The 71,256-nt window shown below is 36.2% G+C and overlaps 6 protein-coding genes and 1 non-coding gene across 13 annotated transcripts; 1 reads left to right on the forward strand and 6 right to left on the reverse strand.

The window, feature by feature from the left end:
* Positions 1-8,779: 8,779 nt before the first annotated feature.
* LOC116195677 lies at positions 8,780-12,473 on the reverse strand. Its single transcript, XM_031525015.1, has 7 exons — positions 12,342-12,473; positions 11,974-12,096; positions 9,734-9,796; positions 9,600-9,647; positions 9,401-9,460; positions 9,208-9,288; positions 8,780-9,126 (listed from the first exon to the last, which is right to left on the reverse strand). The coding sequence occupies exons 2-7, from the start codon at positions 12,031-12,033 to the stop codon at positions 9,118-9,120; spliced, it is 321 nt and encodes a 106-aa protein (XP_031380875.1). The 5' UTR covers positions 12,034-12,096; positions 12,342-12,473; the 3' UTR covers positions 8,780-9,117.
* A 3,351-nt stretch (positions 12,474-15,824) lies between these two features.
* Positions 15,825-20,144, reverse strand: LOC116212842 (acetate/butyrate--CoA ligase AAE7, peroxisomal). The gene is made up of 4 exons (XM_031547560.1): positions 19,760-20,144; positions 17,644-18,234; positions 16,707-17,251; positions 15,825-16,443 (listed from the first exon to the last, which is right to left on the reverse strand). The coding sequence occupies exons 1-4, from the start codon at positions 19,967-19,969 to the stop codon at positions 16,092-16,094; spliced, it is 1,698 nt and encodes a 565-aa protein (XP_031403420.1). The 5' UTR covers positions 19,970-20,144; the 3' UTR covers positions 15,825-16,091.
* Positions 20,145-39,085: 18,941 nt separating this feature from the next.
* On the forward strand, positions 39,086-47,110 carry LOC116209140 (calmodulin-binding transcription activator 5-like). 7 transcript variants are annotated; one of them, XM_031542725.1, is made up of 14 exons: positions 39,086-39,404; positions 39,706-39,971; positions 40,418-40,492; positions 40,874-40,989; positions 41,166-41,254; positions 41,367-41,412; positions 41,745-41,883; positions 42,047-42,163; positions 42,254-42,297; positions 42,677-43,027; positions 43,880-44,580; positions 44,958-45,522; positions 45,877-46,182; positions 46,803-47,110. In XM_031542725.1, exons 3-14 carry the CDS (start codon positions 40,438-40,440, stop codon positions 46,848-46,850), a joined length of 2,577 nt encoding a protein of 858 aa, XP_031398585.1. In that variant the 5' UTR covers positions 39,086-39,404; positions 39,706-39,971; positions 40,418-40,437; the 3' UTR covers positions 46,851-47,110. The 7 variants fall into 7 exon arrangements, with proteins under 7 accessions (XP_031398585.1, XP_031398558.1, XP_031398564.1 ...); XM_031542717.1 differs by having other exon boundaries at positions 39,087-39,404; positions 40,418-40,543; XM_031542698.1 differs by lacking the exon at positions 39,706-39,971 and having other exon boundaries at positions 40,418-40,543.
* Positions 47,111-47,298: 188 nt separating this feature from the next.
* LOC116209178 (GTP-binding protein SAR2-like) lies at positions 47,299-48,822 on the reverse strand. The gene is made up of 3 exons (XM_031542744.1): positions 48,570-48,822; positions 48,342-48,473; positions 47,299-47,885 (listed from the first exon to the last, which is right to left on the reverse strand). The coding sequence occupies exons 1-3, from the start codon at positions 48,696-48,698 to the stop codon at positions 47,565-47,567; spliced, it is 582 nt and encodes a 193-aa protein (XP_031398604.1). The 5' UTR covers positions 48,699-48,822; the 3' UTR covers positions 47,299-47,564.
* A 6,816-nt stretch (positions 48,823-55,638) lies between these two features.
* Positions 55,639-59,886, reverse strand: LOC116193729. Its single transcript, XM_031522474.1, has 3 exons — positions 58,930-59,886; positions 56,614-56,760; positions 55,639-56,263 (listed from the first exon to the last, which is right to left on the reverse strand). The coding sequence occupies exons 1-3, from the start codon at positions 59,121-59,123 to the stop codon at positions 56,104-56,106; spliced, it is 501 nt and encodes a 166-aa protein (XP_031378334.1). The 5' UTR covers positions 59,124-59,886; the 3' UTR covers positions 55,639-56,103.
* A 5,744-nt stretch (positions 59,887-65,630) lies between these two features.
* LOC116192423 (GTP-binding protein SAR1B) lies at positions 65,631-67,964 on the reverse strand. Its single transcript, XM_031520973.1, has 3 exons — positions 67,688-67,964; positions 67,078-67,209; positions 65,631-66,242 (listed from the first exon to the last, which is right to left on the reverse strand). The coding sequence occupies exons 1-3, from the start codon at positions 67,814-67,816 to the stop codon at positions 65,922-65,924; spliced, it is 582 nt and encodes a 193-aa protein (XP_031376833.1). The 5' UTR covers positions 67,817-67,964; the 3' UTR covers positions 65,631-65,921.
* On the reverse strand, positions 66,680-66,807 carry LOC116193341. The gene has a single exon (XR_004154253.1). It is a non-coding gene; the product is annotated as a small nucleolar RNA snoR83 (small nucleolar RNA).
* Positions 67,965-71,256: the final 3,292 nt, after the last annotated feature.

Genomic DNA, 71,256 nt, shown 5'->3' on the forward strand with positions numbered 1-71,256 from the left:
ATGTCTCTGATGAAGGAGGTGATGTGGTCGTGGTTGACTGTGTGCAAGACTAGTCCAGATGCAATTGATGTCGTTTAGCGGTGGCAAGACATGGTCGAGGCACAAACAAGAGACCGATCGCGGCATCCCTTACCAAGATGACAAGAAACCGACTTAGGACTTGTCAATGAGGATGACACCCTAATTTTAAAAACATGTGATGCATGTTTGCAAAAAAGCAAATGCGAACGGCTTAATATACAAGATACAAGGCATATGTACATCTCTCTCGAAATAGGAAAAGACTCAAATGGCAAATGATAGTTGTTGAAGTCGAGTTGGAGGTTTGCATGGAGCTCCTGCAGAATGTATAGTTTTAGTACTATAAGGACCGTGCTATCTAGGGATGGGGGCCCCCGACTCAAGGGTGTCAATTTTTTGAAATCGAGCGGGATCCTTTTCAAGGCCAAGACGGCAGTCGAACTACGCGCTATGCCCCTACTTCGAATCCCTATTTAACATGTGTTTCCTAATATCGATCGTGGGACGCGACCCGTAGGTACCTAAAGCTAGTATGATATGCAATGTGCGTGCAGGAAATAAATGTGCGAAAAGTAAACGAACATAAATTAAATGAAAACAGTAAATAAACAAGCAAACAGACAAACGGAATCGAGCCCGAACCCTCTAAGTGTCCCTAGTGGAGTCGTCAAGCTGTGCGGACTCGAATTTCGTCTCGTCGGAGCCCGCATGCGTGCGCAATCGCCCGGCTTGGGAGTGTCCACCTTCCTGTGGGGACGCGTGATTGACACGCGTGAGAAGGAGTCGCCACTACATGTTTATGACCCGAAGATTTATGGCCTGTGAGTTGCCCGGGTCTAGGGGTACGGGGTACACCTAATTACTAAGGCATATGGTCTTGCGGAACCCTAAGTTCCGAATTCGAGAGTTTTGTTACGTGCGAACCTATATCCCACACGCCCTATTGGTACTCTAGTTTGTCTAGGGTTTTCCATTTTTACTTGTTTGCCGCTTGATTTAAGTTTCGCTCATCTCGCTCGTTTTGACACCGTAACTTCGATGAAGCACTCAGACCGTCTGCTCACCGACCGGGGTCCTTACAACGACTGAATGAAAATACATAAGATATCCTTACAATGTACTCTCAAATAAATACAAAATACAGACACGATACAGTACATGGACCCGATCAGTTTGCATTGGGCCAAATACTTCACTCGTACTCACCGCGTGATTTTGAATAACCGAAACCGAAATTAAGGCAAAGCGGGCTCAAAAGAGCCGGGGGTCGAGTCCAACCAAACCGATGGATAACAGAAGAGTCGTTTGACTCCCGTGATAGCCATGAGACAGGTTGAGCTCCCGGGTCATGTCCGGCCACGACTTACCTCCCCGATCCGAGTCGTCTTCCACATAGACACTACTAGGAGTGGAACGGTAAGTCGAGGCAAGACCCAATTCCGCACTCGGGTTGCGCGCACTCGATGTGAATGGGCGTTGGACCAGTGATAGACGGGGAGGGGCGTTGGACCCCATGTGCATCGCATCCTATGGGCTAGGGCTCGATCCACGATAAAACAGACAAAAAAAAAGACCAAAAATGGACAAAACTGGCACAAACGGATAAAAACATAGGATTTCGTTTAACCGCCGAGTTTACGTGATTTATCCGGTTCATGCGGGGTTTCAATTAAAACATATTCAATTGTTCACATGCGCAAACGAATAAGCAAAATTAATCACAATGGAATTTAATTTGTCAATTTTTAAGTCCGAGTAGTTAATTAAACCAGTTTTGATGTATTTAGTCGATTTAATTCCTTTAAAGCCGAGTGAACAAGAAATTGATTCATGTGGGTTCGTTCTCACTTTAAATGACCGGTTTTAATGTTGAGTAATTAAAAATATTCCAATTCGTGTTTTCGTCGGTTTAATTTAAACAACAATTATTTATTATTTTTTTGGTTCCTCTTGTCATCATTTTTTTTTCAATTCAACTTTTTTTAACACAACAAACACAAATTATCATCGCAATTATCGAATTTATTCACAAATTGAGTCATAAGCATGCCACTAAGTCGGAATAATATTTCTAGTCTCGGTTTAAACCGGAAATAGGGCGATCGGACTGGCTAGAGGCGGTCTGAACAGTGCAGACCGGCTGGACGAGCGCTGGGCTAGCGAACTGGGCCGGCCACGCTGGTGTTGGGCCGTGGGGGAAGCGCTAGGCCGCGAAAGGGAACTGCTGGGCCGGATTGGGCCGCGCGTCTGGATCGGCGCCTTCCAGGCCAAGTTCCGAGTGACACTGGACGAGTCGGGTCGTCTCGACTGGACTGGACTGGGCCGAACGGGCTGAACCGACTCGGCTGGGCTGGACCTGCGCAAATCGAAGGAAAATGGGCCGGGCCCATGAGAGAGAGGACGAACGGAGAAAACGAAGATGAGCGGAGGGGAGGACTCTGGCGGTGCGGACGGCGGTTCCCGCTTCTAGGCGCCGCGGCGATGGCGTGAAAGGGCGCGGGAGACGGCGGCGGGCACCGCCTGGGCTACGCCGTGCTCGGGATGGGCGTCACGAAGCTTGGGACAGTCGGGATCGAGGGGAATTTTGAGTTTTTTTCGAGCGAGGTTTTGTTTCGAGTTTTCCAGCGAGGGATTTTCGAGTTTAATCGCCGAAAATCGGGGGAATGGAGAGGAGGAAATGGAGGGGTTTTGTGCGAGGGAGTGTCGCGGGTCAGTTGGGGAGAAAAAACGAGAGCGAGCGGGAGAGATTGGGCGTCGATTTGAGCCTGGAATCGTCGAGGCTCTCTCCAAGAAAAACAGAGCACTCGGCCAAAGTAAACCCGAGAGAGAGAGAGAGGGAAAGCGGGCAAGGGAGCGTGCAGAGGAAGCGAGCGGTGCCATGTCGGAATAGCGTGTCAGCGGTGGCAGGCAATCACGGTGGGTGGGTAGCCGCGGTGTGGCAGAGGGACACCAGTGAAAGAAGAAGAGAAGAAGAGGGGGGAAGAGAAGAGACGAAAAGTAAGCGAGGGGTGGAAAGGAAGAAGAAAAAAAAAAGGGGAGGATAGTGGAAAGGAGGAAAGAACATGGGCGAAATGAAACGGTCAGAAAACCTGACAGGCGTCAGTCCGGTTTGACGATGATTTGACCTTTTTGACCTCTTTTTTTCGAGAATTGAGAATTGAAATTGACGCGCGTAACCGTAGAATTCTTGTCTTCTCAATTAGGTGTAAGAAGAACGATCCGAGACCGAAGTTGTGTTTAGAAAAATTTATGGATCAATATCGTGCAATGAAATATTTTTCGACCTCGAGTTTTCGTCTCGGATTTTGAAAATTGACATCGATGTACGCGAAATCCAAACACGTCCCAAATAGTATTATTTTTGAAAAATCATAAAATTGGTATTAAATTAGGAAAATGCCCCATTTTTTGAAGCCATGAATACGCATGCAATTAGCATGAAATACTTCTCTCGTATGGGTGACAAAATGACGATTTTGTCCCTCTGGGGTCGGTGGCCCAAAACGGGGTGCCGACAATGGTCTGTTGAATAACACATCATGTATTTTTAATAAGGATATTGAAATGTCAAATTTTCAGATGTTTTATAACGATTGCATTAAATTGAAATAGAATTTAACTGTGAAACAAATAATATATGTTTTCCATCAAATATATACTGCATGATTTTATTTATTAATTTCCCCATGCATTGTACGGGCAACCCTATTAGTGTGTGTGTGCGCGCGCGCGCATATATATATGTATGTATGTATGTATGTATGTATGTATGGGAAAGCAAGATACGAGTTAGGCCCGGTCTGATGCCCTCAGAACACTTCGTTTCTAAATTGGATTTTCTCGATTTTTTTAGTTTCTTAAATTTTAAATTATCTTTTATTATAAAATTAGCAAAAAAATCTTCTGAAATAATTTTCGATTATAATATTCCATTTAACAAAGATCTAAAATATCATAAAATCTTTTGGATGCTATGGTGATCTCCAATTAAATGCAATATGAATCTTTTGAATGTAATTTTCTCATTTTTTATTTTTTTATTTTGGGAATTAGTTTAATAAAAAATATCTTTTAAAGATATCTTATCATAAAATCCGATTTCTTGAATTGGTTAATTTTTATAATATATAAAATAACATAATGTATTTGAAATGAATGAGAGGATTTTATAATATGTATAGATATTATTTAATAATCTTGATTTTTTAAAATAAAAATTAATATTTCATCACATAAATTTTAACATCAAAATAAGTATATATTCATACATAATATAAATATATTAATAGATTACCTTAGAACGCTAGGTTTCTAAGTGAAATTTAATAAGTATATGTTAGTATATATTTTCTGAAAGAAATTTTCTAGATTTTCATTTATCTATTTTCATTTTCGGAATTATTTTTAAAAATTATCTCATCATAAAATACGATTTCTTGATTTCTTTAATTTTTATAATTTATATAACAAAACGTATTTGAAATAAATGAGAAGAATTTGTTATATGTATATATATTATTTAATGATCTTGATTTTTTTATTAAAATTAATATTTCATCACATCAATATTAACATTAAAGTAAGTTCATAATAGCATGTATTTTCTGAATGGGATTTTCTATATTTTTATTTATTATTTATATTTTAGAAATTTTTTAATAAAAAATATTTTTTAAAGATATCTCATCATAAAATCTGATTTCTTAATTTCTTCAATTTTCATAATTTATATAACATAATGTATTTGAAATAAATGAGAAGATTTTATTATATGTATGCATATTATTTAATAGAGCAAATTACAAAAAAAACCCAAATTTTGTAAAAAGTCTCAGTTTTGTCCTAAATTTTGTTTTGTAACAAAAAAAACCATAAGTTTTCTAAAATATCTCAAAAATGACATCCGTTATAACTTCTGTCAATTTTTGCTGCTGATGGTGGGTCCCTTTAATAGTCCACGTAGGTCACACGTAGGCAAAAATTGAATAAAGTTATAACGGAGGTCATTTTTGAGACATTTTAAAAAACTTATGGTTTTTTTGTTACAAAAAAAATTTAGGACAAAATTGAGACATTTTACAAAACTTGGGTTTTTTTTTGTAATTTACCCTATTTAATAATACATAATTTTTAAAATAAAAATTAATATTTCATCACAATAATATTAACATGAAAATAAGTATATACTAGCATATATGTGTATACATAATATAAATATATTAATATATGATTACGTGAACAACCTTTAATATATATAGGAAGAAAAAGTATATATAAATTATATACTTTTATATATATCTATTTTAAAAAGAAATTAAACAATATTTTATAGATATATATGAATTACATTTTCTTTTCAAAAAAAATCAAATTTGTTCACCAAAAAAGGAAAATAAATGAAATTATATTTTATATGGATTTCTATATAATAGTTATAAATATGAATTATCATACACATACGTATGTGCCTATTCGGCTCTCAAACAATACATCTACCACTAGATTCATACTCTCGAAACGTATGTCTATTCTTAAATGCAAGTGACTTAATTAAATTTATAATTTCATTTTTTTCTCTCATTTTTATCGTAATTTTTCTTTTTTTATTATTATTTATCTATTTTTTACTTTTTTTTCTCATATTCTTTTTCAAGATTAATAATGTGAGTTTCAACTCTAGAACGGCTATCCCAATATGTAAACTCTCAGAAAGTAAGTTCGTCTACCATTAAACGTGAAAGTTATTTATTTATTTTATTATTTTTGTTTTACTTTTGACTTTAGAAGGAAATTTTCTTTTTAATTTTAAATTATAATTGCTTTTTAGATTGGTGTACTATCCAGTGCAACACACGACTCCTCGACTAGTTTATATATATATATAGAGATATTGAAAAATAAAAAAAAAATAAAACTTCAAAAAAAAACCCAGAAAAAATCCATTATTACTTAATGAGTTGAGTTTTTTTTCCCTTTATTAAACAAGATTAATTTAATTACATGCTAAAATTTTAATTTTCAACATTTAATTGAGGTGATAGAGTACCACAAAAGTCAACGATATAAATAATATCACATCACGCTGGCACTAATTAAGAGAAATTATGTGTGTTTGAATGTATTATACGGATCCCATTTTATTTATTAAGGGAAAAATACCCTTCAGCCCCTAAATTAAGGACACGAAAACCATTTGCTCCCTAAAACATTTTTTGGGGACCTATGTCCTGTCAACTACATATGATGGAAAAATGTACCCCTGACTTTTTGTTTTCCATCCAAATGACTCGACACAAAATAAAATATAATATGATAATGATAATAGATTAAAAAAACAACTTGAGAAATTAGATGGATATGTAAAAGCTATTATTTTGCTAGCCACTAGCCCGCTTCAAGGGTGCATCAGCAACCTCGTGAGGGTGGCTAGCGGCTACCGGTGATGCCCCTACCCAGAAACCCAAGATCAAAGAGATCAAAAGGGCAGCTAAGAGTGGACATGAAAGTAAAGAGAAAGATCTAGATTTTAGGGCCATCACCACCGGCAACCACGCACCTCCACGAGATCGTTTGTGGCCTCTGTGATTGTTGGCGACTTCATGCTGGTGGGTGATCGTCAGCGGCCACCTTTGAAGCCTACACATTGATAGAGACAGAGTGCGATGCGAGAAGTGTGAGAGGAGAGAGAGGAGTAGGGGGCACTGCAAGTGGCCACCAGCCACCGTCATGAGATAAGGCCGCCGTCGACCCTATGGCATTGGCTAGTGGCTAGTGGCTAGTTGGCCAGGAGGGCGCGTGGAGGGGTTGAACCCCCTCCCTCCTCCACGAAACCTAATATGCAAGGTTCCTTTTTAAAAAAAAAATTTGGTCGAACCACATGCATTGCAAGTCACCGTCGTCAAATTAGACAGAACAAGAAGTAAACGGGGTTACATTTTCCTCTCACTATAGTAGATGAGGCAAAGATTCCTCCTAAATTTTTGAGGGCACACGTTTTCCACGCCCATAATTTTTGCGGTAAAAGATTATTTCCTTATATTAAAAAAAAAACATCGGTTAAACCGGCTCTCGATGATCACCCACTAAAGACAGCGTGTGATTCATGACATGATATCATAGTAGAAATATCCTAGGAATCATGAGAATTTGGCACAGCAAAAAATAGTGAGAGAACAATTACGTTTAATGTGGAGAATTCAAAACTCACTAAAAGTATTTTGTAATCGGGTCAAGTTATCACTTAGACGAAATTAATATTCACCAATAGATTAAGAGTACTTGTGGTCTCAATGAAAAGAACTACACTTTCATCTGATCTTTCAAACATGTGTCATGACACAATAATAAAAACCCATTAAAAATGGAAAATTCTAGGATGCAATTACTTTTCAAACCGTTTGATAACCAAGTATTTTGCATTTATTCATTAATGATAACAATCAAATGATGTAAAAAAAATTGACTACATCAAAAAGTGATTGCAGTATAAACCTTCCGTTCACGATCTAAGAAGGTGTGCAATTTATTTCATTTTATTTTATTCTATTTTTTTATAAAAAGAAAGGCCCAAATGGTACTCATTGGATATTGACCTGTCACCACAATGTTGATTTCTGATGGCATAGGGCTTTCGGGCAGTATTATGGGCCGATTGACCGATGGCCCTGTTGAATCAGACCCGTTTATTGATCAGAACAATTAACTAATGGGCCAAATCTAACCGGGCGTTTGGTGGATTCCTGTATTTTATTTTTTATTTTTTTTTTATTTTTTTACTAACCCGAGGTGTTCAGGCTTCGCTCGACTAATTACCGGGGCTCTGTGAACCCCCGGCGGCCCACAGAGCGGATAATCAAGCCAAAGGCGCTCCGGTGGTCTCAAGAGGATTTAAACCCGAAATCGAGTACAAGTTTAGGCGCACCTTAATCATTAGGCCAAATCCTTTGGGTTGGATTCTGATAATTTAATTTGTAGGAATGCACATTCCCACCGAGGTGGGATCGTTTCCACCCTCTCATGATAATCTACATTACCAGTAAAGTGGGAATGTAAGAGTGGAAATATAGATTATCATGTCGCAATCAAACATGAGAATTTTATGAATTCAGGGAATTTAAATTAATTTTAATGGGAATTCACATAGATTCCCATGTATTAGACGCACTCTAAAATACAATTACCTCAAATAGAGATATCACTACCTATCCACCAAGGAGACATCGACACATACCCACCATTTTGCCCTGATCACTTAGGCTTCGATATATATCGATTCAGAGCTCAACTTATTAGATTGTCTGGATGCGGTCTGGTCAAATTAGTGCTTCATTTCTAACAAGAAACGTGGTCTTATGTCCATATTTCACGACTTATGTTAATTTGAATTGGCATGATGCCATATTTGCGGTGCCATATGACTCCACGCATGTCCTTCCACTGTCTCCGGCATTATGAAAAAATAGGACAGCGCTACGCATGGCTCAATCATACAATACTTCTATCGAGGCAATGAGCCATCCCCTATGTATCCACAGGTAACAATTAGGTTAAGAGATGATCCTTCACCTTGAAAGATTTGATGCATGGTTGAATTGTTTTCCTCGGTTTTCGTTTTTCTTTTCTTTCACTATTAATCAAAATAATAATGTGAAATCAGCATGGATTGGCATAAGTGGTTCGACGTTTGTTCCGCTTAAGCAATTTCTCAAGTTCGAGTCATTGTGAATGAAGAAAATTAACTCTTGGAGAACTTTACTCCTTAGTGGACCGATCCGGCTCGATTGAATTAGTCGGGGCCCAATTGAAGTTCCGAATACCATGGTTCACACCGAAAAAAATAATTACGTGAAATATGGCAACTTACTCTAAAGGAAACCCTCCAACGACGCTTAAAACATTTAATGGAGGACTAATTATTGATTAACATGTCAAACCCTGTAATTACAACTCTTATTTGCAGCATTCGAAACGAAGATGCATGTTTTGAGTTCATCGACTAGTAGTAGCTGTACTGGAATTCACTTTTGGGCATGTTCGACTCAATCGATTTGTTTTCAGTACTTCTTTACATGCCTTGGACATTCAGTTGATCACGATCTACTCTGCCTGCAAAAGATCGACAAACCCCGATAAGAACACAGACAACATTGGTCATTTATTCATAAAAATACTTGGCATGGAAAGTACCCGATCGACATGGCTTATGAGGCGATCCCGGCCTGAAGTACAGGCTGGTCTACGAGGAGGGAGTCGTTGGTGTGGCGTTCTCTGCAGTTTCCCCGTAATATATGAATTAGTCAGGAAACAAAATTAACCGATAAATATTAATATGATTTGTATTAATTAAGCGTAATTAGTGAACTAATATAATTAATAGTACCTCCAATTTGGGACGAAGAGTCTCTAGAGCCACTGTTTCTTGATTAAGCCCTGCACCTTGCTGTCCCAAAATTTGGTACAAAATGCTTGAGAACATATTATCGATGCGTTTTATCGTATTTCAATAATTAAATAATTGGACCATCTCTGATTTTATCATATAATCTCTATGAAAAAGTTTCATCTTTCTAACACATTACCTTGCATAATGCCCAGTCAGCTGAGTCAAAGAAGGCACGAGCGTGGTCCTATCACACATAGGTTCGAAATTAATTACTTAATTGATCAAAAAATAAATAAACCGATCGAGTTGTAAGCAATTCTAAGAACTTGCCTTTGTAATAAGAGGCTTCTTCTTGGGCTGAAGTCCGCCATATTTCTTCTCTAGAGAATTGTCCTTTCGTCATGTGGGAAAAGGGTGAAATAAAGCAAATTAATTAGTGCAAAATTTGGAAAAAAAAAACCCTTTCTTTTAAAGAAATAAATATGTATACTGCATAGCGCTTCTAGAATTTCATATTAACCTCTTAATTAGTTGCCAACTGCAGACGAATTTAGTTATGACTTACTGAATTAATTACATTTCTTGTAGTCATTTACTAATTCAATATTTGACTGGTCAAATTTATATGAAGTAATGCCCTAGGAAATTTCAACATTTTATGATTTTAAAATTTTCAGCTTTAACGATTCAAAATTTCACTTTAGTTGGTTCCCAACCAAACTACGTATTTTTATTTATTCACTGAAATGGATAGACACTATGGATACATATTCATTACGAAAATTATCAAAAATAAGTAAATAATTCAAAATATATCGTTAGAAATCGAGGACACGTTTCATTTCAAAATTGTCTTTTCTTTGGAAGATTAGGGAAAAATATAGCTTGTTATTTAACTTGTTTTGTGGACAGTCTAGAGTGATAGGACCCAATGGCAATCGATCCAACCAAACCGAACTGTTAGTTACTTTTAGATTGATGTCAAACGATACTCGTCCCCGAGTTATGTCTTTGTTTCTGTTTTGAAGTAGAAATTATGCTTTTTGTAAGATAGAATTTTTTTTTTCCGGTAGAATTTATTTATAAGATAGATTTAGATGTAACTAATGGAGCACAAATCCAAGTCCCACGTGAATCATTTGACAGTTTCTCCAATTATGCCCCATGGGACACTGCCGACACCGGACCCTGGACAGAGTCGTGTCCTGTTCTTGACCGTCAGATGTACCAGGGCTAGAAAAAAAATCCACTTCTTTTTTTTCACATTTTTTCTCTGAAAAGAATTTCCTTTGTCTCAAAATCTAAAATATTTTTGTAATATATAATAATTTTAAGTACTTGGTATAGTTAACACCGATAAATTTTGCTTAATTTTTCTAAAAATTCTCCACCTCACTTATAAAAGCCTAAATTATAATTACATCAAATTCAAGGGTATGTATTAGATCTTAGCATTAACAGGAACTTTATTTATATATTATAGGAGAATTGGACATTTCTAAATAGTCATAGAAGTCAATTGAAATTAAAAGGAAGCTTTTTCTTTGAAATGAAGAATGCTCCATCAGTAATGTCATATTCGATCTCATTGCATTTATACGATCGACGTAACAGATAAATTTTAATTTTAATAAAAAAAAAGTTCAGATATTCCAAATATACAACGCAGGCATTTCTAAAATTATCGGATAGTGTGGAAAATGAAAGGTGAACCCAACCGACAACTATATTCGGGTTTCCGAGGTTGAAGATTTTTGAGTGGGTATTTATGAAAAATTGAACCATAGAGCAATCAATCAACATCATCATTAAGCATTGCACCTCAAATTTATGCTGCTTATATATGTCAATAAAAAGATATATATTGCTTTCAATTAACGGCCGGGAAGCGATGGCCCCACAAGTGGGACCGGCCTCCTATTCAAAACCACTTAAATCCTGAGATTTTCTAAGCATTCAAAATTTAATTAATACCCATATAGTAATAACAAAATCTTGAAAAGACAAAAAGAGAAAATTATGCCCAATCATAAGGCTCCGCATTACCTCGTCTATTCTCCAAAAACTCATCAATTTTCTTGACTAATTCACATACGTTCGGTTGTCCTGATCCCTCTCGATCATCATCATCATACCAATTGGAATTTTAACGTCACACATACGCGATATATTAATTAATTTGACATCTAAGTCTTACGAATATGTCAAAATATTATTAATGAATTTTTGAAAATTAAAACCTATTCAGATTTCATATTCATCAGCGCTAACGGTAATATCACCGCAATAACTGCTCCGTGCGACCTAGAGAGTTACATGTATGATCGAGATATTTGGTCAGAAGATGATTCATGTTCACACATTGTACGGTCATTGTATCATAGGAATTTTAACAATGCTTTGTTAGACTCAAACTTTGAATTAGCCCGACCGGACCTATTCAACTTTTCAAGGCTCGAGTACAACGATAAACACCGATGACCCAGCAAACGATCAAATAATAGACACCCGACGTGTTTCGAATACGCGAAAGGAGTACCGGTGAGGTTCACGGGGGATTAATTATTTACCTCGAGTTGCTCCTGGGAAACAAAGTATGAATCACCAGCTCCTCTGTTGCAGTCTCCCATGTCCTCTGATGATGATGATGATGTTCTCTCTTCTTCTCTTTCTTCCCCCTCTCCTCCCAATAACTGAAACCAATCAAGGAAATAGCAATTCATCTCAATTAATCTTTATCATGAAAAGATGAAGAACAAGCAGAAGGGGTGATGGCAATTTACAGAATTATGCCCAGAAAGAGGAGAGGTAGAGGTATGCAATAACAGAGCACATTGGTCCCAAAGAATATATAATTGCAGAAAGAGAGATAGGGGAGGGGGGGGGAGAGAGAGAGAGAGAGAGAGAGAGAGAGAGAGAGAGAGAGAGGAGAGGTTACCTTGAAGAAGAGAAAAGGGAGAGATGCAAGAAAGAGGAAAGGGAGAGAGAAGTTTCTGAAAGGAAGGATAGATGGGGATAGGAGAGTCGAGGTTGAAGAGTTTGAGTGAGGAGCTGATATAAGAATATATATATTTATATATATATTTATATTTATATTTATATATAAGAATGATTAGATTTACTTGTCTAAATTGAAAATAAATTTAATTTAATTGCTAGAGGTAAAGTAATAAAATAGGATATGTCATAATTATAATATCAATGTTTATCACAATTAATAAACCCTAATCTATCTAAGGGGTCAGAGTGAGGTTGTTGGGTTGGGTGGATGAAGGTGAAGGTGATCAAGTTGGTAAGTATAGGCCTGGTTTTGGTTTTTTTGGTGCATGCCATGACTCCTTTCATAGTCTCATTGCATTTTCTTTTAGGGGTAATTTTTTAAAAACTCTTTGGGATGTGCATGGTAGTCCTAAGTATTGTTCTTGAAACCTCGTGTATTATCGATCATGTGCTCACTCTAAACCACTCATCCGACTCGATCATATTTTGCCATAACTTGATAAGAGCTACTCTTTTAAGCTAAATTCAATCATTTTTAGGCGAAAACAACCCCGTTGCCAACACATAGTTGGCTTGTTTCAGTTACAACATTTTCTACGTGCTCCGCTCGACTGCACCATGGCGCCATTTGCAAAGGATAACTCTTTGAGGTTGGATTCAAATTGAGATGAGGCAAAAAGATCTAGCTGCTTTGGGGGGAAGCCAGTGTATGATCCATCCAAGGCATGTGAGGATGGAAATGGTCTCCATGAGGCCTTCTACTAAATTGCAATTTGCGATTCCTAATAAGAAAAAGTAGAAGTGGGAAAAAGAAAAACAAAGAAACAAATCTTCTCTTCACCTTAAACAAGTGTCATTTTGAAGTATTTCTCTTTTCAGCAATCATTACTATATTTTGGTAACTCAATCGGGGTAGTTTCATTTCAGTCCCATCATTCGTGTCTAATTCTCATCGATTCGCGATCGTGTACTTGAATATGGACCATTTACACAGTCGTGGTAGATTCGGGCCAATACATTGCGCCAATTCTCCTCCAATCCAGACGATGATCCTTAGCCCACAAAATTCTATATATAAGCCCGATGACTTGTTCACTTATTAGAATCATTCAATATTTGGTTATAGCTGTTAGGGTATCACCATCAAGTTTGGTCCCCATTGAAGAAAAAAAACACCAAACCGTACACTCTCATGTGGCTAATTCTCCTCTCCTTTACCGACACCTCATCCCAACTTTTACTCCCAAGGGAATAGCAAACCGCACTTTTCCATGTGGATAGATAGTCTTTTCCCTCTCTTTTGTTCCGTGCGGAAAATATCATTGATCATATTGCAACACTTTGCAAGATAAGAAATCCCTAATATTGGTAACGAAATTAAAATTTGATTTAGTTTGATTTGAAGAGATGAATATAAAAGTAGTTAGAAAAAGTATATGAGAGAATTGATGAATAAATTGTGAAATTTAAGAAAAAATATTAAATAGTTCAAAGAATTTAGCGTTTAAAAAATTAATTTAGATAATAATAAGAAAAAGTTTGAGAGAGAGTTTAAAGAAAAAGATTTAAAAAAAAGTAATGATTGTATTGTTGAATTGAGAGGGAAATAAAATTAAGTTAAGTTATCATTGCTCTATTATCAAAAAAGTTTTGGTTAAAGTTGTTCTAATCCCTTGTACTAAGTGATAACTCAAATCAAATGGCGCAAGAAAAAACATATCCAAAGATAAGCCATTATGTCATCGGATCAGTTGCAGTCTGGCACGTAATGATATTCTCCTCCTTTTTATCACTTTTCTACCCAAGCATAGAGTTGAATACTGTCTTGCCTGGTTTGATTTTATGAAAATTTGACATAGCTATAGTCATCTGTACTAAAACATTATCATTGTCAGACACATTGAGTTACCATGACTACATGCTCTAATTGATTAATCTTAGAGAGAAAACTATCAATTTGGTCCTCAAAAGATCACATTTCCATCAATTTAGTCCTTCAAAGATTTTTACCATTAATATGGTGCTTCAAAGATCATATTACCATCAATTTGGTCCTTCAAAGATTTTTGTCATCAATATGGTCATTCAAAGATCATATTGCCATTGATTTAATCATCCGTTAAAAAAACTGTTAGAATTGCTTAATTCCGTCAAATAATTTCTATACAAAATAAAAATAAAAATAAAAATAGAAAAAAGTTAATTTTAGACAGAAGAAAAACTACTCACTCTCAGTCTCTCTCATACCATCTTTGTAACACTCAGTCTGTATATGTTCATGTTGGAAATGTATGAGTCTGCTTGGTCTCTTTGTTCTTCTTCTCAATATCAACGGGAAAGATGAAGATGAATGGAGATGGAGACTATCAGGCGGTTGATAGGATCACAGCGCATGTGTTGAAGTGAGAAATATTGTCGATTTTTTGTTTCGGTAGATAAATTTTTTTTATTTTTTTATAGAAATTATTTGATGGAGTTAAGCAATACTAACGGTGTTTTTAACGGAGGATTAATTTGATGAAAGGAATGATCTTTGAAAGACCATATTGATGGTAAAAATCTATGAATGACCAAATTGATAACAATATGATATTCAAAGGACCATATTGATAGTAAAAATTTTTGAAAGACCAAATTTGTGACAATATGAACTTTGAATAACGATATTGATAGTTTTCTCTTAATCTTATTAACTAGACATGAGGCGATTTAATATTATTCATTTGTTAACGAGTGTGTTATTTCAAAACTCGAACTACATGATGCGTATGAACCTTTAAAAAGAGTCGGGTATCCCGAACCGATTTAGACGCAAAAAGGTGTTCTTCGGACTTGATAGTTTTGCTCCATAAACACTACGAAAGCTGAGAGAAGAATGCACTGGAAGAAGGGTTGAATAGGTAAATGATGACAAGTAGCCGTTAGTCAATGTTTATCTAACTAACAGCCTCTTATATTAGATTTATTGCGGCCGGTGAATTGAATGCCTTCAAAACTTCGACCGTTCCAAACTTGTGAAAATCTTAATGACAATTATTATACTTATTTACACCTTGAAACACTTGTGGTGGGTTGGGCAGGACTAATCACATGAAAGATGAAATTCCAAAGATGCAGAAGCATACCACGTATTGCATAGACAAATGTTCGGCTTGCTATTGCCTTTTCCTTTTAACCCCGACCCTCGGAACTCGGGGCTCGCGAAACGGTTACAAAGCCAAGTAATTGTAGCTGTCTCTCAATTGTTGTCTAATAAGCCCACCTTCAGCCACAGGTTTGTCAATTGCAGCAATCAGATCATGTGTTTGCACAGTGTTCCTTTACTTGAGCACCAAAACCGGCACCGGCACGTTGCAAAGCATAGCGTAGAGGCCCGGTGAAAGGTAATTCCAAACCCGATTCTGGTGAATATATGGCGTGATAAGTTGAACACTGGGAATGGGCTTTAATTATTACCATTAAATGTCACAGTACAGGTCCTCCACAATCAAAGAACCATACATGCATCTAGAGACGCAACTATATCATCGAGAAATCTCCAATACGGAAAACACCCCCCCAATTGATACGGATGTTAAGCGGGACTTTGTAATGAGCAACGAGTGAGGCAGGGCTCGTTTAGAGATTTCCTGCTTCGGACATAGTCGCTCCATTATGTCGACCCAAAAGCAAACGAGGAGCTACTCTTTTATAGTTTGCTTAACTTGACAGGGCCCATCTCCTTCGCTTTGGCCCTTAGCAGATGCTTCTGGATCTTCCCCGTGGCCGTCTTCGGCAGCGGCCCAAAGACGACAGACTTTGGGACCCAGTATGCAGGCATCTTCTCCCGACAGAACCTCATTATGTCCTCAGCTAAACGACCCTCGTCGGACTTGTCCACCCCGGGCTTGAGCGTGACAAAAGCACAGGGAGACTCTCCCCATCGCTCGTCAGGCCTCGCCACCACCGACACCTCAAGTATTGCAGGGTGCATGTAAAGGGTGTTTTCAATCTCGACACTGCTGATGTTTTCGGCCCCCGAGATGATAATGTCCTTGGACCTATTGGTGGGAAAACCAGACAACAAATTTCAGGAAAAACATACTGCAGATGTGATCTCAAGAAATATGTACTATGTTTCAAGTTATGAATGAGCAACCTTACTCTCTTATATGTAACAAGCCCTCCCTATTTTGTAAAGTTCGATTTTATTTCCTAAAGCATTTTATTTCCTAGTAAATAATTTTATTTCCAAGTTTCTATGGCTCCTTCATTCTCAGGAAGAGAATTGACATCTAATTTGAATCAGTAAATTTTGCAATACCTGTCCTTGATCTCGATGTACCCATCAGGATGTTTCACAGCTAGGTCCCCTGAATGGAACCACCCGCCTGCAAAGGTCTCCTCATTGGCCTTTGGGTTTTTAAGGTAACCTTTCATGATGAGATTTCCTCGCATCACGATCTCCCCAATCGTTTTCCCATCGGCAGGGACTGGTTCCATTGTTTGAGTGCTCACTACATCAAGGAACTCGAGCCCAATGTACCGGACCCCTTGGCGGGCCTTTAAACGGGCCTGCTGCTCAAGGGGGAGGGAATCCCACTCCGGCTTCCATGCGCATATAGTGGATGGCCCATAGGTCTCTGAGAGGCCATAAGTGTGGGCGACACGGAAACCCTTCTCTGACATGGAGGCGAGGACCGAAGGCGGTGGGGCCGCGCCAGCTGTCATCACATGGACTGTCCGAGGGAGAGGGAGGATGGTTTCCTCAGGGGTGGCATTCACTATGGAATTAAGGACCACTGGAGCAGCACAGAAGTGCGTCACCCCATGATTGGCTATCGCTGAGTAAACTCCCTTTGCTGTTACCTGTAGACACAAAGTGAGGCACATTATATGATAGTTATAACAGCAAGCAAGACCACCATCGATCAAATGAAGTAACAGATTAAAGAGGCAGACTAAGGGCTCCTCGTGAATTCAAATTCAAATCAAGAAGCTGGTGATGGTTGGTATTACAAAAGACAACAAGATGCCATAAGACTAACCGAATTTAATGGACCTAAGGCTACACTTATTCAACCAAAAAAGAAAATGGCAGCACTAGGCTCAATCACATAGACAAATCAAGGTAGAGAAAGTAATGTAGGATCAAAGATAGTATTGCATGCCTTCATTTTTAAACATTAGTAAATGTATATCAAGATTTCTAAACCACGATCATGTAAGGCAGTAAACTGATTACAGAAGTCGCAGGCTACCTGTCGCATGCATATGCTTGTCCCACAGAGAGCTGCAAGTGTCCAAGTATAACACCATCCATTGCAATGGAACATAGGTAGAGTCCAGAGGTATATGGCCCCTTCAGTCATTTCCCATACAAGGGCACTGCTAAGAGACATTACATACGCCCCTCGATGGCTTAATACTACTCCCTTTGGACTGGCCGTTGTTCCGGAAGTATAGCCCAAAGCAATGCTTTGCCATTCATCTTCAGGTGGTCTCCAAGCATATGTTGGATCACCAGTTTCCAGGAATTTCTTGTATTCAACCGCCCCCTTCCCCAAGGCATATCTGAGAGCTTTCGGGTCACAGTTCTCATCGTCAATGACTATAACAAGTGGAGGCTTAAAATTGCCTTTGGCTTTCTCTGCCCATATTTTCAGAGCTTCCTCTGCTAATGGGAAGAATTCTTGGTCCACCATTACAACAGCAGCGGAAGAATGGCCAAGAAGAAAAGCGATAGCTTGTGCATTTAAACGAATATTAACAGTGTTTACAACAGCTCCAGCCATTGGAACTCCGAAATGAGATTCATATAGAGCGGGTACATTGGGAGCAATTATTGCTACCTGCCATTTCAAAATCATAAACATCAGTAATATGCTACATACATCTTAGGGAAGGGAACGCATCATGCATGGATATGAAAATGACTAGTGGTATCATGAGCATAGGCAACATAAAAGTATTAACAAGATAAGCCAAACTTTTGTAAAGCTTCGTCCGGAAGAGATTAAGCACCTGCCCCAATCAAGATGCACAATTCTAAAGGATTCCTCAAATAATCCACAGTTCAAGAGATTCTCACAATTAGATGTTTCATGCTTTTATTAGTTTCTCCAGAGCACCTGAGAAATGGTAGTGAAAAATCCAAATCTCTCAAACACTCGGCCACCCAAAAAAAAAAAAAAAGAATGTCCCAGTCAACAATAGAAAGCCTAAACTTCGGCATTAGCCAATCCACGGGATGGCAAATCTAAATCCAAGCTTCAAAAGAAGGTGGCAGGCAAAAACATCTTCCTTTCGTTTGCATGTCTCAGAAAGGAATTGAAGAAGATATAATAATTTTCCCCGTATAGAAAGACGAGAAATTGAAAACTTCATTAAATCAAATTTAATGAAACAAATCTAATGGAAACACAGGAAATGATACCATCAAGGCCAAGAAATTAATGGAGACTCCATCAGAAGGAAGGGAATGTAATGGCTACTGGTATGACTGAACAAGCAAAAAAGAAGCCAAGTATTGTCCAACGAGCTGGGTTTGAGCCTCGCCAAATTTGATTCAGCGGTATCATGAAAACGGGAAAAAGGTTTACTTCGGGTATCGCCGATCAAACTATAAAAATCTATTAAAAATGTTGTTTTAACGGTATAGAACTATCTAGATGACAAAAAAGGCAAAGCTTCCAAAAGTCCTCGACGCCGAGATTAGCATATGGAATGGAAAGACCATATCACTGACCAAAACCCATTAATCGCGAATCAGCAGAAATTATTCGGGATTTTTCCATTTTTAATTCTTAAGGGAAATAATATTTAGGTCGCTTTCCACTCCTAACTAAATGGGCCATTCATCATCACCCTACATGGATCATTTCACCTACCACCTGATCTTCATCTTTGATCATCATAATCAATCATCAATCCCAAGTCTATCTACAAATCATCAGTATTCAACCACAGAGCCCAAACCACGGGATACTTTATCCCCCAATGAATCCATTCCATGCATCAAGAGAAGTCGCTTGTCAAGCTGAATTAGTAATCTAGAATAGCTGGAGTGGGGTTGATTTCAGAGTTAAAGTAACTTTAATTTTGATTTTAATTTTGATCGTGCAAAAGGTGCATAAGGACAAATGAGATGTATTATAAATTTCACATGACAAACGTGCGTTTTTATTGTGTTAAAATGATTATTATGCAGGGAGTAGAGTTAAAATCGAAATTATGATTACACTAAAACCAAACGGGCCTAACCCACTCCACAAATCACTCCTACCTACACTCGAACTCCGTTCTGCTTCCGCCTCATCGATTTACTGCTCAGCAACCAAATACAGACAGAGCAAGAGAGAGAAAGAGAGATGTTACCGTGCTGCCAAGGCCGACGGAGCGCCGGTTGAGAGCGGAGGCCAAGCGGCGGCAGCGCTCGTAGGTCTGCCGCCACGTGTAGGAGACGCGGCCATGGACAATGGACTTCCGGTCGGGGTGCACCGTCGCGGCCCTCTCGAGGAACCACAGCGGCGTCAGAGCCGTGTAGTTGGCCCCGTTCTTGGGCAGATCATCGATGTCCCTCGCCATCCTCTCTCTCTCTCTCGTGAGTGCGACTGCTGTCAGTCGTCTGTCCTTCAGGCGCCTATATATAAGGCAGGCTTATATATATATGAAATAATCAATTCTAGAGAGAGAAAGAAGAGATAGAAAGCGGCTACAAGTTGGGAGGGGGAGAGAGATGTTGATGACGGAGAGAACTCTGCTACGTAATCTATCTGCCTCGCTGCTTTCTAGCAATTTGTTCGGAGCTCAACGCTGGTCTTGCCACAAAATGACCAAATTGCCCCCGTTTTCTTGCTCGAAATTTAATTCAATTCACCCTAACTAATTTAATTTGAATCAAGACGCTTTCCCATTTCATTCTCACTTTTAATTTCTTATCACGTTGTTCACATTTCTAAAATTTAAGGTCTACATTTTTTTTTTCTCCTCTCCTGCCCAGTCTTGTCGAGCGATCCTTAAGTAAGCCTCTTATACTTATCGATTGCGATAATATTTGTAATGGTACTACAATGATAAATCTAGCGATGAAGCAGCCAACCTTGAGCATTATGAGAATTAAACCAGGTAAATTGCTCAATGTTTTCTATTGCTGCTCGACCTTATATACATGATGCACCCACTGCTTCCATATAAAAGATTAATTTAAATAATTTAATACAATGTTCATTAATTTAATACAATGTCACATCGTGGCAACAAGCGGACGAGACAATGTTCCAAACTTTTAAGAAAAACCAAACTTTTCATTCTAAGAAATTATGTAAAAATGAGGTTATTACGTCAGATATTTTTCGGTATCATTCGTTTTTCAAATTTATCTCATACCTTAAAAATTACTCAGAAATATCCATGATTTACATTTGGTTCTAAATCTATTTTGGTATTAATTTTTTCGTCAACAATTAACGATATTGCTGTCATGAAACATAACTGGGTCTATTATTGTCACTGTTTCCCTTTAGCCAAGATCGATTTGAAAAAAAATAAAATCATATGATAAATTTGAGAAAAAATTAAAATATTGGGATAGGTTTGGAGCTCACTTACGTTTCATTGATGGCGTAATGAATTTGGAACAAAATGTAAATTATATGTCTTTTTTAATAATTTTTCAAGTATGAAATAAATTTGAGAAAACGGTAAAATAATGGGATATCGGCGCAAAAATCCTATAATAATTCAAGCATGATGAAATTTTATAGAACCTAAGGGCCTATTTGGTTTCATGATCAGATTTTAAAATCATGATTTTGATTTTATCTCTACCCACTACACAATAAAAACACACGTTTTTCAAGTCAAAATTATAATACTATCTCATTTGTCTTTTGCCCCTAATAATCCAATCCGATGCCCAACTCACAGATCGTGCAGTCCACCCAATCAAATGCATTCAACAAATATATAGACATATACATATACATATATAATAATTAATATGGAACGAGAGGCTTCTTTTTTTTTCTCTCTCTCTGTCTTTTTTCTAAAATGGGGAACCAGAGCATCGCTTCTCACTGTCACATGTAAGTAATAAGGATTCGGAATCCTTCCCAGTCACCCAGATCGGATTTTATCTTATCGGAATTTCCACCGGAAATGAAAGTAATGGCCAGAAGAATGACCCTTTCATCTATATAAATATATGTATAGATGTAGAGCACTACTATATCCTCAGACTCGGAGGCTCCGAATGAGAGACAAAGGAGCAAGCTTGTAATTAAGTGCAAGATGGAGGGCACTTCTTATTTGTTTCTCATTTGCAGGAATCGAAGGATTCCTTTCTCGGGGGAAATAAGGGCTTGTTTAGTTTCATGAAATAATTTTAGAATCATGATTTTGATTTTAACTCTACCCACTAAACAACAAAAACATTCAAGTCAAATTTATAATACAATTTCATTTATTTTTTTCCACAATAAAATCAAAATCAAAATCAAAATCAAAATTACTTTAACTCTGAAACCAAACGCCCCCTAATATTTTCCATATGCGTATAAACCTCCGACTCCGATGGTGAGTGGGACATTACATTGATTTTTTTTAATTATCATCAAAAGGATAGGTTTTTTAAAAAAAAAATTTCACCATATAAGGGCCTGTTTAGTAATTTTACCCTTGGGTATGTAAATTCAAAGCTGTTGGGATTGACGAATAATAGAAGAATTAGACAGCGCACATTTCCAATAATTAATTAATAATGTGACTAATATTTTTTATGTATATTAAAGGGGTGTAGTGCTTTGTTATAAAAAAAGAAAAAAAAGGCGGGTGCCAGTGTAACATTATGATGCATACTTTCCCTTAATAATTAAAATTTCAAATTTGATACAAATGGTAAATTATTCATACTTTTTTATTAGCTATCATGATTTTTATTTTATTATACTAATATTGCAGGCTTATCTTATAATTAAAAATAGTAATCCAATTAGTGAGAATTTAATTATTTCTAGCGTGTGCACATTCAACAGTATACATGAAGTTCTAACCTTAAAAACAAAAAACAACAACGGTTGAGCAATAAAGTCATATTTATATCTATATACAAAATCATAAAGTTTTTAGGTTAAAATAATAAATGAGGAACAGGTCGTGCTAGGTGAACTCCAAAGAACTCCGGTGATCTTCACGGTCCTTCCCGACGATCCCAAGGCGCACCGGCGACTTGGAACCAATAAGAGACTCAAATTTGGGGGCTTTCAAGTCCGATTTGACCTCAGATGATCAAGTTGCTATATGAATAATAAGCAGAACTTAAAGTGATAATTAGACATTTAGAAGAGAAAATGAAAGGAAAATGCAAATGAGTTTTAGTATGTAATAGTGAGGCCCGTAACAGCACAATGCTACGGGGAAGATATGCGAATTATTAATGTGGATGTTATAATCTATGTCAATTAGATTAAATCATATACTAATCAATAATCTACCGCGTAAAATAAATTCATTTTTTTGGTAGATAAAAAATACGTCATTAGAAGTCAAGAAATATATATGGTCCATTCAATACTTATGATAGAATTTGATGTATACTTAAGTTCATTTACAATGATAGATATTTATGATATATCATTGTATGAAGAACGTGCAAAATATTTTATTGAAATATTTTACGTTATTGAGTTTAACTCATCATTTTGTTCACACTATTTGAGCTTTTTCTTTTCTTTTTTAGATGTGAAAAGATATTCAAAAGACAGAGTGAGTGAAAGATATTGGCATAACGTCAAATTAAAAATAAGATACTCACTATATATCAAATTAAAGAAAAAAGGAGCAAACGCTATAAATGTGAATTTTTTTTTAAAAAAAGATACACTATAAATGTGAAAATAAATATTTTTTTACAACAAAGAGGGCACGTCAATTGACAAAACACCCTAACATTTTATTTGAGCATTTATTTATTCATTAAAAAGAAAATATTAAAACTCATATATGTTAATAGAGTAAGCTATATAACTTTCAATTATCTAAATACCTAGACTTACGTGTTTATTGTGAAAAAAATATTTCCTTCTCTAATTGACATCATATTGTCGAGCGATCCTTAAGTAAGCCTCTTTTACTTATCGATTGCGGTCCTACAACAATCTGTGCGCGATAATATTTATAATGTTATTATAATGATAAATCTAGCGATAAAGCAGCCAACCTTGAGCATTATGAGAATTAAACCAGGTAAATAGCTCAATGTTTTCTATTGCTGCTCGACCTTATACATGATGCACCCACTGCTTACATATAAAATATTAATTTAAATAATTTAATACAATGTTCATTAAGTGAAGTCCAACATTAAGATTAATTTAAATAATTTAATACAATGTTCATTAGGGTTATCAATGTCATGTCGTCGCAACAAGCGAGCCAGGCAATGTTCCAGACTTTTAAGAAAAATGAAACTTTTCATTCTGAGAAATTATATAAAAATATTATTATTACGTCAGATATTTCACAACATCATTCATTTCTCAAATTTATCTCATGCCTTAAAAATTACTCAGAAATGTCCATGGTTTACATATAGTTCTAAATCTATCATGGTATTAATTTCTCCGTCAACAATTAACGGTATTGCTGAACGTGGAAAGTAAGTAGGCCCACTCTTGCCACTATGACCCTTTAGTCGGGATAAATTTGAGAAAAAATTAAAATCATATGATAGATTTGAGAAAAAATTAAATCATTGGGATAGGTTTGGAACTCACTTACGTTTCATTGACGGCGTAATAGATTTAGAACAACATGTAAATCATATGTTTTTTTGAATAATTTTTCAAATATGAGATAGATTTGAGAAAACGACAAAATAATGGGATACATTGTGTAAAAACCCATATAAAAATTCAAGCATGATCCTCTCAAATGAAATTTAATAGAACCCAATATTCCAAATCGATGCCCAACACACATCGGGCAGTCCACCCAATCACATGCAATCAACAAATATATAGACATATACATATCCATATATATAAATTAATATGAAACTAGAGGCTTCTTTTTTTTTCTCTTTTTTCTAAAATTTGGAACCAGAGGCATCGCTTTCCATTGTCACATGTAAGGAATAAGGATTCGGAATCCTTCCCAGTCACACATATCGGATTTTATCTTATCGGAATTTCCACCGGAAATGAAAGTAATGGCCAGAAGAATGACCTTTCCAACTATATATATATATGTGTATTTATGTAGGGCAATGCTATATCCTGGCTCGGAGGCTCCGAATGAGACAAAGGGGCAAGCATGTAATTAAGTGCAAGATGGAGGGCACTTTTTATTTGTTTCTCATCTGTAGGAATCGGAGGATTCCTTTTTCGAAGGAAATAATATTTTCCATATAATTTATAAACCTCCGACTCTCTAATGATGAATGGCACATTAGATCGGTTTTTTTTTTAGTTATCATCAAAAAGATTGGTATTTTGTTCTTCACCATATAAGGGCCTGTTTAGTAATTTTACCCTTGGACTGGTAAATTCAAAGCTGCTGGAATTAGACAGCGCATATTTCCAATATAATAATGGGACTAATATTGTTTATGTATATTAAAGAGGGTGTAGAGCCTTATTATAAAAAAAAAAAAGAAGCAAAGGTGTAGTACTACTATGCATACTTTCGCTTTACAATTAAAATTTAAATTTTTTATAAATGGTGAATTATTCATACTTTTTTATTCTCTATCATGATTTTTATTTTATTATATTAAACTCGTGGATTTTTCTTGTAATTAAAAATAGTAATCTAATTTATGAGTATTTAATTATTTATGGCATGTGCACATTCAACGGTATACATGAAGTTGTTCCCTTAATAACAAAAAACAAAAAACAACAACGGTTGAACAATAAAGTCATATTTATATCTATATACAACATCATAAAGTTTTTAGGTTAAAATAATAAATGAGGAACAGGACGTGATAGTTGAACTCCAAAGAACGCCGGTGATCTTCACGGTCCTTCCCGATGACCCCGAGGTGCACTGGCGACTTGAAACCAATAAGAGACTCAATTTTGGAGGCTTTGAAGTCCGATTTGATCTCAGACGATCGAGTTGCTATATGAACAGTAAGCATAACTTAAAGTTATAATTAGATATTTAGAAGAGAAAATGAAAGAAAAACACGAATGAGTTTTAGTATGTAATAGTGAGACCTGTAACAACGCGATGGTACAGGGAAGATATGAGAATTATTTATGTGGATATTATAATCTGTGTCAATTAGATTAAATCATATACTAATCCATAATCAACCGTGTAAAATAAATTCATTTTTTTGGTAGATAAAAAATACGTCATTAGAAGTCAAGAAATATATATGGTCCATTCAATACTTATGATAGAATTTGATGTATACTTAAGTTCATGTACAATTACATATCATAAATATATATATGATTATACGAAGAACATGCAAAATATTTTATGTTATTGAGTTTAACTCCTCATTTTGTTCACACTATTTGAGCTTCTTTTTTCTTTTTTAGATGTGAAAAGATATTCAGAAGGCAGAGTGAGTGAAAGATATTGACATAACGTCAAATTAAAAAGAAGATACTCACTATATATCAAATTAAAAAAAAAAAGAAGCAAACGCTATAAATGTGAATTTTTTTAACAAAAAGATACACTATAAATGTGAAAATAAACATTTCTTTTACAACAAAGGGGCACACCAATTGACAAAACCCCTAACATTTTATTTGAGCATTTATTTATTCAATAAAAAGAGAATATTGAAATTCATATATGTTAATAGAGTAAACTATATAACTTTCAATTATCTAAATACCTAATCTTTTGCGTTTATCATGAAAAAAGTATTTCCTTCTCTAATCGATATCATATTGCATTTTGTGTTTGGTTTTGGAGTTGAGTTAAGTTGAGTTTTGGTTTTAATTGGTTTGTAATGATTTTATTATTAAATTATGAGAAAAAGTGTGAAAAAATAATGAATAGTGGAGAGAAAGTAATGATTGTGTCATTGAATTGTGAAAAAAGTAATAAATAGTTGAAAGAATTGAATCGAATTATTTAAAAAAGTTTTTAAAAGGAAAAAGTAATAATTGTATTGTTGAATTGAAGATAAGTGGAGTTAAGTTGAGTAGAGTTGAGAATTTTTTTGAAACCAAACACACAGAAACTTGAAGACCTGTTGTGAAATCGACAAAAAAGTACGTTGATTGGAATAGTTTATGGATTGTTTACTAAAAGTATTTTTGGCACCTAAAATTGTATTAATTGTTAAAAAATAAAAATAAACGAAGGAAAAAATAAAATAGGGGGCAAAATGTGTGATTGGGAACGGATGGAATTGAACTCGAGACCACAAAATAAGTGGAAAGGGATTTTACCATCAAGCCAGCCCTTTTGCTTTTGTCTTGGAAATTTTTTTCCTTGATCATTGATATAATAGAAGAGTAAAACTATAATAACTTGACATTTGTCCCATATACAAGAGTCCCAGTTTGTTTTAATAATTACTCGGAGACATCTACGTGTGATATGTATTTATACCACTCTTTTTGTTGACATGGCATATAATATTGTGTTTAGTGGTTTTTTAAAAATTATGTCAAAATTTTTTATTTTAAAATGTAATAGCATGTGCTTTCGTCTGATAATAAAGATGTTTTAGATTTGAAATTATTGTGAAACTACTTTTGCTCATTTATTTGTAAAATAAATTGGATAGAAACTTATTAACTTGGAAAACATACATCAAAAGTTTGCACATCAGAAAGGATTTGACTATGCTCTATACTTGCCGCTTATGAGGATCCTGCACATCAAAAAGAATAATGTCGCTCAAATATTCGATCTAACGTAATCCTAGGGAATCAGTGGTATTAAAGGTATAAGTTCTGAGGATGTGTGACGGAATGCAGAGGCTTGAGCATGTTGTCCAAGAGAGGCGTGAAATAAAAATGATAAAAAAAAGTAAGGGAAATTAATTAGAGGAAAAGACAGAGAAAGAATAATCATATCAATAATATAAATTATTAAATGAAATAATAAAAATACTAAAGCGTGACTGCCTCTTTAGAACAAAACACATGTAACCACGTGTTACTCGGGCGCTGCATTGTTCAGTTTTTAGTTAATATATAAAATAAAATATTTGCTGATTTTTCACAAAAAAAAATATTTGATCAAGCACGCGTATGAGCGAGCTAGATTTATTGAAATAAAGAGATCATTGGCTATCACTATTAGAAACATTGAATTATAATATTACTATTCCACTTATCCGTGCATTCCATGGGCTTTTATATTTATGAATTTTAATTAATATTTTATGTAACATAAATTTAGAAATATAATACATTGATAGCTTAGCAAGTTTATTTCATTGTGAGACTATTTAAATTTTCAAGAAATGAAAACTTGAGAAAATGTAAAATTATTTAGTAATAAGATTTATTTATATATTAATAAGGAACGTGAATAAGAGATCAATCACGAGTTGAGGAATTGTTTTTGGAATCTCCTTATCGTTCGGATTGGAGGCTTTTGAAAATTTCTCATCGCTCCAATGGGAGGCTCTCGCGAGAGTACTTTTAATTACTATATATATATATATATATATTAGGATAGGTTATGTATCTGAGAAAAAGAAAAGAATAATAATAGGAGGTTGATGTGAGATTGAAATTGTATCCTATAAGAAATTTCGCCTAATACTCTATCTACTTTATAAAATTTGATGGTTAATATGTAATTTAATTGATCATATATAGATTTTATTAAATTATATCACATTAGCATTAACAAATAACTCAAACAAGCTTCACTATATTTTTTTCATAATATAATTAATGTATATGCAAATTAAAAGATCACTTGAGCATAAAGAGAACATCAGTAGCCACTTTACACATTCATCAAAATAGCCCAAATTCGAAAAATAAAAACATAACAACAATAACGAAGAGCACATTGCTTCCGTCTCATTAATGTTACCCAGAAAGTATTCGAGTAGAAAAATTCAGAAGTTCACAACTAAAAAAATCAAGAGAGTAAATCCTAACCTCATCACATTATAATTGTCCAGAATTTCGTATTTTCTTTGATATAAATATTTTTTGGGGATCTAACAACAATAGTCCGTGATTACGAAAACTATTTCTTCTTAGCATGTCCTTCGCACTTTTCAAGTCCGTGATTCAGAAAAAATCTATCATCTTCTAATAATAATAAAGATTATACACATACTATATAGGAACTTCGGACTTACTTGAATTAAAGACTTTTGGGTTTTTATCAATTTTTATTGGCTTGTTTGGTTTCATAGTAAGATTTTAAAATTATACTTTAACTTAATTCTATCAACAACAAAACAAAATAACTTATACAAAATCAAAGGGTGGATCCCATTTATATTACTCTTTTTTCACAACAAAATAAAATAATTCATACAAAATTAAAGAATGAACTCCATTTATATCACTTTTTTTCAAAATTAAAATTTAATTGTAAAATTCTATTTTGAAATCAAACATAGCATATACTTCCATGGGAGTAATAGACTTTAGAAGTTGCATTAATGAGTTTACGCCTTTCTTATTAAGCTATGGAACATTTAAAACTTAATCAATGATGTGACTCAACCTAATAGTGCCATTTGTCGTTGCCTTATAGATTTAGACTCTGAAAAGTCATTCCATCAAAACCCAGACTTATCCTTGGTGGAATCAACTCATGCATTTAGCCAGTTTATAGATTGTATACAGATGATAATTTTGTCAAGCATAATAATCAATAAATAACAAAAAAAAACAATATCAATCAATAATAATAGTAATACTAGTAGTAGTTTTGCAAGCGTTTTATTAGTTCAGCTGTTCCGCAACATCATTGGGACTTCCATATCCCATCTTTGTATTTTTTAATTTTCTTTTTAGATAATCAGGCCTAGCCTGTCAGAATTAATGAAAAAAAAATTTAATCACGAATAGATAATATTAAGAGAAGGCTATTGTAATTTGTAACCTTTTCTCTTCGCACTTGTCGTATGTTATATATTTTCTTGACAACTTGTGCAGATATAATATTTTTCCCCCTCTGGGCTAGAATTCTTCGACTCTATATGCTACTAATCATCGATCTGGTAACATCGATGTCTTCTCTATTTAATTTGACTCACTCTGATTAAATACAATGTTTAGTTACTATTTATGCTCTATATCAGATGATGGTTACTTCCTTAATTGTCACGGTTGAGCAATAATCAGGAGCCTTTAGGAGGGGTATCATGCGAGCCCATATCGTACATGAGGAACAAAGTTAATTTGTAGGAGATAGCAACTGCCTAGCTAGCTAGTTCGAAACTTCATCGGATTAGATGCAATGACAAGAGGTAAGTGCTCGTATTCAAGGTTGACACTTAACATGAGCAGAGCATGTAACCTAACTAGAAGTTGCATCCATTAAAGAGATTGTGACCGAACAATTTTGCTCATGATGAAGATTGACGCATCAGCCATGAAGCACGTCCTCCGGATATGATCTCAGAAGACTGGTTCTCCCTAGATTAATTCATGGAAGGCCAATCTTCCCTCACGTTTAACATCGTAGAAGGTTAATTAAGCCACAAATCATCGTAATAAGATCGATGTTGTAACGATCAAGTGTGACAGCTTTTAATTATTGAAATTAGATCACGAAGAAGGCATTAATGTTAACTGATCATTTAATTGGAAGTGGTCATTGTGTGCATTTTATAAATTTTTCTCCTTTAATTATAGGGAAGTTCCATCTACTTTGTTCTATCCGAAAGCATTGTTCCTATTTCTTTGTTGCCGCAAAATTTTTCAAGGTTTCTAAAACCGAATTTTCATATACAGTTGTCAATTCAACAGCCAAATTTTATATTACAAATCAGGGAGGCTTGACGCTTCTTTTAACGGAATATGCCTCTAATTAATTTTAAATTTCTTCGGAGTCATACGAGCGACACACAAAGGCCTATTCTCATGTCAATATTGAAAATTTTCACGTTTAATATAGATTACTGCAAATCGGCTTGCAACTCTTGAGTCGTGCGCTACGCCATATTCTTTTTTTCCGTGGATAATGCAATAAACATGACGTGACTCCCGAGCATCGCACAAGTGCATGGTGCGATTGCAAGCCTTGCGGAGAAAATGTGGAACGACCCAATTGCAAGCCTTATGCTTGGCATTGTCATCGCACATGAATTACCAATCAACATGTATATATATACATATATGTATATATAATATATTACTCACAAGTCGCAACAAACGAATAATTCCAGTGACAAAATTCGTTCTTTTTTCGTTTTCTATATCGGCATATTTCGGTATTTTTTAGTTCTTATGATTTTTGAATAGGGCTGATTTTTATTTTTATTTTTGATAGGTTGCGGGGGGCTGAATTACTCAATCCCGTTTCCTTCTTTCTCATTATTTAAGAAAGAAGAAACAAAATTTACGCAAGAAAGTATATAGAAAGTCAAACACGTCTCTCTCAAATGAAATTTAATACAACCCCAATTCCAATTAGATTCCCAAACTATTGTATGTGTCCAATTCTTGTTTTCACCAAAATCATGATCCCATGCATGTTTGATATTCATAAATATATTAAGTTCAACACACGTCTTAACACATGCATGCAATAAAAATCGAATGCATAAAATAATTAATATGAAACAAGGAGGCATCACATGGTCACATGTAAGAATTTGAAATCCTCCTTAGTCACAAATACGGGATTTTATCTTATCGGAAATTTGGAAATATGAAATTAAGTTCACTATTCATATAATGTAATACCAATATATAATAATTTCAAAAAATTGCAAGTTCATTACGAACATAGTGAGGGAAATTTTGGGTCCAGCGGCTGAATATTCAGTCAAACAAAATATTTTCGTACTTGAAGAATAACTTTTCATGTAATAAAAATAACATTTCAATATTGATTCATACATGCAGTTGATCAATACTTTTATATAAAGCGTTATTGTCCTTGTATAAAATGTTATAGTCGAAGTACGAAAGCATTTCGCACTGCTATTAAAAAAAAAACCATTTCAGTCATTTTACCCTTGGATATGAAAAGTCAAAGGAGTTGGGAAATAATAAACAAATAGAAGAATTAGACAGCGCACATTTGCATATTGACGTTGCTAATATTACTAATGTTATTTAAATAATCAATTGTCAAACATGATGCATTAATTAAGCCACGGAGCAGCGTAATCAGATAGACATGATAATAATCAAATGCGGCAGCTTTTAATTATTGAAATTAGCTCGCGAGGAAGGCATTAATGTCATAACAATAATTTAAGTACGTGGAAGGCTGACGATGGTCTTTGATAATCTTATCTCGTCACATAACATGAACAAGCACAAATTAAATTGCATGAAATAGAAAAGTTAGTGTTAATTACTTTGATTATTGTCATAATTATTCTTTATTAAAGAATTTTTATCGATTATTCATTGTCACGTCATTTAAGGTAGGATCATCTGAAATTTTCTCATGCTTCACAGATTTTGTAATTTGTTTTCTTCTTTTATTACAACGAATTTCATCTTTAATTACAAAGAAGGTCGGTAGACGTATTAAGAGAAAGTATTAGTGCAGTTGCATAGATACATTTTTACAGTTCTAGGCATAGTAAAAAAAGGGCAGGGCCATTTTTTTTTCGAATCAGCTAATTGGATCCGAAAACTATATATCCCTCTTCCTCCGTTGCCTCGAACTTTTCTAAGGTTTTCTAAACCGAATTTTTATAGAGCTATCGACGAAGAGCCGAATTTTTCGTAGTATAAAGTGTATATTTGATAAACATGAAGGAAATGGAATTAATAATACAAAATTGAAACAATCTCCTCTTGTTCATATCGTTGCATTTATTTCTATTTAATATATACCAAATATGACCAAAGTAGACCTTATGACGCCTTTTTCTAATTCGAGTGTACTTCTTGAAAAGCTTCCTGTCCGAACACATTATCCCCATTTCTTCGTTGCCCCCAATTTCTCTAAGGTTTCTTAAACCGAATTTAATAGAACTGTCAATTCAAGAACCGAATTTTATGTTACAAAGCTTAGATTTGACTCTTCTTTTATTGGGAGTATGGAACATACATCTAACATAATAAGCTTCTATATATTTCTTCAAAATCGAATTAGCGACAGAAAGGCCTACCGTCCTGCCATCGTTTCAATATGATTAGGTCGAATATTGATTACTGTGAGCCGGCTAACTAGAGATAGTTGCAACCCTTGATTCGCGCCATACATCGTATTCTTTTTATTGCGGATGCTGCAACACACGTGAAACGATACGACCGAAACATAAGTGGCATGACAACAAGGGGGCTGAGAGGAAAAAGAGAGTATGGGGTTTTCTGGTCACTGACGACATAACAGGCCCTGTGGAGCACCCCGTACGGCAATATATGAGCTTAATCCCGGGGTGCAATTGGTTTCTCCTAGCCACATTACTTATAGAGGTTAACGTGATCGTTAACGTCCGATGACTCTTGAGTTTGGATTGTGCGGCGGAATGTTCCAATTGCAAGAGCAACAACGCTATTGATTACATTATGCCCTCTCGAAACCAATGCACCGAGGAGTCAGATGCTCCTTGATAACATTATGTTTTTGATAAGTATCGTAATATCGACCGTTCTAATGTCAAGGTTTGATCTTTCCCAAATATAATCTCCACGGCAGGGCATTCTGATCGGGCCACGAACTTTTGATGTCAGTAGGATCCTCCCTTTAATTAAGGCCCAGCCATGACAGGCCCAAAACCGATCTCCAATGATGGCCTCATATGAAAATGAAGCAAGCAAACGGAACACTTGCCCGGAGAAGTACGAACTATTAAACATCGAATTCTGAATTTTCATGCGGCACACTAACTAAGTGCACACCTAGTAATCTTGATTCGATTTGGTTGATACTTTTTCATGTGGAATCTCAGCCTTTAATGGAAACTCGGTCTTTGCAATCACAGACCTGCCCCGGGCTATTTTGGCAAGCACGGTATCCGTATTTAAAAAAACTTAAGAGGATGTTTAGTTTCGAAAACGTTCCTAGTATACTGACATAGACCAAACCACATGGAAAGAAAGAAAAATCAAGCAGCCGAACGATGGATTCTCGGACAATCTGCTGCAGCTACCTACTTTATCCATATCAGATGATGTCATGATGAATCGAAGCTTTGATCGTTGGATCAATCATGGGTTTAGCAAAGACCTAAATCTAGCCAATGCTTCAAATAGTATCGTCGCATACAATACCAACCAACCGTGATTCAAATGTACATTTTAACGATACAAGGGGTCTATTGTTGGAATTGAAATTGATATGTCATTGTCAATAAAATGGAAAAAGAATAAAAGACAAAGAACCGACCAAGCAAGCACTAAAAGCTCTCTCTTTTTTTTTTCTTTTTCTTTTTTGCGTGTATTTTAATATTCGAAAGTCCAACGGGTCCCAAATAATTCGGTTCGATCAACTAGACCTTAAGGATTAAAACTTCAAACTAAAGATTTTCTCTATTCATAAAGTTTGAACACAAAATTTTACTTAAGAGAATAAACTCCGATTACTTGGATCAATTTTGATTGGTTTTCTTATTTTGTCGGCAAGAGGATCTCTTCCTAAGTCTCTCTCCCATGGGAAAGGAGAACAATTAGGTAGAAAGAAGGGGTAATAGTAGGCGGCTTCTTAGGAAGGGAGTCCGCGTCCCGATCGTTCCCCCGGCCGAAATATTTTGCAAAATCAATGTTAACAGACCGATCCATGGATTTTGTTGTTGACAATTGCAAATTTTTTTTTGATGTGTATTCTTATATTTAAAAGCTCAACGAGCTCCGACCAATTTATTTCAGGTAAGTCGGCTCATTAAAGAGAATAGCTTTTCTAGCGTAAATTTTTTCCATACTCGAGACTCAACCCTGAAATTTTACTTAAAAAAATGAAATATCGAATCACTTGAACTAATCCAAATTAATATAATTGCCAAAGAAGTTTTATTAAAAGGAGAACTTTATAGAGATATTAGTAGACGTTTTTCTTCTTATATCTTATATTATATATAGAGAAAAATAGAGAGAGTCAATTGCTTTTCACCACATATCTTCAACGCCACTAATCTTAGATGATGTTTGATAAATTAAGTATTTAAAAATTAAACACATAATTAGTTAAAGAAAGAAATGTACGAGAAGAGAGTAGGAACGATAAGAAAATGTTTTATGAGGGATAAAAAATATCAATAAATGAAAAATAACTTATTTTATTAAGTTAAAATATTTTATTTGTTCATTAAGTGATTTTTGACTCAATCATTAAGTATATAAAAGCATTATCTTTCATCTTTCTCTTTCTTTCCTATTCATTTTTCCATAAAATTAATTTATAATTAATTTTTAACCAATTATTAATTAAGATGTAAACAGACACAACTTTATTTATTAACAATTTCCATTGGACTATTAAGTAATGGGACAATTGTTAAATCCGCAAACTAATTAAGATGATAATAATCACAAGATGATGAATCTGAGCACTACTGTCTAAATCCAAGGTGTCCACCTTACTAATTCTCCGATGAATGAAGAAAGTCAAAGAAAAAGCCTCTTCAATTCACATTTGAATTAGAGATGTGGTTTTTAACTCGCCAACACATTATTATTTTTCGGCCTTCCACACAACAACAATTTATCTGGTTTTCTTTATGTCAGAATTGTAACATCATGAATTCAGCAGCGGCTATCAATCTCTAAGAGTACTCACAAGTTCATACCGCAAAATATTTCCTCGTTCACAGGTAAACTCGGATGTACTGCGGCGGTCTTAATAGTAATAATACCACATGCATGTATTCAAATTGCATGGACCATTCAAAAATTGATGTTTCATTTCACATGTATGATTTGATTGATGAGGACATGTACTATATTGTCCCCCTATAATTGAGATCGATCCATCCCCCTCTAATCGTACTCGCCTGACTGAGATTCAAGTATCGGACTTCAACCTTTTGAATCCGCAGAAAAGAGGGCCATTCATATTTGGGCACTTGCAAGGATGATCTCTGGACGTATAGAGATGTGAGGAGTGGAGGACGGAGGTCGGGGAGGTTGGGTGTGTTTGGAATTTGGATGGGCAGTTTCGATGAGCAATTCATATATTGCATTTTTCCATTCTCATAATTACGATAAGGGGTATCACACTATAATAAATTATAATAAATTATAAAATTAAAATAATAAATTCTTATTACCTTATGATATTGACTTATGATATTACCGTTACATATAAGACTTTCCACATAATTAACAGTCTAGCCTAGGACAGGCGAGAGAACATGGTGGACCACTTACCACCCATTACGCTCTATCTACTTGTACTAATTTTGGGGCGAACAGTTTTGTTAAATAAAGATAGATGAAATTTGGCATCCGAGGAAAAACAAATGCAGTTTATATATACTTCGAATAAACGGTAGCGATTGAAAGAAAAGATTTTTTTTTTCTTGTCTTAATTCTGATCTAACTGCATGCTAGAAACGGGAATTCTTGTCAGATTTAATGACATTTTTGTCTATCATATTACAATTTTTGGATGCCAGAAAAATAAATATTTTCCTTAATAAATTTCGTCATGTAAAGTTAGATTTTCTAAGAAGAATGCCGTTTGATGCAGTGGCAAAAGTTTCCAACTCAGAACCATAAAATCCAGGATATAATACTTATTAATGGTGCATTCATGCCCCTTATTTAAATTCAGTAATTCTTACATAGATGATAATTTAATATCTCAGACTATACATTATCATAAAATAGTAACATCATTTTTAAATACAGAAAATCTTGAAATTTCCTACATCATCATTGTGGTAAAACATATCAATGAGATTAGAAACAAATAAATGAATAAGTATTTATTAAGCATGTTGGGAACATGTTATAATTTTCATATTTACTCCTTTTGTCTTTACTAAGATAGACTAGAGATTATTTAGTGGGTCAACTGCCTCGAACTTGATTAATCAGAATATATTAGGTTTTCGAATATTGGGATAAACAAATAAAAGATAATACGGAGACCAAGATATTACATATTTGATTCTCGTTACGAAATTACTTGTGGAGTTATTTACTTTTATTATTAGCTATTAAAATTTTATTTTATTATATTAAATTTATGGATCTCCCTTACAGTAAAAAAAATCTCAATTAATTCATTTTATTTAAGGAAAAAAAGTCACAATCTATATAGACAAATTAAAATTTCTGTCCCATACATGGACAAGAGGGCGAGAGAGCTTTTCCCCCACTCTTTTCCTTTTTTTCCTTTCAAATTTCAATTCTTAAAATTTACACTTTCTTCTAATTGTTCTTTTTTCAGTATTATTAAATTTGACACAACAAAGTAGTAGATAATCTGATCAGCTCGTCGAGATAATCGCTTCTATTGTTACTATTTGATCAGTACCCCGTGATTGTTTTTTTTAATTTCCATTTTTAAATTTTCACATTTTAATCCATTTATTAGTATATTAAATTCAATATGTTCAAGATAGCAGGTAATCCTATTGGCCCGTCGAGATAAATGATTTGATCATTATGGTCAAATCAATTATTTCTAGAAAAATTATTTTACTCGATATTTGTCTAGAAAAATCAGAAATTTAGTATCATAAATACCGTATATACAAATTATTATATATGCAACTTTTATCTTTAGATTAAGGTTGGCCATAGGAAACCTTCTTCCCCTCTTGGGAATTATTCTTCACAGATCCATAAAAACTCTAAACACATTACTTTAAAGATTTTATCACCATTAATAAATAAGTGAGTATAAAAAAATTATTTCCTTGATATTATAAATGTCTGATAATTTGACATAACTTTTGGACCCGCGGTGAAGTACGGACTTATATAATGCTTAGTAGATTTCTATTGTTATATCTTTGAGGGGCAGGTCATCAATGACATCGACGAACCTGATTCTGTCCAATAATTACGTCTACTTCCATATTGTAACTGTTCGTCTCTAAGCTAAACAGAAATCCCATTAAATAAAGATCACTAGCTCAATTATACTGAAGGAACTATTTTTTTTGTCCAAACGGTTGAGGGGTTCATTTTCATAAAATCTTTATAATATATTATTTCTTATTATAATTATTTATATAAATGCCAATTCTATCATTACGAGAAACAACAGTAATTTCTAATTATTGATTTTAGTTTTCAAAAAATTAATCTTCAATAATTTTTTGTTAAATAACACTTTGCAGCTAATCTCCGATCGATTGATATGCATCATGTATTTAAATTAACGGTTAATATAGATTTGTCACATGTATTAAGTTTAATGATCAGAATAAAAGTTTGTTTACTCTTTTTTTTTATAGAGGACTTATTATATTTTTACTTTAAATTTAATTTTTGTATTTTATTTATTTAATTAAGTCCATCGTTTTATGTCACAAATTTTTCTTCTGTAAGATCATAAGTTTTTATATATTCTATATATGATCTTTATATTTTCGATCATTATCTCGAGTTTCATAAATGCAACAAACAGTCTCAATTAGTGTGTTTGTATATTTATATAATCTTTTGTATATTAAACATATTTTTCCGTAGATACTCACCAACTTAATTAGACATTATTTAAATATTAAGTTTCATTTCATCCTTATTTCGAATATTTAATTTGTATAATTTTTTTCATCACCATAATAAGTTTATATATTACAATAATTTTAATCTTAAAATAGAAATCTGTTAGCATTCAATTAGTTGCAGTTTGGTTCATGGCAGCTGGTTGCAATTCAATCTCTGAAAAATTTGTTCGACTGCACGAACTGCCTGCAGGAATTCAATCTGCATCAATTATTTGGTGGTGGGGAAAGCAAAATGCGGTCCAGGCTTTTCGCATCAAAAGAATTCTCACCGGAGATGCAGAGGTCTACGAAGCAAAGACGAATTTGAATTGCAGAGGACTACGAACAACGTTTGGACTCTTCGATTATCATTGGATATGATACATGAAAACTGAAACTGAAAAATAAAAACTCCAATTTTTTTATATACATTTATTAACTGTTTAACTTCTCTCAATTTCTTGAATATTAATAATTTCGTACGGCATCACTTCGAATCCTAAGCTTGCGTTTGGTTTTCGATTTGAATAATGATCCAATTCAATTTGATTTTACGTAATGATTGCAAATATTGACAAATATAATAATATGTGAGGATATATATATATATATAAATGTAAAAGTAAATGGAGAAATTATTGTTAAATTTGAGAAAAAGATAAAAAAAAAAATGAATTAAGTCAAATAAGATGAATTAAGTCAAATAAGATTGTGGTTGGGAAAACAAACGGAGGCTACATTTTTTTAATGAAAATTTTATTTTATAATAAGTTGCAACAAAAACTGAGATAACTAAACGTAGAAGGACCTAACTATAACTATTAGAAACTAATGGGGTCTAAAGAAATATTAGAAGTGGCGGAGCAGAAGAACTTATCTTTGACAGAGAAGGACCAAAACTAATTGACTTCACAAAAATGTCCCGCTCGTGCGTTATACAATCTACTCCGATCAAACAACGGCTGACACCTGTTCATATTTGTACAATCATCGTTCTCTGCTTCATCTGTTCTTCCCTTTCTCTTGGCAGGAAATTCACAATTATCTTTTAGTCGGGTGCTCAAATCGCTCTCTCTCTCTCTCGCTCTCTCTCTCTGTGCTCGAAGTAGCTGAGGGTTTCCTCTTCCTTTTCCCTTTTGCCGAATAGTGACTGTGAAGTTTCTCAATTCGGAGTCGGGCTTCAGTTCTGGAAATTTTCTTGGTGGGCAATGGAGGGGACTGTTCAGGGGCAGCTTTTCGGCACGGAGATTCATGGGTTCCATACATTGCAAGGTAAAGTCCTCGATTTCTGCTACTTGGGCAGATTCTTTCAATGTTCCTGTCCCCCCTTTTTTTTTTTTTTTTTTTTCCTGAGGCAGTAGTAGTAAAAAGTTTGTTCCTTTTGATCAGTTGTTGTAGATTTATAGCTAATTATTTTAGAGGACTTATAGAACTGCTGTTAAGGCTATGGTTTTTTTTTAAAAAAAAATTTAATAGCTGGGTGAAACTTTCAGGGAATTTCTCCATTCCAACTTTTTTTAATAGCTTAGCTTCTCACGTGTAAGCTGAAAAGTTGCTTTGTTACCATTTCAAGTTCTTCAAGTCTGAAGTGGGTTCTAGGCTCTGTTTAGCCCACCGTGGTATGCGCCAATAAGACCACCGAAAGCCTTTTGTGGCACTAGTGGTACACAGAAGTCATGGGTGATCATTGGTCCGATGCTTCAGGCGAAACCAATTCCCAGGGTGTCACGGGTGGTGTGTACAGGGCCTGGGTGCATATTCACTTGCGGCATGCTGATCCACGATTACTAGCAATTCCAACTTCATGTTCTCGAGTTGCAGAGAACAATCCAAAATGAGGCAATCATCATCATTGCTTACTCTTAAGACTGTTTCTGCATTTTGTAATCCTGGTCGTTTTGGTTATATGATAGTTGAGGTACATTTATGACAGACCATTCAAATTTTTTTTTTTTTTTGCACCTGTTTGGGCTGGGATAAACTTCTGTGGTGAATGTTGATATCGAATTCATGGGTTTTATGAGAAATCTTTTAACTGACCGTGTTAGCGTAAAATTCTTCTTCTGCTTACATGTTATCAGATGTGTCTTTTGGGAAGTAGATTTTAGAAAGCAAGGTGTGATGTTGAGTGATAGCTGATTCAGGACTACGAACTTGAGGTTGTATAATTGCTGATGTAAAATGCCATCCTTCATCTGTTCTTTTTGCAGTCTCAAACTTACCTAATGGTTTTATCTATTTTTAATAATAATTTGTTCTCATGTCTTTCCTTTTCCTGTGTGCAGATTTGGATATTCGCAGTATCATGGAGGAAGCCCCAACGAGGTGGCTTCGTCCAAACGAGATTCATGCAATACTCTGTAATTACAAGTATTTCAGCATCAGCGTGAAGCCAGTAAATTTGCCGAAAAGTAGCTATTTTTTTCCTAATCTTTCCATGCAAATTGTCCGAAAGTTCATGAATATTGCATAGAATTTGCTGTCTCTCATTACTCTGCTGAGTTAAATAGAGAAATGATTCTGAAGTGCAAGTCTTTGATCATCATTAGTTTTAGACAATTGTTAATTGTACTCACCAGCTTTGTAAATTTCCCTTTGCCTTTTTCCTGTTTATGCAGTTCTTATTTGTATTTGCTGACACTTGACACAGGCTTCTCTGTTCTGTTTTTGGTGACATGAGTATATGAACTTCGGAACCTGTTGTTTGACGCTATTCAATACCCTTTCATTTGAAATAACAGGTGGAGCAATCATCCTATTCGACCGGAAGATGCTCAGGAATTTTCGAAAGGACGGCTATAACTGGAAGAAGAAAAAGGATGGAAAGACCGTCAAAGAAGCCCATGAGCATTTGAAGGTGACATCAACTATCTGTGTATATACATGCATTGACAAGTATGGCCAGCTAATCTGCGATGAGTTTTCCTCATAAATTCTATCAGATTCAGCATGCTGGTCGGAAAGTAATGAAAAATATAAACCTATCAACAATTTCCTATAATTTGACAAATTTATGTTATGTATTGCATTCAGGTTGGTACCGAAGAAAGGATACATGTGTATTATGCACATGGCCTAGATAATCCAACCTTTGTTCGTCGATGTTACTGGCTTCTCGATAAGTACGTATTTTAGCATTTATGAATGGGTTGGCTGTGACTTTTTAGTCGTAAAATTGATTGTAGTTTTGCTTTCTTACTATTGAGGTGACGAGAGCATTTCTTGCCTTTTCAGGGCATATGAGCACATAGTCCTTGTCCACTATCGTGATACACGAGAGGTTTGGTTTCTACTTGGCTCTTACCATCATCTTTTTGATAGCTAATTTAAACTCCCTTCTAGGTTGGGAAAAGGTTAACAATGAAAATGTTATATGCTTGTTCAATCTTTTTCTTTTTATAGGCAAGGCTTAAAATGTTTTTAAAGAATAATTGAAAGTGGCTTTTGATGAAAACTACAGTGATGTTCGTGATCAGTGATAGTAGAATTTCATCAGCTTATATGCGTAAAAAGCAATAGAAATCAATGATTATTAACTTATCTATACTAATAGCATCCGCGTAAGATTTGGTTGTCTAGCATTTGAGTTTCTTGCTATTCCATCTGATGCAGCAATCACAAAATTCCCCAGCAACTCCTGTAAATTCAAACTCTAGCTCAATCTCCGACCCGCCTGCTTCTTGGCCTTTATCAGAAGAATTTGATTCAGGAGCTAATCAGACTCTTTATCACTTAGAAAAACATGTCACAGGTGACGCTTTGAGAAATTTAACTATTTTTTAAATGTTAGCAAGAGTTATTTCTTGAAACCTTACATCTTATTTTCGCGCTATATGTATCCTTGCCTTTAAAGATTGATGCCATAATGTTTCTTTTGGTGATAATAATCTTCTATTTCTTTTACTTGGAAACAGTGCCTGATGATAGTTTGACATACAAGAGTCATGAGATGCAGCTTCATGAGATCAATACACTTGAATGGGATGAGCTTGTAACTGATGATTCCAACAATTTCGGTGCACCTAGAGGAGGTAATGGCTGTTAACTGGATGCTTGTTTAAGTGGTCTTAATCAATTCAATAGGAAACCTCCTAACTTTTCCTCTCTTGTACCCTTTGCAGGCAGCATTTCTCATTCTGATCAACAATATATTGCAGAACATAAGGTAAGTTTCTTACATGTTCAGAAAATTTGATTTATTACTTGAAGTTTTTGAAGTTTCTGTGCCCTTTAAATAGGTTGCCCCGAAGTAATGGTGTGATGTCTGTGGAAACTTTTTGGAACTCTCCGCTTGGTTTTTGGAAAACATTTCCAGCTTTTCCTTTTTAAGAAAATGGAAAACAAGGCAAAAAATGGATTTGTTGCATTCTAGATAAACATGGAAAATTGCTTTTATTTTCTGGAAAAAAATATGGGAAATGAGGTTTGGGAAATAAGGTTATGTAGCATTATTTTCATGCAAAAACAGAGAACTAGAAATCACATTATATTTCTGGTGTGGTAATTGCTTATTCGTAATCATTGCAACAATTTCATTTCTATAGGTAAGCTTATTGGTCGAATCTTCTCGACTTGGCGATTTAAGTGATTCTGTGACTAAGATGGGTTTTCAGGTGGAGTCAAAAAGGGATTCCGAACTGGGCACCAACAATCCCATGGAAGTCTTGGTGAACGATGGGTTGCAGAGTCAGGATAGTTTTGGAAGGTGGATGAACCGCATTATAACCGACTCTCCTGGCTCAGTTGATGATGCTTTGATTGAGTCCTCACTCTCTTTCAGTTGCTATTCATCTGGCTCCTCACAAGTTGATATTCAGCAGTCTCCTGGTCCTGGGCAAATATTTAGCATTACTGATGTTTCTCCTTCATCGGTCTTGTCGAATGAGAAGACTAAGGTACTTCTCTCTTTCACTAGTAGGTTGTGGTTTTTATTTATTTATGTGAATGCAAAAGTTCCCTTGTATCTGCAATGTAATTAGATGGTCCTAGACCATCAACGCATGATTTTTTTCGGTTACAAGGGAGCCCATGGGCCAAGTATAAAGAAATGAAAATTCTAATAACTAATAAAGGGGCACGGTAATCCTACAAAGTATTGAACCTGAAATCTCTTGGTTAGCAGGCTAGGGACTACTACACCCTGTTTGATTTGAAAATGTGAACCATCAGTGCATGATTTGAAAAATGTGAAGCATTCCTTTTCTTTCCTTCTTTGCGGGGCCCACATGTATTGTGACTGTGATTGTGTGCCCATTGATAGTAGAGTTAAACCACTTAAATGTAAAAGAATCAGTATACGTACATGCAGATGAAATTAATGGGCGCTAGTTAAATTATTATATGTTTGGGCAAATATTAAATAAATTGGACCATTGTTTCTTTCCGAGACTTCCATGTCATTGGAAACTATCTTACAAAAGGATGAGCATTTTTCTTCACATGAGGGAAGCATCATCAATGAAACCATATTCTCAATGTACAATGTCTTATGCAACTATTTTTTTAATTTTTTATGAGGGTATCGTTTGGCACCAACTTAAAAAGCAGGTAGAAGTTTTGGGGGGGGACAGCTTTTACGGATTTTGATGAAAAGTGATGAAATGTAGAGAGCGTTGATTCATTCTGTCCCCACTTGGCTTCATTCCTGAAGGAAAAGGCAGTTGCTAATTGTCTAAATTAGCCATTGTCGGCTGTTTTGAGTAACTCGTCGCTGTTCCTTATGAATATTGACACGGTCTTTCTTGCAGATTCTTGTCACTGGATTCTTCCAGGAAGGATACCTTCATCTCTCAAAGTCCAATCTTTTCTGTATCACTGGCGATGTCTGCGTTCCTGCTGAAATAATCCAAGTCGGTGTTTACCGGTGCTTACTAACTCCTCAACCCGCTGGGCTTGTCAACTTATATTTGAGCTTTGATGGGCACAAACCGATCTCTCAAGTACTAAACTTCGAGTACCGGGATCCACCACCCCATGCATCTGCAGTAGAATCTTCGAATGAGGAAAAAATAGAACAAGAGTTCCTAGTTCAGATGAGGCTCGCCAAATTACTATTGTCAACTCCTAAGTGCCTTGACATAGCCTCAAGTAAGATCTCACCGAGCACTCTAAAGGAAGGGAGGAAGTTTGCTTCCAAGACATCGAATCTGATGAAGAGCTGGGAGTATTTGATCAAATTGGTTGAGGACGAGAAAGCTTCGTTTGCTCGGGCCAAAGAAAGTTTGTTCGAGCTCATGCTGAAGAGCCGATTGAGGGAATGGTTATTGGAGAGACTCGTTGGAGGGTTTAAAAGCTCGGAACTTGACAGTCGTGGTCAAGGGGTTATTCATTTATGTGCCATTTTGGGTTACACATGGTCGGTCCAACTTTTTTCATGGTCAAGTCTTTCATTGGATTTTCGCGATAAGTTCGGGTGGACAGCTCTTCATTGGGCAGCTTATTATGGCAGGTATGTATAATTGATTATGTTTGTGACTGAAACTATAAATTTGGATTTCTGCTCGATCTACCTCAAAATTAGAAGATAAAATGCGAGATGATTTTGATCTACCCCAAAATTAGAAAAAGCTTGATTGATACCAAAGCAGTCGAGCTATTGATTCATGGGTTCAAAATTCAACTGGTTCAATAGGTCCAATCAGGTTCATAAAAGTAATTTTGCAATTATTTCAAAGATGAAATTAATGAACTTAGCATAGGAAACGTGATTGATGAAATATGAATTGATTGGACCAGTTGGTTCAATGGGTTCACTTGCATGTAAACTGAATCAAAGCCTAGAAACTGGTCTTTTGCAAGAGTTCATGAATAGGGATGTTTCATCAGGGAGAAAATGGTTGCAAGCCTATTATCTGCCGGGGCAAAGCCAAATCTGGTGACTGACCCCACTCCTGAGAACCCGGGTGGTTCCACGGCAGCCGACCTGGCATCCAGGAATGGACATGAGGGACTTGCCGCCTACCTTGCGGAGAAGGGCCTTGTCCAGCACTTCAAGGACATGTCCCTAGCAGGCAACATCAGCGGGTCCCTCTCGGACTCGTACGACGCATCAGCTTTGTCAGCCTTGGCCAATGAGAACAATAATTTGACAGAGGATGAGCTTTACTTGAAGGACACCCTCGCAGCCTACCGGACAGCTGCCGATGCGGCTGGAAGGATCCAGTCAGCATTTAGGGAGCACTCGCTGAAGATCAGGTCGAAGCATGTGCAGTTCTTGAATCCTGAGGAAGAGGCAAGGAGTATCATCGCAGCCATGAAGATTCAACATGCATTCAGGAACTACGAGGTGAAGAAACAGATGGTGGCTGCCTCCAGGATCCAGCATCGATTCCGGACGTGGAAATTGAGGAGGGAGTTCCTTAACATGCGTCGTCATGCCATTAAGATTCAGGTAATTGCCCCTCTCTCTCTCTCTCTCTATATATATATATATATATATAAGTGGAATTCTTAAGGGTTTATCCCATTGTAGAAAACAGAGCAGTTTTTCAGTTTTCCATTGTTGTCTCCATGGAAAACGAAGTAAAGCGAGAAAATACACATATTTCATGCGACATTTTTTAATGAAAAAACATGTTGTACATGGGCATTTTAACATGTTCCTTTGCTTATATTCTTTGTTTGTTGAGAAAATAAAAATTGAATAGAGTCCCCAGTAGAAAGAGCCTGACTTATAGAAACTTAATAACACTACAGAAGACTGAAACTACATGAAACTTGCTATTTGCATTTCTTCTGCTTGTAGGCCGCTTTCAGGGCCTTCCAAGCACGGCGACAGTACGTGAAAATTGTTTGGTCTGTTGGGGTGCTTGAGAAAGCAATTCTTCGGTGGCGTTTAAAGAGGAAGGGCTTCCGTGGGCTGCCCAGTGATCCGTTGGTTCCAGATCAGACTACACAACAGAGTGACACCGAAGAGGATTTCTTCCAGGTCAGCAGGAGGCAGGCTGAGGAACGGGTCGAGCAATCTGTTGTTCGTGTCCAGGCGATGTTCCGTTCGAAGAAGGCCCAAGAAGAGTACCGAAGGATGAAGTTGGCCCACGTTGAAGCTGAGGTAACTCTATCTATTTAAAACAATGTGATAATCCTCTCGTGATTTACACCCTGAATATAGGCCGAGGGTGAAACATCCCTCCATGTTGTCAAATTTTTATGTAAATGGGCGGACTTCTTCTTAACTTCTAGTATTATGCTATGAAAAAGGCCCCCAAACCTTGTCCCGGACTCTGGCTACTTCTCATCGAGGTTGGGTCCAGCCTCTTTGAAGCCTCACTGGCCCTTCTTGGCCTTGCCCACCTGGGTTTTGGCATCATCGCAGCCAAGCATGAGCCCTATGGGTTGAGCTTCTAGTCAAGAACAACCTCAGTGAGGCATTCCAGTCGAGCTTGGCCAAAGGTCTTGACAATTCAAAAGATAAAGAAGTATCGTGAATTTTTTCATGCTCATTCCTCTCTATGTATCCAAGGGATGGAAGAGATTGGTGTCCCCTCTGCAATGACTCTACATAACATATGCTGATGAGCTTTGAATAGCTCGAGCCTAGCTTGACTGGCAATTATGTTCAACTGCCTACTAGCTCAGGGGACAAATTTCACTTGGATTAGCGAATCCCATGAACATTTGCATCGCCGGCATTTGACTTACCTGAGTCAATTGATTAACTTTGTTGTGCAGCTAGAGTATGAGGAGATGTGGGATCACGATGCCAGCATGGAGAGGTAAACCTCTGCAGGGTCTCGCTGCCATTAAGTGGAATCGAGAACTTGAAGCTTGTGTTCAATAGCTTTGTACAGCTTGTAAAATCTGTTGTCTTAGAGTAAGTGCTGTCCTGAGCCTCTCATAGCCATTTTAAGATCCTGAGGGGTGTCCGGTCTTTTCAGTTGTTTATGGAACCATTCACTTCCTTGTAACGTACAAAGATCCCTAAACAGACCTCCTGGGTGTATGAATCGAATGAAAGTTTTCCCCGTATTGTCCCCGCCCTTCTCGTGCTTCATGATCGTATGTCGACCAGACCTGAGAAACTCGGGCGCTAGCTTAATCCCTGATGGAGTATGTTGTTTTCAGGCCCCTAGCCATAGAGTTGGCTCGATTCATATTGGCTCTAACTAGTCCCAGATGACAGTGGCCTCAGTATTGGATAAACCAAAAGATGGTGTTTGTGTTCGAGCTCAAACTCGGGATATGGAGATGTTTTTTTATATGAAGAAGTTGAACATTACTCTATACATAGCGAGAAGGCAAAGCTAAATTGTATCGTTGTATACTTATACAAAAAGAAGAAATTGTTCCATTGTAAATTAGAAGAGGCAAAATTGTGCGAGGAACTGGTTGAACAAATGGAGATTAGCCAGCTTAACACGAACATGAAGCTTTAACCTAATAGATGGAAGCAGCAAAATCCGTGAAATCTCTATATCCTCAATATCAGTCTCCTTACTTGATGTACTGACAGAGCCACTGGAACCCTTCTCCATATCCCATCTTCCGGACAATGCTGCACATGAAGACTTCGAGTGGGCGAACGTTGGTGCCCTCGAGGTTGACCTGGCCCTTGCCTGTGGTGGAGTCAGCCAGGCCGAGAAAGTATCGCAACTCGTTCTCTGAGGCGGCGTTCAGGATATCAATCTTGTTGCCCAGGATAAGGAATGGGACATTCGTCAACGAATCATCAGAGAGAAGGGCATCAAGCTCTTTCTTTGCCTCGGCAAATCTCTCTCTGTCACAAGAGTCGACTAAGTATACCACAGCGTGGACCTACAACATGGACATTAATCAGAAAGTGTTGCTGACGAAGAACTTGAAAGGGTATGAGAAAAAACTAGAAAGAGATGACGCAATTCAACAGAAAACAAAACAGCAAAATCAACCATCGGAAGATCGAAACAGTGATTACAAGTACTCGATATATGTCAGGACACAATTAAGGAACATCGTAAAACCTTGCTGATCAAGAAATCAACAATAACAATACAGAACAGCAACCGACTCCCCATTTACAAATCCTGGCCGAGAACACCGTTCCACTGTCTCGAAAAATTCTGGTTTTAAATGCAGAACGCGAGAGAAAGGAATGGCCAACCGGAGCCATACTGGTTCTCATCTAACCATACATGACATAAGTGACTGGTAAAGAGGGAAACGCGAGCACTTGATAGCACTCATTAAACTCAAAAAAGACTCATGAGAGCAGATTGGGAGGTGGATTATTGCCTGAGCATAGTAGTCCTTCCAGACTCTGCGAGCAATTGCGTGCCCGCCCAAATCAAAAGCTTTGAACTTTATGTTCCCAATACTCAGCTCCTCCGATGTCGGGTGTTGGGTTCGCTGATACTGCCCCAGACTCTGCGCCCCCCACCACCCAAAAATAAAAAAAAAGTCAAGAAACAAAAGTCGACTGTAAATTCAACCGAAAGTTGGACATGAGTATGAGGGCAGTACCTCGTCCGTCAGCATGCGGAGCAGAGTAGTCTTCCCGCCATTATCGAGACCCAGGAACAATATCTTAGCTTCCTTCCGCCATACAGCAAGAGACGCCAATATCCCTCTGAACCAATCAACAAGAAACATGACTGATCGATTGATGGATGTATGAATGTACGGTTTGATGGATGCGTTTCCGCTCTTTCCCTTTCTCTTCTTTCTGCCGAAACCGAAGTTCTTTCCAGAGAAGCTGGTGATGTCAGTGACGAAGGTTCTGTTGAAGGAGGAGAGCTGAGCACAGTTCGTTGTGTGAGGTGTATATATAGGGGAAGGGGGAGAGTGGAAGGGCAACCGACTCGGCGGTTTGGTGGGGCAGTTCTGGTGGGTCCCAGGTAATGGTAATAGCCGTTAAGTATGTAGGGAAGTCGACGTCGAGGGTTGCCATTGGCTGATATGCGTCATTATGAGGTGATTTGATGGAAATATTACCTAAAATAGAATATTTGGACCAAAATAGATAGATTAGTTCAAGCAGTTCGACATTTGTTTCTCTTGAATAGTTTGTGTTCGAGTATTGTGAATAGAAAAAACTTCATGCCGTGAAGTTTTACCCTTTTAATGGGCCGACTAAGTTCGAACTAAATTAGTCGATGCTCGTCAGACTTCCAGATACCATGGTATACACCGAAAAAATAGAATATTTGATAATAATGTTATATTGGTTAATTAGTGTTCTGGGATATTTCCATACGTGGTCAATATTGTGCTGATATTGACATATTATTTCTTTCCTAGTTTGGTTTAGTTATCTTATGTAATTCCTTAAAATTAGTCCATATGGCCATCACGTATTATTGGTATCTCTAATCCCTCCTACTTATTTTATATTTAAATTGCTTCATGTATTATCATCATCATATTAAGAAATATTTTGAGAGTCCGATTAGTTAGTGTTATTTTAGGATTTTACAATATCTAATTTAGATTTTGTGCCGATATTTTCATATTATTTCATTCCTAATTGGGTTGTTCCAATGCAAAGCGACCTTGAATTCCCTTGTTTCGTCGTGGCACACCCGATCCGGGGACAAGAAAAGGCTTTTCATATCATTTTCCCCACTTCATCGGCCCTTCCATCATCCCGCCTTCCTTAACTGAACCTATGCTTAGTTATCTTATGTAATTCCTTGAGTCATTTAATAATAATCATTTCCATAGCCATCACGTATTATAGGTGTCTCTACTCTCTCCTTCTCACTTACATTTACGGGGCATTTGGTTCAATGTAATCAAGGCGGGAATTTAAATTACACCTCAATTACACGTTTGGATGTAATTTGGAGTCCAGGAATTTCATTTGGGCTTTCCCAGGCCATATGAGATATCTTTTTTTAAAAATATATATTATATTTATATAAGTATATAAGTACATTAATAAATATAAGTATATTTATATAGATATAAACATAATCTAATATCTAATATCATATAAATATATATTTATATCTATACATACACAAAATAAATATTTATATTTACATTTATATTTATATATACATTAAGTATAATATTTTTATAAATACTTATAAATATTTTTATAAATATATTTGATAGATTTTTAAATAAAATATATGTATTTATATAAATATATGTACTTATATTGGATATATTTTACTTTATATATTTATATTTAAATAAATATATTTTATTTATATATATCTATATTTAAATAAATATTATTATAAAAATATTTATTTAGATATTTATATTAAATATTAATATAAACAAATAACAAATACTTATATAAAATATATTTAAAAATTAAAGAATAATAATAAAATATAATGAAGGGTATATTTGTAGACTTACTTTACATTTCCATTGATTTACTCAAGGGAAAATGACACTAGTGGTCCTAAAAATTTGTCATTTTTTGACATTGAATTCTAAAAGTTTCAATTTGGAAAATCAAGTCCTAAAACATTTGGAAAAGTGTCAGCGGTGGTCCTATCCGTCCCTCACTGTCGTCGACCCGCCAATGTGGAATTAACGCTGTCAATTTCGTCCACGTGGCCGTTAGTTTGCTGACGTGGCACTCTTGCCCCAAATGGAAACCTGAAAACTCGTGATTCTTCCCGACTCCGAAGGAAACCCTTGCCTCGGCATCAAAGGAAATAAAATGAAAGAGAAAACCTGAAAGTAAAACCCTTGCCCCTTGCCCCTTGCCCCGGCTTTGGAAGTAAAACCCGAAAGCTTTGAAAGGGAACTCGGGAAAGCTACTGGAAGAGAAATCTGAGAAACCAGTAGAGGAGGTAGCACGAGCAGAGGAGAGGAGATAGCACGAGCACAACATTGTACTGTTGTTCTTCTTTGTTTACTGAGTAGAGGAGAGTAGGAGAAGAGAGGAGTTTGTAGGTGAGTAGAGGTGAGGAGAAGCTGGCCCGAACTGAAGAAGAAGAAGGGGGAAGCTTAGGATCAGCAAACCCGACCCGAAGAAGAAGAAGAGGAAATAAGAAGAGGAAAGTCGAATTTGTAAAAGGTAGTGTTCATTTACTGTTAAATTTTTTAAGCAAACTGTGTTTTAATGAAAGATTGTCAATATTCATTACATGCTTTTTCTGTTTCATTGGTCTTGTAGGATGGATAACTTGAACTATCATGGATACATACTTGAAATATACCATGGCGGTTCATTTAAGGAAGAAGGAGGGGAAGTGTTGTACAATGGGGGTGAGATATTGCGTTGGGATATTGACCTAAACAAAATGTCTGCTACTCATATGATAAAAGAATATGAGGTATAAAGGTAATGTAGAGGTGATCTTGTGTAGGGTCCATGGGAATGAGTTAAAAGAGGGATTATTTGAGGTGTACAAGAATTGTTCTGTCATTCAACTCATATGACAGCTGTTGGAGCATAAATATTGCCAACTGTATGTGAAGCACATAACCGACTCCAAAGCGTTTCAGCAACCTAAGGCGGCTACTGAGGGAGGTGCTGATGAGACTGAATTTGGTAGTTTATGAAGGAAGGGAGTTGATGCTGTTGTAGATCAAGTTGCAGAAGAAAGTGAAGAAAACAGTAATGGGAGTGAAAGTGATTTTGCTTATGGGGATGTGCCTACAGATCTAAGTGAAGAAGATGATCCTAAGTTCCAAGACATCAAATCCCAAGTTCAAATTGCGAAGAAGAAGAGAGCTGAAAAGTTGAAGAGTTTGCGGCTACATAAGGATCTAGAGACTATTATAAGGGAAGCAAGACAAGATAAGCATGACAACAAGGGCAAAGAGAAATAGGGCGCCATTGTTGCTGTTGATGCAGGAGATGAATGATACATAACTGATTATCCATCTTTTAATGAGGTCAGCAGTATTAACTCTGGTGAATCAAGTTCAGAGTTTAGGGATGATGAAAACACAGTGAGAGAAAAGCAACCTATAAGTTACTTCAGAAAGTCAGGTACATTCTCTCAATATGAACCGACTTGTGAGTGGCTCATTTTTATTGTAGGTCAACTGTTTGAAGATGGAAAACAGTTTAAAGATGCAATTTGTTTGGCTTCTGTGAAGACCCAAAGGAACCTATACTTTAAAAAAAATTGCAAAGAGTATATAAGTAGGGCTTGCAATTCGTGTCGTGTCGTGTCTAAACGGGTTCGTGTCATTAGAATCATAACCCGTACACGACACGATTATTAAACGGGTCAGGTTTTGGAAACAAGAACATGACTTGTTTATATTCGTGTCAACCCGGACACGACACGTTTAAACCTGTTTATCGAACCGTGTCATAATAGGTACACGTATTCGTACACGACACGATTATGACCAATTACTCGACACGTTAACACGACCCGTTTATCCGATCAACCCAATTACACTGACACGTTTACACGACCCGTTTATTCGACACGTTAACATGACCCGTTCATTTGACACATTAACACGATTATGACCTGTTTATTTCGAACAGAAATTTCTAAAGATTTCTAAAAATTCATGAGAAATTTCTAAAAATTCCGACCATGCTCATTTCATTCATAGAAATGGATCATAATCTAGGAAGTACAAAGATCATGAGATATAAGTCCACTCTTAAGTCTTAAAAAAAGATTACAATAACATGTAATAGCATCATATCATTGATGCTTCCAAAGTAGGCATTCACCATTAGAAGGAGCACAAATACATATAAATATATATGTTCACAATCACCTTCAAAGCTTTTATCTAATCGTCCAGACATCTTGGAGAGCTGATCGAAATGGGGCTTGCAGTATAACACTTAGTCGTAGGAGGAGTAATTATTCAGCTACATAACCTGCCCATGGGAAGAAAACTATATAGCAACTATGTGTTCATTTTCTATTTCTTATGTTGTCAGGTAGGAAGAAATGTGTATCTAAGCAATATCTGAATATATACAGATTAATGCTCAATATACATATACATGCATCTATAGCAGCTGGGGAATATAATATAAATCATACTGCAGATTAAATCTTTTTTCAAGAATGATACAGCTACCAAGCAAATTAGTGGCGGTAGAGGCAACGATGAGATATTAGTCAGCTAGGAAATTTCGGAAAACGTCTTGTTTAATTTCGATTTACATGGATACCACACGACCAATGCTGTCCATCTACACACATGTTCCGATCAAAGAACTTGTATAGCCTTTCCTCTTCTCTGCCATTAAAACATATCATGGGACCATATAATTGGGACAACCACTGCGACTTGTATAATCAATTTGGATAGATACATTCTTCCTTCTTTTTCAGTCCTTTTCCAGTTTTCCTTACCTTTTTTTTTTCTTCTGTTTGTATCTTAGCAGCACCTAAACAACACCTCTAATCAAAAACACCTAAACACATCTAATCTTTCTTCTGCACATAATCAACTTTGCAGCAAAACAGAGTGCAAAATTGGACGAAATCAAAGATGCAACAAACTGAGTAAAGCAGCGCAGGGAAGGGGAGTGCAGCGGACGGGTCTGCAGAGCAGCCAGCAACGATACCTGAGGTCGAGGCCGTGCGGTTGAGGTCTCGGTGACGTCACAACGTCTGAACAGTTAGAGAGGGCTCAACAGTCGACGACTCGAGGGTGGCGGGGGGGAGGTCGCTGCGCTGAGGTCGCGGGGTCGAGCGACTTGAGCCAGGTTTGAGGTCGACATCGTCTCTGAGGTCGGAGAGAGGGCTCGAGTCGAGGTTCGCGGGGTCGCGGTCACGGGGGTTCGAGGTCGTAGGGTCGAGCGACAGGAGATAGGAGCAGGACAGGAGGCAGGACTGCAGGAGGCTAGGAGGAATTTCAAAATTAGGGCATGAACTCTGATTTCGAAAAAAAATCATGAACTCTCCTCTCGTCCTCATGTCCCTGTGCAAGAGGAATTTCAAAATTAGGGTTAGTGGAAGGGTATATTGGTAAATTCGATTAGATAAACGGGTTAACGGATTACACGATTAAATAATACGATTAAACACGTTTAAATAAACATGTTTAATCGTGTCTAATCGGGTTATGCGGGTTCAACCCGTTAAGACACGTTTATTAATCGTGTCTAAACGGGTTGAACCCGTTTAGACCGAATATCAAAAAATCTCAACCCGAACTCGTTTAATTTCGTGTCGTATCCATGTCGTGTCAAATATTGCCGGCCCTATATATAAGAGTGAGATGTAAAGAGAGAAACTGTCTTTGGAAGATAGTTGCTAAATTCATGAAGAACCTTGGTGCTTACCAGGTGAGGAAAATCTTGGACAATCACAACTGCAATATCACTTACAAGAATAGTAGAGTGAATAGCCAATGGTTGGCTAGACATTACATGGGCATAATCCGATCACTTCCATCCATCAAGCTAAATGAATTTAAAAAGCTGGTGAATGAGCAGCTAGGTGTGGAGGTATCTAGATCCCAGTATAGGAGGGCAAAAGAAAAAGTCTATGATTTGTTAGTTGGTGATAGTAAAACAGAGTATGTATTGATGTGGTTTTATGCTGATGAGTTGAATAGAACAAATAGGGATTCCTATGTCTGTATGAAGGTTCAAAGGCCAATATCAGTTGAGCCACCTATTTTTAATAGATTTTATGTGTGCTTTGATGCTTTGTAAATGAGTGCAGGCAAATAATTGGTGTTGATGGCTGTTTCCTGAAGACATTGGTTAAGGGTCAATTGCTTACTGCCATTGGTAGGGATGGGAACAATCAAATGTTTCCCATTGCTTGGGCCGTAGTTCAAGTTGAGAGTAGAGATACATGGTTATGGTTTTTGAGTCTGCTTAAGGAGGACTTAAACATAACTGATAACTTGGGTTGGTCAATCATATCTGATCAACAAAATGTAATGTAAATAATATACATACATATTAATTATTCCCCCTCATCTTATTTTTAAAAAGTGCTAATTTTTATTTTTATTTTACATGGGGGTTGGTGCAAGCAGTAGCTGAGTTGTTTCCTCATTTAGAGCATAGAATGTGTGCAAGACACATCTATGCTAATTGGGGTGGAAGTCACAATGGGCTAAAGATACAGAGGCAATTCTGGAACATTGCCAAATCAATCACTAAAGTCGATTTCAATGAAAATATGGAATTACTTCATAAAATGTCACCCCAAGCATTTGAGGACTTGCTGGAAAGACCGAATCCCAAGCACTGGTGTAAGGTTTTTTTTAATCACATGGTTAAATGTGACATTGTTGATAATAATCTGTGTGAAGCCTTTAATGGGAGAATACTTGAAGCAAGATGTAAATCCATTTATTCGATGTTAGAGAATAGTTAACAATTTGGCCAACAATACATAGCACCTATGCAGAACAATATCTTTGGCCAACATTACATAGCAGTTAACAATTTGGCCAACAATACAGAGACAGAGAAATAGAGAACAAAATAGAACAGAACAGAGAACAACATAACAGAATAGAGAACAACAGAAACAAAAACAGATAATAGAAGAAATAGAAACATAGAACAGCAGAACATGGAAACAGAAGAAACATAATCAAAACAGACACAAAAACATAAATAGAGAACATTAACAGAAACAAAAACAGAATATGGCAATTGCAATATGACTAGATCAGGGCAAACGGACCTTATATTTCATTAGCAATAAGTACAAAGTTTTTCATATCAGTACAATGTACAAGCTTACAAGCTCATATGTGAATTTACAATCAGCAGGCCCTCCTCCTACTTGCCAATACAAAACTTACATCCCAACCAAATCCCAACAAAATTCCAATCATAATAGAGATGACAATTACAGAAACAACCACCCTAACATCACAGCAATGACTGTGGCGGTACTTTAACTCATCTTCTAATTCCTTAATCTTTAATTTTAGATACTTCATTTCCCATTCAGAAGAGGAAACTTCTTCTTCAGCAACAATTTCAGAAATCGAACCTTCAAATAGATGGTCAATCCACTTAAAATACCTACACCCTCCATTATACCAGTACCTTGGGCATCCGACGAATCTTCTACCTCGGTTATTTGTTGTCCGTGAAATCTTCTATTGAACTCGTAATCCACAGCTATAAAGGCTGGCATTGCTCCCAGAAAAGCTTGCAGATTCCCTTGAACCAGATGTGTCTACACTTCGGTGCTTTCCTCTGGAAGCTTGCTGTCATTTTCCATATCCAATGACAGTTTCCATGCCAGTAATCGAAGAGCTTGCCCTCTCTGCTGCCCAAACTGCCAAAAACACTTCAACATTAAATTGTTTGCAATTACAACAACATCAACCTAGCTATTAACTGGAACATCAAATGAAGGGGGGGGGGGGGGGGGGGGGTGGAGGGAGAGAGAGAACCATCTCCAATATGAAAAACTAAAATAAGCTACTCAATGTGATCGTACATAATCAACTATTGGTGCAGGCGGACGCACACACAGAACACTCTTCAAAATGGATTGAACCAAGCAGTTAGAGACCCTGGTTGAACCCCAAAGACGTATATTGCCTGGTTCAATTTGTGGTTTTCGGTTTCAAAAAACTCTACATTTAGTAGTTCATAAGCAATAATATTGAAGATCATACATACCCAACGAAGAAACACAAGGCAGGTTGCTCATGGTCCAAATTCAGATGAGCACCTTCATTATCCTTCATAATTGACCCGACAATCTCTTTCAGAAGATTAGGTAGTTGAGCTTCAGAATTCCTCTTCGTATACAGAGTTCTTCGATGCCTAAAATAGATAATAACACTATATCAAGAGCTCAGAAGCTTTGGATTCATGTTCAAGAATAGTGACTAATCAGAACACTGCATCAAAAAATGATGACTCTGATTCTCTGCATGTACAAACAAAACCCCCCAAAACCCAAAAGAAAAAAAAATGTATATCTACACAAAATTCATGAACACGACATTAACGCCTTAGAAACCCCAAAATTCTGAGGAATTCAGGCGCATTCAGCTATTTAGCAGAGGACACAACCGGAGAAGGTCAATTCGGCAAGTTCCCCAATTGGGTTATCAGCTCAGTAGGAGGACAGCAACAAAGCTTCATCACCCTTTAAAGAGGAAGCAATGGCGAGGGCCAAAATCCCACTTTCCTGATTACTGCAAAAACCAATGACGAATCCAAGGACTGATGGGATTCGTGTTCAATGATGGTCGATTATGAATTGAAATGCTCGAAGATTTTTGGAGAAATGGCAAACGACAAAATCACTTGGCATGCATAAAAGGGGAAAGAGCGGGCTTTAGGGTTCAATCAATCGATTTAGGGTTCCTGGTTTGAAGGGCCGAGTTTCAAGCTGCTCGATTTCAAGAGGGGATTAGGTTAAATCGATTTAGGGTTCCTAGTCTGAAATTGAGTAGGTTTCGAGCGGGAAAGGGGAGAGTGAAGAGGTCAATTTCAAGGGGTGGGGAGATTAGGGTTTCAGGAGGGAAAGGATTAGGGTTTCTTGTCGGGTTGGGTTTCAGTGCGATCGGGTTCCTTTGGAGCCAGGTAGAATCATGCGTTTTCGGGTTTCCAATCGGGCCAATAGTGCCATGTCAGCAAACTAACGACCACGTGGACGAAATTGACGTTATTAACTCCATGTTTGCAGGTCGATGACGGCAAGGGACGGATAGGACCACCTCTGACACTTTTCCAAACGTTTTAGGATTTGATTTCCCGAAATTAAAATTTTAAGACTCAATGTTAAAAAATGGCAAATTTTTAGGACCAACAGTGTCATTTTCTCATTTACTCAATATACCAAACATACCAATCTCATATTATCTTATATTTTCCCAACATAATAATTTACCAAATACAACCATATTCCTTGTAATCTAATATTTTGGGGCTTACTTTCCCTGCAATCCAATATTCCCTGTCATATAACATTCCAACGATCCAAACGGCCTGTTAGTTTTCTTTAGAAAGGAACGCTGACCTGGAAAAATTCTAGGTATAAAAAATTCTAGTTAAATGCACTTTGTCGGAAAAATTACACCATTGATATAAAAAGTTTTGGAAAGTTATATAATCGATATAAAAATTTTTTTACACCAAAGATACAAAACGTTTGAAAAACATAAAAATCAAGTACATTCTGTCAATTTTGGATTGACACAGTTAGTTTTTGCCCATGCGACAGACGACGTGACACCAAAAATATAATAAAATATTCATTTTGTAAATTTTGAATTAAAATAAATAAAATCAAAATCAAAATTTTTTAAAAAACACTTGTAGGCTTGTTTGGTTTTAAAATTTTTTTTAACTCAACTCAACTCAACTCAACTCATCTTCAATTTAACAACACAATTATTACTTTTTCATTTTTTTTCAATTTTTAACCATTCAATTCAATTTTTAATACTAAATTCTCTCAACTATTCACTACATTTTTCACAATTTAATAATACAATCATTACTTTATCTCAACTATTCATTACTTTTTTAACAATTCAATAATATATTCATTATTTTCTCTCAACTATTTATTACTTTTTCATATTTTTTCACATAATTCAACAACACAATCATTGTAAACCAATTAAAACCAAAATTCAACTCAACTCAACCCTACAACCAAACACAGCCTGTCTCTCTTCTCTCTCACGTCTCTTTCTCTCTCCCCTCTCAGAATATCTCTCTCTCATCTTTCTCATGTCTCGCTCTTCTCTCTTCTCTCTCAATCTCTCTCTTTCACGTCTATCTCTCTCCTCTCTCAGTCTCTCTCTTTCACGTATCTCTCCCTCTACAGGTCCCTCCTTATCCCGCCCTATTGCTACCGAAGACCCAATCGGAAACAAGAAACGAGGCCACCGCCCATCAGATCAAACTCCAAGAACCGAACAACCCAGACAACCATACCAGCAGAAGGAGCAAATATGGAGGAGAACAGGCGAATACCCAATTGATTTCGGCCCTCCCCAGAGCTGCCCAGAAGTGAAAGGAACGATATTTCGGCTTCTTGTCTTCTTAGGGTCCTCCTGCAAAGAGTGCAAGGGAAGCATTCGAAAATCTCGACCTTGGATTAGTTTTGGTTCCAAATTCAATAACCCCCATTTCGGCAAACACAACAAAAAAAACAAAAGCCAAATCATGCACGTACATGCACACGCTGACTGATGGTGGAAGCAGCCAATGGGGTTTTAGAGTTCAAAGAGACAACTCAGAGAAGAAGAGAGAATGGAGGTAGAGTCGAAAAGGAAAGAGAAAGAGGAGAGGGAGAAGAGAGAAGAGAGAGAGACGTGAAAGAGAGACCGAGAGAGAAGAAAGAGAGAGAGGAGAGACAGAGAGTACATCCATCCTCCTTCATCATGCACTGCTCTTCCTCCTCTTCTTCCCGTGTTCAGAAATTAGGGGGCGTGACCTGAGATCGAATCGGAACAGAACATCTGATCAAAATCCGCCGGTTCCGTCGCCATGTGGGGAAAGACTCCTCCCTTCACAGCTAAAAAAGTAGCCACCTCCCCTGCCCCTCGCTGATCTACCTCAACCACCCTCGACTTCTCACCCAACCAATCGAACCCAGAAACCAAATCCCATCTCATTCCCCTGAAATCGACAGACACACCCACCATCTCCTTCTTCTAGGAGTCTTCTTCTTCTTCTTCATTAAAAAAAAAAAAAACTCAGAGGCTTGTTTATTCGTTTAATTACGAGGGATTTGTTTTTTTTTTTGGGGGGGGGAGGGGAGGTGTTGGTCATCGAGCGTAGTCGAATTTCTCCTCTAAACTTGTTTTAGAGTTCGTCATCGAGCTCAGACTGATGGAGAAGGGAAGGGAAGGGAAGGGAAGGGAAGAGGATAGAGGCAATGGTTATAAATAATTGAAAAAACAGAAAGGGCAAGAGTTACTGCCGCGTGGGGCCCAAGCCTGCCTCGGGGCAGCAGCTCATTACGTCTCTTGTCGCAGGAGATGCGACTCTTCGACGAGACACGCGCCAGCGAGGCGATCTCCCCTTCCTATCTCTAGTGACGCCACGTGGCGTCTCTCACGGGCGGGAGAGACGCCTGCTGAACAGAGTCTGAGAGAGGAGAGAGAGTCGAGTGAGAGGAGAGAGAGATACTGTGAGAGCGGGGAGAGAGAGAGAGAGAGAAAGACATGAGAGAGGAGAGAACGATTTTTTTAAATGATTTTTATTTTAATTCAAATTTAGGAAATGAATATTTTATCATTTTTTTGTGCCAAATTGGATGGCAAGTCATATGTATTTGCCACATAAGTAAAACGGAAATTAATATAAAATTGACGCAATGTATGTGATTGTTATATTTTATAAATATTTTGTATTTTTGGTGTAAAAAATTAACTTTTATACTAATTGTGTAACTTTGTAAAATTTTTTGTATCAATAGTGTAATTTTTTTTCTTTGCCCCCTGAATTAAGGGATGAGTTTGCCTTTACTTTTTGACCTTCAAGATATTACAGAGAATCCCATGACCTAACCTGAAAATAAGCAAGGTGCCTACTTCAAATTCCAGTCGAATTTCCGGTTAAAAAGAGTACACGGCAATGTAAAATGGGTAAAAATGTCACACGTTCTAATTATAAAAATTAACTGGAATAAGTTAAAAAAAAAATTCAGGGCACTCACTCATTCATGGCAGCACCGTTAATGGAGACAGTTGTTGCTTCCCCACCCCCCCATTGCCAAGAAAAAATATTTCGAGAAACTTTCTGCAGTTGCATTGAGCATTTCAATTCTCTTTGATAGTATGAGAAAAGAACAGCAACGCAGTTGCAAGAGCCTGGTCAGAGACGACTGTCACAGTGCTATCGTCAATTAAATGGGTAATCGTGCCCTAACTTTTTTTCTTTGTTTCAGTCAATTTTGATAATTAGAATGTGTCATATTTTTACGTTTCTTACATTGGCATGTGAGTGGCATATAATCTCCTTTGGTCGGAAATCTCACCGGAATTTAAAGTAGGAGGCACCTTACTTATTTTTGGACTAGGGCGGGAAGTACTCTATAATAATTTGAAGGTTAATGGACAAATCCAAATACGCTCCGTAGTTCAAGGGCAAAATGCTTTGAACTCAACTAGGTCGTTTGGTTCATCGATTGTTAGATTACAGGGATTGCAAAGTTACAATGAAAATTTAACTATGGAATCATTTTACATGGGTTAAGGATCGAAAAGTAAGATTGTTGTGTTTGGTAAATATATTGGATTATGGAGAACGTGGGTGCTGATATGATATATAATTTATTTTTATAGAGATAAAATGTGAGACCCACAATTATAATTCAAGAATTCTATGTGTTTCAACCGTAAAAGTTTTCCCAACCACACCGTGAAATCTTAACTTAGGAAAATGATTGCAAGGAATCACTTTACATCCAGACGACGTAAAATAGGTCGTAATCTTCGGATTTTCCCAGGAAAATCCGAAGATTATATCCAACCAAAATGCACTGGGCGAAATGTGGGAAAATCACATTAAGCACCCTCAAGCTTCTGAGAATAGTACATGCAAATTTATCATCCGGGAAGAGCAGCTCTCCATACTTTTGCGCTAGTTGGCGTCTTGTAAACTCATTTGTGCTCCAAAGTTTATGTGATACAGCAAGCAACCGGTATCTCATAATTTTACTATCGACTCCCGTTTGATGAGATGGAATGTCATCTGTAAAATATTCACTGGGTCTATAAGTTATTGAGTTCATCTCTAACTCAAAAGCTCAAGTTAGTAGGTTGTAATATTCAATCTCTTACAAATCTATTAGAATATTCTTAATTTTTTATGTGGACTCTCAACTCCTGCTCTCACGTGACAACGTGCGATCCATCATATGCCACGTGTCCTTAAAAACACATGGCATCAACAGCTGACTACGAGTCAGGTATCATCTTCCGTGCTCGGGCAAAGAGGGATAAACCAAATTAACCACGAGTTCCACACTCGGACTTCACTAACAAGAGGTGCACTCTTGGTTGCCTCAAAATTGGACCGCCCAAACTCGGGCCAACATGGACACACATTGGTTGCCCTCACACAAAGAGACCTTAGACTTGGTGTGGTGTGAGCCCACACGTACGGGCGGAGGCATAACTTGCTCTGACTAGGTCTATAAGTTATTGGATCCATCTTAACCCAAAAGCTCCAACTGGTAGGTTGTTATTCACAATCTCTTATAAATCCATCATAATCTTATTAATTTTTCATGTGAGATCTAAACTCTCAACACCTGCTGACAATGTGTGATCCATCACGTACCACATGTCCTTAAACACTATTTTGATCAGACAAAGCAGTTGCATATTCGGCGCCCCTAGGCCTATATATAGTACATTGTAAGATTAGTGGACTGGTCTTGAGATTGCTAGAGAAGTGGAAATAAGAGTAACGTAAATGCAGGATGCAAGTTGGTGCTATACAATTTGAATATGGGTCGTAAAAACCTCTGAATTGATGAAGAGAAACTTCATATGTGGTCCGTAATATCATCTTGACAAAATAGGGTAAGGTGAATGGGACCTCAAGAACATTAGGAATGGCGTGTGGAGAGTTAATGAGAAATAATCAACCCCACATTCAAATCTTGATTAGAAATTGAGTGATTTATAAGAAATTGGAAACTACAACCTATTCATCAACTCGAGTTTTTAAGTTGAAAATGGACCCAATAATTTATAGGCTGATTCATATTTTGCATGGTATCAAAGTGACTTACGCGTTCACCATTTTGGGTCCAGTATCTTATTTTTCAATGGCAGCCAAAGCACACATATTTGTCTAGTTTAGCCCGAGTGTGGAACTCGTGGTCAATTTATCTAATTTAAGCAAGATTTTGTGGAACTCGTGGTTAGTCGTCCCCCTCACCCGAGCACAGAAAAAGATAATGTGTGGCTTGTGGTCAGTTATTAAGAGCGGGTATTTAATGGCACGTGGCGTGCTATGGTCCATGTTGCCATGTGAAGTTATGTGTTGAGCGTTAATGATAAACACTCAATTCCACATCGAAATATTGATTTGAAATTTATGAATTTATAAAAAAATAAGTATCATAATCTGTTAACTCAAACTTTTGGATTAGAGACATGGCCTAATAACTCATAGGCCCATTCACGCACAAAATTTAAATTAAAAAATTAAGTTCCTCATATTCGTGATCTATTTGCTTTGATTATTCCAAAATCCGAATCAATATCCAGATCTGGTATACCATTGCATCTTGGATGTTTAAATCATTGTTTTTTTCCCTCTAATCAAATCTTTTATTAAAGTATGAATTATATGAAATCATAAACAATTCAGAATCTTTAGACCTGCCACACTCGGAAGAAAATTGGATGTTTTTAAAATATGACTTAAGTTTATTGTATCATGTTTACTTGAGAAAAATAATTATTATGGAACACTTTCGTAATTTGAATGAAATCTTATGACAAAAGTCTAACAGTCCAAGTATTGATCCATGCAAGCGATTTAAATTAATGATCTTAAGGACTCAAAGAAAAGTTATGAAACATTCAAGTACTTGGAATCGAGCAAACAAAGACCAAATAAATATTGAGTTTTTTTTCCTAAATCAGACTTCTTTTTAAAATTTATTCCCAAACTAGACTTAGTTTGAAAATAATTTCCAATATGATTTATTTTTGTGAAATCATTTCAATTCAATTCCTATTCTTTAAACTCTTTTAAAAAACCCTAAACCATTAAAAAAATATTAGCCGTTTTGCCAATTCGGTTAACTGGTTGATCGAGTTTTTAAAAAATAATGAATTCTATATAGAAATTAACCGGTTCGACTGTTTTGGACAAAATACTTAGGAGTCAAGTGTGAATTGAAGCCAATTTTCGTATCCTTAAAGGTACTCCTATGTTTTATTTACTATACCCGTTTTTTTTTGTTGGTTTAACCGAAATCTACGTAAAAATTAATTGGGTTTAGCTATGTTGAACGCAATTTTTAAGAGTTAAACGTAAATTGAAGCCGATTTTTGTGGATTATTTTGGTTTTGTTACTTTAATTTTTAATTATTTTTATAAATTTAATGATTTTAGTTATTTTATATTTTTAAAACTATTTAATAATTAAGAACGGTAAACTGTGGATAAACGGATCGTAGTAAGTCACTAATCAAATCAATTGTTTACTACACACCGAATTGAAGTAGAATTAATCCTCAACCTACAACCTAGATTTTTTTAACCGATCATACCAACCCTCAGGGATTTGTAACATTTAATGTTCTAATTAATGATGAATGATATTGGTATTTTTGTTCTTCCCCTATCTTGTGTTAGGCCAAGGACTTAAATCAATGTTTTGGAAATATATGTACAAAGAAAAATAATGTTACATATTTCTTATTGGACCAATGACTTAAATCAAACGAATCAAAATGTTTTGGGGAATGTAAATAAATAAATAAATAAAATAATATAAATCTATTACGAGAATTAGTTTGTAAAGAAGTTCATTATAAAAAATATTTTGTAAAAGAGATTTAATTTGGGCAAAAGCTAATAAATATTTTCATTTGAAAGTAGAAAAAGAAAGACTGGAGAATTAGGAACAAGGCAAGATGATTAGATCTTACACAATCTATCATATGATTTGGCAGCTTATGATTGGAGCAATGATTGTAGAAGGGGTGACCATTTTAAATGGAGCGGTCAAAAAGAAAGCAGCTCTTTTTTACTTTGATGTTGATAGTACTTTCACTCAATTTAAACAGCTTGGAAAAATTCACCAAATTATCAAAATAAAAAAAAGTTCCAAAACTATACAAAAAGTGAAATTTAAGTCATAATTGTATGGGTTTGGCTCAAATAATCCTAAATGTTTAATCCATTAAAATTTTTTTGTCCAAAACCATTACCGCAAGTCGATGGTGTTAAATCGATCCCCGTGTCACTTCCTGATTGGCCGAATAATGTTTTTAGTTTTTAAAATTTTTAAAAGATATGAAAAACTTCTAAAAAACAAAAATAAAAAAAAGGGGAGGGGAGTCCCGCTTGTGAGTGCTCCCTCGCCGGCCACCTCTCCCCCAGGAAGGTCTCTAGAGTCCTATCGTTGCCTCTGACGACCTCACCGAGGGGAGGTGGTCGGCGGAGGAGACCCACCTTCTGATTTTTTTTAAAAAATATTTTGATATTTTACTTTTATTTTATAAGTTTACTAATTAGAAATTAAAAATATTATTTGGCCAATCAATGAGTGGCATGTGGATCGATTTAACGCCGTTAACTTGCAGTGACAGTTTTGGACCAAAATATCTAATGCATTAAACGTTTATGATTACTTAAATCAAACTCATATATTTAGAACTTAAATTTCACTTTTTTCATAGTTTTAAAACTTCCTTGATAATTTTGCCAAATTATAATCGTCAAGAACTTCCCAAGACCCACTAAGATTTGAATTGATCAATACTTGCTAGTGACTTGTTTGCTTCATCTATGCCCGGATACCCGTTTTATTGCATCTATAGAGAGTCAGCTGTGCCCAGTTCGTTGTAGCCATTGATCGCCGAACCCAACTCATCGGTATATCTTTCTTGCATGCAACTCAACGCGAATCAACCAAGAGAGTGAAAACTTGAGCAAAAGAAAGGTTAATAACAGATTCAACGTAGATGCACAAACTGTAAACGCATTCAAGTGACAACTTATGGTCCTTAATTTATTATCAAATCCTCGGGGAAAAAAAAACACAATAAATGTTTGACAAAAATAAGAATCCATCAGGGTCACAAGAACAAACTCAACAGATATGTCCTTTGAAACACGACGAACTCATTAGTGTGGGACATATATAATTTGCGATGAATCCCCTCCCAGTAATGACCCTTTCTTTCTTCGGAACCGCAGAATGACCGGGAAAAAGCTACATATTCATCCACTGACTAAACCCTAAAAAGGTTTCCTCTTTTTTCCCTCTACTTGATGTATTGAGATAGCCACTTGAACCCGTCCCCATATCCCATCTTACGCACAATGCTGCACATGAAGACCTCCATGGGCCGAACAGTCGAATCCCCAAGGTTGACTTTGCCCTTACCAGTGGTGAAGTTGGTCAGACCTAGATGATACCTGAGATCGTCCTCAGAGGCAGCATAGGGAATGTCGATCTTGTTCCCAAGGATCAGGAAGGGGACGGTAGCTAGGGCTTCATCCGAGAGGAGCGCATCAAGCTCCCTCTTTGACTCTGCGAACCTGTCCTTGTCGTGGGCATCCACTAGGTATACCACCGCATCTACCTGTTGAAGACAAATTCATCAAGAAATTAGTTCTCTGAAGATAACATCCACCCGGTTTTGGAGAATGGTTCAAGTTGTCCAAGGATAAAAATGGGATTTCAATCTTTTAATGAAGAACACGTAGAAGATATTTCAATACATTGCCGTTTTTCAACAAAGGAAAACAGAAAATTGAAAACATGCCAACATGTAGAAGATATCATATAAAAGATGAAAATGACGAAAAGGCAGGAGGATCCACCTTATGAGAGAGCCACAAGTAAAGATTGCAAATTGCATTCAATTAAATCATGTTAAGTAAATCATGAAACAGAATGTCGCATAGATCTATCAAAACTAACTCATTCGCCAATAGAAAACTAATACCAACATATAAAAAATTATGATTCTAACTATGATCAACTCCATCACAAAAGATCTCAAGAGGCAAATTCTATACATGTATGGAAAGCTACTATTAGAACACCTTTCGAAAGGCTTGAAAAAGGTTCTATCAGCGAAACTTCCAGCATCATTATTTGCCTCCCATGAATCAGATAAACACCAAGAAACCTTTATCTGGGATTAAAGGAGGCAGATTTCAATATCATTGAAATCAATGAGCAAAAACCAAGAGCAAATACTCTTAAATCAGTCGCCACGGTTGGATTTGACACCAGATACAAAGAACTCATTGGTAAGCGCGACAATCATATAAAAACTTGAAATTTAAAAATGAATCTGCCTCTGGATTTTTTGCGTCCCAAAGTCAATGAATGCACAATTGATGAGTAAGGCCGGAAAGAAAACAACCGTAAAAAGTATCGAAGGAATCTGGAAAACAAGGAAGATATACCTTGGCATAGTAATCCTTCCAGACTCGGCGAGCGATCTGGTGGCCCCCCAAATCGAAAGCCTTGAACTTGATTTTCCCGATGCTGAGCTCCTCCGATGTGGGGTGCTGAGTTGGCTGGTGCTGCACTAATCTCTGCACATAAAGAAACCCACAATCCCAAATCGCTTCATCGAATCCATCCGGCCATAAATCAAATCATAACCACCAACAGAAAGAAAAAATCCACAGCCAATGTAGCTCATAACAATCTCCGGAAAGAAGGAGCCTGATTCAAAATCTACCCAACTAGCACACAAGGCGACATCCAATCGATATGACCGATAATTCTAAAGCATATTCAGCTAATAATCCGTAAAAACAAATACCCAAATTACAGATCTCCTCGACAGAGCTCCAATTCCAATCGAACGAACTGTTTACCGTCAATTCCCCCACATGCCACAAATTGAGAAATTGGGGAGGATCGAATCACAATTCCGACGCAGAAACGACAAAGCATCATCAAATCCAAATCAAATTGGCTCGATTTAATCGATCGAAACGAAACCGAAGACCCAGATATACGAATCCTAATCGCAACGGGAGGGAGCGGTCGGATCAAAGGACAGACCTCGTCCTTCAACATGTGGAGGAGGGTGGTCTTGCCGGCATTGTCGAGGCCGAGGAAGAGGATCTTCGCCTCCTTCTGCCACAGACCCAGAGAGGCGAGGATCCCATAGAACCAGTCAAAGAGGAACATCTTCCGCTCGCCGGGTCGAAGAAAGTGTCGATTTTTCTTGGGTCTTTTGGGCAGATCGGAGACGAAGACAGGAGAGGAGAGAGAGATCTAAAGATATGGGAAATTCTCGGGGAGGGGTTGTCGTTGTGAACGAACGTAGGTCATATGAATGAATGTGGTTTTTAATTTCGTTGAATTTTTTTTTTTTGAAGGCTGGATGAGGAAAAAGATTAATTATTTTTTATTTTATTTTATTTTATTTTCAGAGCTCGGACAGCTCCATATTGTTCAGCATTACGACTGGGCTGAACGCGTGATGGGTTGTATTTTTTTTTTTCCCCTTGCTTTTTAGTTATTACTGAGCGATTCTCCGACGGCCCGCAAAAAATTACCTTTGATACGACATGGTATAAAATTTTAGATTTATGCTTTTAAATCCTATTCGTGCAATATTTAAAGATTTTATTTTCAATTTTTAACTCATATTACGTCAAAATTTTAAAATTGTGTCGCTACTATGGTATTTTTTTATTTTTTATTTATAAATTTATAATTAATTTAGAAAAAAGAGAGGGGGCAATCGAAATTAGGCGATAGATGCGCACCTATGACCACTGGCGCCACAATTCATGTCGTCGGCGACCTCTGGTTTTGTGGCGACACCGATTGGGTTATCGATGGACAGAGGTAGGCCCTCAACGTCTGGATCAACCCGCCCGAGAGAGAGTGTGTGCATGGAATTGAGTGTCGGGGGCTCATCTTCGATCACTATCGCCATAATCGAGATTGCCAACACCATTTAGGCTTGGTTTGGAAGTACTGTTGCTGAAAGAAAAGTGTTGAATCATAATTGCTGAAATAAGTGCTGATTTTAAAATAAATAAAAAGGTTTGAAAAGTAACAATTTGAAACTGTTGAAATTAAACTAATATTTAAAATAGAGAATAAATAGAAACAGTTTTTATAAACACCTATCAACCTATTAGAAAAAAAATCATATTTCTAATCGCAAAAATTAGCCAAACCATAATTTTGAAATAATTCACCAAACAATATTCTGCTTGACTCAACAAAATAAGCACTTATCAATCGCCACCGCACTCCCAGATGAAGCATGTGCCACTGCCGGCTTCTCTAATCTTTTTTTTTCAAGAATTAAAAAAATCAAATGAATTTCATGTCAGTATTAGTTTTTACATGGTCACATATTTTTTTAATTAATGATTATTTGATAAATTTACCGAAAAAAATTAAATTTTAATGTTTTAATGGTTTTGGTCCTTTTGGATGAGACATACGACAATAATACATCTTGCTGCATGCCATGGTAGAATTTGCCTTACTTTTATCCCATGTTTTTCCCTTTATTTCCTCTTAAATGTGAATAGATAAATAAAAAGGTCCTATAATTTATTCCATCAGATATCCATCAATAGCATGAAATTTGGAAAAATCACAATTCCTGAGAAGAGCGTCCAATAAGAAAGTTCAAATGAGTATGAGAGTATCGTTGAAACTTTTGCTAATATATATCTTATCTTATATTCCTATACTATTATTTAAGAAAACCTTTATTTTGTAACCATTGTCAAATTTTTTAAGGTGGCTTATCGTGCATTATCACTTGAGATTACAGGTCATTTTAGATTCCCATTTACATAGATTCCCAATTTTAATATTACTAATTTACTAGTGTTACTCATTATTATGTTAATATTAACATTATTGATAATCTAGATAACCATCCCCTTTGGGAATGTATATTACTAACTAATTTGCTTTAGCCAAACATGGTAATCTGGTGGATCCAAAAAATTCACAATCAGATTCCCTCTCATAATTTCAAGGGAAAAATAAGTTCACTGTTCTATTATCTCAAGAACCTCTTCCCCCCCCCCCCCCCCCCCCCAAAAAAAAAAACTCTTCCATTATCTCATTTGCTATCCATTTTGAAAAATCAACAAATTCTAAAGTGGTTTAAAAAATCATATCAATTTTTTTAAATCATTTGTGTAGAGACACGCGTCTCGCACCGCAAGGTGCATGCATGAGAGCTAGTATATATATATATATATATATATATGATAAATTATACTGGTGGTCCAAAAAGTTTTACAAATGTTTCAATATGGTACCAAAATTTTTTTTTTCTACTTGATGGTACAAAATATTTCAAAATTATTTCAGTATAGTACAAACTGTTATCTCGCCATTGACGCTGTCAAACCGACGCTGATAGTGCAAAACTGATTTTTGTGGGACGTTACATGATGGTGCAAAATGTTTTGAAGTTGTAACTTAATAATACAAAATGTTTTACATAAGTTACATGATAGTACAAATTTACAAATCTTGTAAAGGACGGCTTGACGGCGTCAATAGTGAGATGACGGTTTGTACTAAACTGAAACAATTTTAAAATATTTTGTACCATCAAGTAGCAAAAAAAATTTGTTCCATATTGAAACATTTGTAAAATTTTTGGACCACCAGTGCAAGTTACCCTATATATATATATGTATGATTATTTCATCAAAAATATATTAGTTTTTTTTTATATTTTGTAAAAGATAATATATTAGTTTTTAAAAAAACTATGTTGGCTTCATATGGTTTAAAAAGACACTATATTAGTTTTTTTTTATGTAGGTAGAATAGTGAGGGATCCGTAATTATTTATTTATCGTATATTATTCCCGAATACATTCTTTTTCTCGTTAACAATTACATTAAACTACATGAATATCATCTTAGAATTCGTTCTACTTCTTCATCGTTAATGAGTATATTATAAGAATTTTTTTACGAAATCAATCTATTAATTTCATTTATTCTCTATCTAATAATCAATAGACTCACTTCTCGTATATGGTAATTAAAAAGATGTTGCTTAAAGCTAATGTGCTGCCAAATTACATCATGATTTCCATAGAAAGACAAAAGAAAAAATAAAAGAAAATCTTGATTTATTAGTGTTCACTTATGGACCCAAAAAAGAGGGTCAAATAAAGGGTGCTACCTCCATTAGACATGATGTTGCAGAGTTTATGCCTGTGCTAATTTTTCAAAGCAATTTTCTTTTGATTCCAACGATATATATATATATATAAATGGAAGTTACACTTTCACATTTTCTGCCTACCCACTACCAAATTCTCATGGTAGGTAGGATTGAATAGGGCGTGGCAGAGTCAAAACCAACTAATGGCAAATGACCTCCCAATTTTTTTTTTTCCCAAACTAATTGTATATATTAATAAATATGTAGGATTGTGACCGCTGACCCCTTCACGTGTAAAGATCTTGGACTCATTTGGACCACCAAATTGGAAAAATTGTTGGCGCACTCCCCATCCTTCCCCTTGCAAACTCTCTCTATTCTAGTATTGATCCCATCTAACAAAAGTTGGAGGGATTCTATACTTGACTTCCTGTACAGTCACATGGATATATTAGGACCA

The sequence above is a fragment of the Punica granatum genome, chromosome 1 (genome assembly GCF_007655135.1).
Source record: "Punica granatum isolate Tunisia-2019 chromosome 1, ASM765513v2, whole genome shotgun sequence".
Lineage (NCBI taxonomy): Eukaryota > Viridiplantae > Streptophyta > Magnoliopsida > Myrtales > Lythraceae > Punica > Punica granatum.

Excerpts from the sequence above, each read along its gene's own strand:
- LOC116192423 (XM_031520973.1), bottom strand. The coding sequence starts at position 67,816 with ATGTTCCTCTTTGACTGGTTCTATGGGATCCTCGCCTCTCTGGGTCTG. Across the intron at positions 67,210-67,687 it reads TCCACATGTTGAAGGACGAG|AGATTAGTGCAGCACCAGCC; the intron begins GTCTGTCCTTTG and ends CTTTATGTGCAG. Across the intron at positions 66,243-67,077 it reads GGAAGGATTACTATGCCAAG|GTAGATGCGGTGGTATACCT; the intron begins GTATATCTTCCT and ends TGTCTTCAACAG.
- LOC116195677 (XM_031525015.1), bottom strand. The coding sequence starts at position 12,033 with ATGGGAGACTGCAACAGAGGAGCTGGTGATTCATACTTTGTTTCCCAG. Across the intron at positions 9,797-11,973 it reads TTTCCCAGGAGCAACTCGAG|GACAATTCTCTAGAGAAGAA; the intron begins GTAAATAATTAA and ends ACATGACGAAAG. Across the intron at positions 9,461-9,599 it reads CTGACTGGGCATTATGCAAG|CAAGGTGCAGGGCTTAATCA; the intron begins GTAATGTGTTAG and ends ATTTTGGGACAG.
- LOC116209140 (XM_031542698.1), top strand. The coding sequence starts at position 39,341 with ATGGAGGGGACTGTTCAGGGGCAGCTTTTCGGCACGGAGATTCATGGG. Across the intron at positions 40,544-40,873 it reads GCCAGTAAATTTGCCGAAAA|GTGGAGCAATCATCCTATTC; the intron begins GTAGCTATTTTT and ends TTGAAATAACAG. Across the intron at positions 41,413-41,744 it reads ACTATCGTGATACACGAGAG|CAATCACAAAATTCCCCAGC; the intron begins GTTTGGTTTCTA and ends CATCTGATGCAG.
- LOC116209178 (XM_031542744.1), bottom strand. The coding sequence starts at position 48,698 with ATGTTTCTTGTTGATTGGTTCAGAGGGATATTGGCGTCTCTTGCTGTA. Across the intron at positions 48,474-48,569 it reads TCCGCATGCTGACGGACGAG|AGTCTGGGGCAGTATCAGCG; the intron begins GTACTGCCCTCA and ends TGGGGGGCGCAG. Across the intron at positions 47,886-48,341 it reads GGAAGGACTACTATGCTCAG|GTCCACGCTGTGGTATACTT; the intron begins GCAATAATCCAC and ends TCCATGTTGTAG.
- LOC116193729 (XM_031522474.1), bottom strand. The coding sequence starts at position 59,123 with ATGATTTGGCTTTTGTTTTTTTTGTTGTGTTTGCCGAAATGGGGGTTA. Across the intron at positions 56,761-58,929 it reads GGAGGGCCGAAATCAATTGG|GCATCGAAGAACTCTGTATA; the intron begins GTATTCGCCTGT and ends TATCTATTTTAG. Across the intron at positions 56,264-56,613 it reads GCCTTGTGTTTCTTCGTTGG|TTTGGGCAGCAGAGAGGGCA; the intron begins GTATGTATGATC and ends TGTTTTTGGCAG.
- LOC116212842 (XM_031547560.1), bottom strand. The coding sequence starts at position 19,969 with ATGGCGAGGGACATCGATGATCTGCCCAAGAACGGGGCCAACTACACG. Across the intron at positions 17,252-17,643 it reads CAAGCATATGCATGCGACAG|GTAACAGCAAAGGGAGTTTA; the intron begins GTAGCCTGCGAC and ends TTGTGTCTACAG. Across the intron at positions 16,444-16,706 it reads TACATCGAGATCAAGGACAG|GTCCAAGGACATTATCATCT; the intron begins GTATTGCAAAAT and ends TCCCACCAATAG.